Source organism: Pseudophryne corroboree, chromosome 2 (genome assembly GCF_028390025.1).
Source record: "Pseudophryne corroboree isolate aPseCor3 chromosome 2, aPseCor3.hap2, whole genome shotgun sequence".
Classification (NCBI taxonomy): domain Eukaryota; kingdom Metazoa; phylum Chordata; class Amphibia; order Anura; family Myobatrachidae; genus Pseudophryne; species Pseudophryne corroboree.
Genome location: NC_086445.1, coordinates 27,685,613 through 27,757,701, shown reverse-complemented (window position 1 = coordinate 27,757,701; position 72,089 = coordinate 27,685,613). Strand labels below are relative to the sequence as shown.

General features: G+C 49.4%; 1 long non-coding RNA gene across 2 annotated transcripts; it reads right to left on the bottom strand.

The window, feature by feature from the left end:
• Window positions 1–15,441: 15,441 nt before the first annotated feature.
• LOC134994144 (uncharacterized) lies at window positions 15,442–59,506 on the bottom strand. 2 transcript variants are annotated; one of them, XR_010197355.1, is made up of 3 exons: window positions 59,058–59,506; window positions 23,229–23,343; window positions 15,442–15,962 (listed from the first exon to the last, which is right to left on the bottom strand). It is a non-coding gene; the product is annotated as an uncharacterized LOC134994144 (long non-coding RNA). The 2 variants fall into 2 exon arrangements; XR_010197354.1 differs by lacking the exon at window positions 59,058–59,506 and adding an exon at window positions 34,374–34,609.
• Between the last annotated feature and the right edge of the window lie 12,583 nt (window positions 59,507–72,089).

Here is a 72,089-nt window from a genome sequence, read left to right as displayed (position 1 = left end):
GCCCTCATTCCGAGTTGATCGCTCGCTAACTACTTTTAGCAGCCGTGCAAACGCATAATCGCCGCCCACAGGGGAGTATATTTTCGTTTTTCAAGTGTGCGAACGCCTTTGCCGCCGAGCGGTACAAAAACATTTTGTGCAAAATAAGACCAGGCCTGTAATTACTTATTCTGTGCGATGGTTGCTGCGACGAAGGTCCTGGAATTGACGTCAGACACCCGGCCTGCAAACGCCTGGCTACGCCTGCGTTTTCCCAACCACTCCCAGAAAACGGTCAGTTGCCACCCATAAACACCCTCTTCCTGTCAATCTCCTTGCGATCGGCTGTGCGAATGGATTCTTTGCTAGAACCATTGCACAGCAACGATGCTCTTTGTACCCGTACGACGCGCGTGCGCATTGTGGTGCATATGCATGTGTAGGTTTGCCGTTTTTTTACCTGATCACTGCGCTGCGAATATCACAGCGAGCGATCGAGTCGGAATGACCCCCTTAAATACACTATCGGACAAGCTCGGAAGTACTTTCCATAGACATCATTGAAACAACGGGAGTTTACCAAAAATCGTGTTTGCAAACACACCCGTGAATTGTGCAAACTCGGACCAAAATACACCCAACGCTGCTTCGTCACAGCTGTCAATCATTTTGCAATCTCATCCTTCCGGGATGCGATCGCATAATAAAAGTTTGCGCATGCGCGCTGTGACCGCGGTGAGTGCGCAGACTGCCGAGAAGCGGCCTTTTGCGATTTTATGAAGACTGCATCCATCTCTGCATAGCCCCCAAAATCTGCAGAGGAAATTCCATCTGTTTTTTACTGATCTGTTACTGCACTTGTTTTGCAGGAGAAAATTCCTCCCAAGAAGTGACCGAGATCCGAGATTCTACCTGTTCTCTACACTCAGTGGCGGCTGCTATTCTGTAGGCTGGACCAGTATGCATTAACCAGTGCTGTAACTAGGCATTTTAGCGCTGTGTGCAAGAAACGACAGTGGCGCCCCCCCCATGTAAGACAGGTGTAAGACAGGGGCAGTGCGCGCCGTAGGCGCGCGAAAAATTTATAGGTGCGTGGCTTCACGGGGAAGGGGCGTGGCCACAAAATAATAGCAATTCATACTACGGTGCACAGTAGTCTCCATTATTCAAATTACGCTGCACAGTAGCGCCACTACACCAGGTAGAGCCCCTTTTATACATTACAGCAGACAGCGTCCCCCTTTTTACACATTACAGCAGACAGTCCCCCTTTTTACACATTGCGGCAGCCAGTCCCCCTCTTTACACATTGCGGCAGCCAGTCCCCCTTTTTACACATTGCGGCAGCCAGTCCCCCTTTTTACACATTGCGGCAGCCAGGCCCCCTTTTTACACATTGCGGCAGCCAGGACCCCTTTTTACACATTGCGGCAGCCAGGCCCCCTTTTTATACATCGCGGCAGCCAGGACCCCTTTTTACACATTGCGGCAGCCAGGCCCCCTTTTTACACATTGCGGCAGCCAGGCCCCCTTTTTACACATTGCGGCAGCCAGGCCCCCTTTTTACACATTGCGGCAGCCAGGCCCTTTTTACACATTGCGGCAGCCAGGCCCCCTTTTTATACATCGCGGCAGCCAGGACCCCTTTTTACACATTGCGGCAGCCAGGCCCCCTTTTTACACATTGCGGCAGCCAGGCCCCCTTTTTACACATTGCGGCAGCCAGGACCCCTTTTTACACATTGCGGCAACCAGGCCCCCTTTTTATACATCGCGGCAGCCAGGACCCCTTTTTACACATTGCGGCAGCCAGGCCCCCTTTTTACACATTGCGGCAGACGGTGTCCCCCTGAGAGAGAGAGAGAGAGAGAGAGAGGGAGGGATATACTTACCTTCTCCCCGCTGACAGGCTCCTCGTGCTAGCATCTCCCTCTCGGTGCAGGCAGTGAGGTGAGAAGGAGGAGGAGGGAGGGGGATTGGAGCCGCAGCAGCGCTATTTGATTGGTAGTAAGCGCCGCTGCAGCTTCCCCCTCTCCTTCCATATTGGTTGCCTGGCGCTGCTGTGGATGCTGGGATGAAGGAACCGCATCCCAGCATCCATAGCAGCGCCGGGCAGCCAATACAGAAGGAGAGGGGGATGCTGCAGCGGCGCTTACTACCAATCAAATAGCGCTGCTGCGGCTCCCTGCTCCCCCTCCCTCCTCCTCCTTGAACGCTGCCCGGCGCTGGTCTCTTCTCCCTCCAGCGCAGCGCACACAGCAGCCAGAGGCGGCATGTAATGAGTCAATTTGACTCATTACATGCCGCTGGCCGTTGCGCCCTCAGGGCAACTGCGCTGTGTGCCAAGCCCACTTGGCACACACGTAGTTACGGCCCTGGCATTAACCCTATCACTGCTAATCCCTGTGCTGAGTCTATTGTTCCATTCCAACATCAATTCCAGTAATTCCTTATGCAGTAACCAGACACATTATACCTTATCTTTTGTAGGAAGGCTTTGAATTTTCACTAAACACCATCAGTTGACATTAGCGTATTTACTCCATCTAACATGGCAAATAAAAACTACCCAAATTAACCAAAACAGTTTTATACAGAGTTTCCGACTTGACTCTCAATGGCTGGCCCAACTTTGGAAATCCTATTGATCGTGGATATTCTGGCAGGACAGACTAAGGGGGAATGTAGCACAGCTACGATCATTCACACTGACATGCGGGGAGACGCCCAGCACAGGGCTAGTCCGTCCCTCATGTCAGTGCCGGACCCCCCCCCCCCCCCCCCCGCAGAAGTGCAATGGCATCACACAGCGGCGATGCCTTTGCACTTCAAGAGTAGCTCCCGACCAGCGCAGCTTTAGCGTGCTGGGCGGGAGCTACTCATCGCTCCCCGGCCTGCAGCGGCTGCGTGTGACATCACGCAGCCGCTGCGGGCCGCCCCCCCCCCCCCCCCCCCGCTTGGTACAGCTACGCCTGCATTGGCCGGACCGCACCCACGAAACGGCGTCACCGTTCCGCCCCCTCCCGCCCAGCGACTGCCTCTGCCTGTCAATCAGGCAGAGGCGATCGCATCCCTGCTGCGGCCTTCGTCTGTCTGACATGCGCCCGTGCACTACGGCGCCAGCGCATGCGTAGTAAGGACCCGTTCGCTCGGCTGCGTTAAAATTAGAGATGAGCGCCTGAAATTTTTCGGGTTTTGTGTTTTGGTTTTGGGTTCGGTTCCGCGGCCGTGTTTTGGGTTCGAACGCGTTTTGGCAAAACCTCACCGAATTATTTTTGTCGGATTCGGGTGTGTTTTGGATTCGGGTGTTTTTTTCCAAAAACACTAAAAAACAGCTTAAATCATAGAATTTGGGGGTCATTTTGATCCCAAAGTATTATTAACCTCAAAAACCATAATTTACACTCATTTTCAGTCTATTCTGAATACCTCACACCTCACAATATTATTTTTAGTCCTAAAATTTGCACCGAGGTCGCTGTGTGAGTAAGATAAGCGACCCTAGTGGCCGACACAAACACCGGGCCCATCTAGGAGTGGCACTGCAGTGTCACGCAGGATGTCCCTTCCAAAAAACCCTCCCCAAACAGCACATGACGCAAAGAAAAAAAGGCGCAATGAGGTAGCTGTGTGAGTAAGATTAGCGACCCTAGTGGCCGACACAAACACCGGGCCCATCTAGGAGTGGCACTGCAGTGTCACGCAGGATGGCCCTTCCAAAAAACCCTCCCCAAACAGCACATGACGCAAAGAAAAAAAGAGGCGCAATGAGGTAGCTGACTGTGTGAGTAAGATTAGCGACCCTAGTGGCCGACACAAACACCGGGCACATCTAGGAGTGGCACTGCAGTGTCACGCAGGATGTCCCTTCCAAAAAACCCTCCCCAAACAGCACATGACGCAAAGAAAAAAAGAGGCGCAATGAGGTAGCTGTGTGAGTAAGATTAGCGACCCTAGTGGCCGACACAAACACCGGGCCCATCTAGGAGTGGCACTGCAGTGTCACGCAGGATGTCCCTTCCAAAAAACCCTCCCCAATCAGCACATGATGCAAAGAAAAAGAAAAGAAAAAAGAGGTGCAAGATGGAATTATCCTTGGGCCCTCCCACCCACCCTTATGTTGTATAAACAAAACAGGACATGCACACTTTAACCAACCCATCATTTCAGTGACAGGGTCTGCCACACGACTGTGACTGATATGACGGGTTGGTTTGGACCCCCCCCAAAAAAGAAGCAATTAATCTCTCCTTGCACAAACTGGCTCTACAGAGGCAAGATGTCCACCTCATCTTCACCCTCCGATATATCACCGTGTACATCCCCCTCCTCACAGATTATCAATTCGTCCCCACTGGAATCCACCATCTCAGCTCCCTGTGTACTTTGTGGAGGCAATTGCTGCTGGTCAATGTCTCCGCGGAGGAATTGATTATAATTCATTTTAATGAACATCATCTTCTCCACATTTTCTGGATGTAACCTCGTACGCCGATTGCTGACAAGGTGAGCGGCGGCACTAAACACTCTTTCGGAGTACACACTTGTGGGAGGGCAACTTAGGTAGAATAAAGCCAGTTTGTGCAAGGGCCTCCAAATTGCCTCTTTTTCCTGCCAGTATAAGTACGGACTGTGTGACGTGCCTACTTGGATGCGGTCACTCATATAATCCTCCACCATTCTATCAATGTTGAGAGAATCATATGCAGTGACAGTAGACGACATGTCCGTAATCGTTGTCAGGTCCTTCAGTCCGGACCAGATGTCAGCATCAGCAGTCGCTCCAGACTGCCCTGCATCACCGCCAGCGGGTGGGCTCGGAATTCTGAGCCTTTTCCTCGCACCCCCAGTTGCGGGAGAATGTGAAGGAGGAGATGTTGACAGGTCGCGTTCCGCTTGACTTGACAATTTTGTCACCAGCAGGTCTTTCAACCCCAGCAGACCTGTGTCTGCCGGAAAGAGAGATCCAAGGTAGGCTTTAAATCTAGGATCGAGCACGGTGGCCAAAATGTAGTGCTCTGATTTCAACAGATTGACCACCCGTGAATCCTTGTTAAGCGAATTAAGGGCTGCATCCACAAGTCCCACATGCCTAGCGGAATCGCTCCGTGTTAGCTCCTTCTTCAATGCCTCCAGCTTCTTCTGCAAAAGCCTGATGAGGGGAATGACCTGACTCAGGCTGGCAGTGTCTGAACTGACTTCACGTGTGGCAAGTTCAAAGGGCATCAGAACCTTGCACAACGTTGAAATCATTCTCCACTGCACTTGAGACAGGTGCATTCCATCTCCTATATCGTGCTCAATTGTATAGGCTTGAATGGCCTTTTGCTGCTCCTCCAACCTCTGAAGCATATAGAGGGTTGAATTCCACCTCGTTACCACTTCTTGCTTCAGATGATGGCAGGGCAGGTTCAGTAGTTTTTGGTGGTGCTCCAGTCTTCTGTACGTGGTGCCTGTACGCCGAAAGTGTCCCGCAATTTTTCTGGCCACCGACAGCATCTCTTGCACGCCCCTGTCGTTTTTTAAAAAATTCTGCACCACCAAATTCAAGGTATGTGCAAAACATGGGACGTGCTGGAATTTGCCCATATTTAATGCACACACAATATTGCTGGCGTTGTCCGATGCCACAAATCCACAGGAGAGTCCAATTGGGGTAAGCCATTCCGCGATGATCTTCCTCAGTTGCCGTAAGAGGTTTTCAGCTGTGTGCGTATTCTGGAAAGCGGTGATACAAAGCGTAGCCTGCCTAGGAAAGAGTTGGCGTTTGCGAGATGCTGCTACTGGTGCCGCCGCTGCTGTTCTTGCGGCGGGAGTCCATACATCTACCCAGTGGGCTGTCACAGTCATATAGTCCTGACCCTGCCCTGCTCCACTTGTCCACATGTCCGTGGTTAAGTGGACATTGGGTACAACTGCATTTTTTAGGACACTGGTGAGTCTTTTTCTGACGTCCGTGTACATTCTCGGTATCGCCTGCCTAGAGAAGTGGAACCTAGATGGTATTTGGTAACGGGGGCACACTGCCTCAATAAATTGTCTAGTTCCCTGTGAACTAACGGCGGATACCGGACGCACGTCTAACACCAACATAGTTGTCAAGGACTCAGTTATCCGCTTTGCAGTAGGATGACTGCTGTGATATTTCATCTTCCTCGCAAAGGACTGTTGAACAGTCAATTGCTTACTGGAAGTAGTACAAGTGGGCTTACGACTTCCCCTCTGGGATGACCATCGACTCCCAGCGGCAACAACAGCAGCGCCAGCAGCAGTAGGCGTTACACGCAAGGATGCATCGGAGGAATCCCAGGCAGGAGAGGACTCGTCAGACTTGCCAGTGACATGGCCTGCAGGACTATTGGCATTCCTGGGGAAGGAGGAAATTGACACTGAGGGAGTTGGTGGGGTGGTTTGCGTGAGCTTGGTTACAAGAGGAAGGGATTTACTGGTCAGTGGACTGCTTCCGCTGTCACCCAAAGTTTTTGAACTTGTCACTGACTTATTATGAATGCGCTGCAGGTGACGTATAAGGGAGGATGTTCCGAGGTGGTTAACGTCCTTACCCCTACTTATTACAGCTTGACAAAGGGAACACATGGCTTGACACCTGTTGTCCGCATTTCTGGTGAAATACCTCCACACCGAAGAGCTGATTTTTTTGGTATTTTCACCTGGCATGTCAACGGCCATATTCCTCCCACGGACAACAGGTGTCTCCCCGGGTGCCTGACTTAAACAAACCACCTCACCATCAGAATCCTCCTGGTCAATTTCCTCCCCAGCGCCAGCAACACCCATATCCTCCTCATCCTGGTGTACTTCAACACTGACATCTTCAATCTGACTATCAGGAACTGGACTGCGGGTGCTCCTTCCAGCACTTGCAGGGGGCATGCAAATAGTGGAAGGCGCATGCTCTTCACGTCCAGTGTTGGGAAGGTCAGGCATCGCAAACGACACAATTGGACTCTCCTTGTGGATTTGGGATTTCAAAGAACGCACAGTTCTTTGCGGTGCTTTTGCCAGCTTGAGTCTTTTCAGTTTTCTAGCGAGAGACTGAGTGCTTCCATCCTCATGTGAAGCTGAACCACTAGCCATGAACATAGGCCAGGGCCTCAGCCGTTCCTTGCCACTCCGTGTGGTAAATGGCATATTGGCAAGTTTACGCTTCTCCTCCGACAATTTTATTTTAGGTTTTGGAGTCCTTTTTTTTCTGATATTTGGTGTTTTGGATTTGACATGCTCTGTACTATGACATTGGGCATCGGCCTTGGCAGACGACGTTGCTGGCATTTCATCGTCTCGGCCATGACTAGTGGCAGCAGCTTCAGCACGAGGTGGAAGTGGATCTTGATCTTTCCCTAATTTTGGAACCTCAACTTTTTTGTTCTCCATATTTTATAGGCAGAACTAAAAGGCACCTCAGGTAAACAATGGAGATGGATGGATTGGATACTAGTATACAATTATGGACGGACTGCCACGGTTAGGTGGTATAAAAAAACCACGGTTAGGTGGTATATAATACAATTATGGATGGACGGACTGCCTGCCGAGTGCCGACACAGAGGTAGCCACAGCCGTGAACTACCGCACTGTACACTGGTTGATAAAGAGATAGTAGTATACTCGTAACAACTAGTATGACGACGGTATAAAGAATGAAAAAAAAAACACGGTTAGGTGGTATATATTATAATACAATTATGGTTGGACGGACTGCCTGCCGAGTGCCGACACAGAGGTAGCCACAGCCGTGAACTACCGCACTGTACACTGGTTGATAAAGAGATAGTAGTATACTCGTAACAACTAGTATGACACTATGACGGTATAAAGAATGAAAAAAAAACCACGGTTAGGTGGTATATATTATAATAATACAATTATGGATGGACGGACTGCCTGCCGACTGCCGACACAGAGGTAGCCACAGCCGTGAACTACCGCACTGTACACTGGTTGATAAAGAGATAGTAGTATACTCGTAACAACTAGTATGACACTATGACGGTATAAAGAATGAAAAAAAAACCACGGTTAGGTGGTATATATTATAATACAATTATGGATGGACGGACTGCCTGCCGACTGCCGACACAGAGGTAGCCACAGCCGTGAACTACCGCACTGTACACTGGTTGATAAAGAGATAGTAGTATACTCGTAACAACTAGTATGACACTATGACGGTATAAAGAATGAAAAAAAAACCACGGTTAGGTGGTATATATTATAATACAATTATGGATGGACGGACTGCCTGCCGAGTGCCGACACAGAGGTAGCCACAGCCGTGAACTACCGCACTGTACACTGGTTGATAAAGAGATAGTAGTATACTCGTAACAACTAGTATGACTGACTATGACGGTATAAAGAATGAAAAAAAAACCACGGTTAGGTGGTATATATTATAATACAATTATGGATGGACGGACTGCCTGCCGACTGCCGACACAGAGGTAGCCACAGCCGTGAACTACCGCACTGTACACTGGTTGATAAAGAGATAGTAGTATACTCGTAACAACTAGTATGACTATGACGACGGTATAAAGAAAGAAAAAAAAATACCACGGTTAGGTGGTATATAATTATACAATTATGGATGGACGGACTGCCTGCCGAGTGCCGACTGCCGACACAGAGGTAGCCACAGCCGTGAACTACCGCACTGTACTGTGTCTGCTGCTAATATAGACTGGTTGATAAAGAGATAGTATACAACAATATACTACTATACTGGTGGTCAGGCACTGGTCACCACTAGTCACACTGGCAGTGGCACTCCTGCAGCAAAAGTGTGCACTGTTTAATTTTAAATTAATATAATATTATGTACTCCTGGCTCCTGCTATAACAACCTGCAGTGCTCCCCAGTCTCCCCCACAATTATTATAAGCTTTTATACATTGATGTGCAGCACACTGGGCTGAGCTGAGTGCACACAGACTGAGTCACACTGTGTGACTGCTGTGTATCGTTTTTTTCAGGCAGAGAACGGATATAGCAGAGAACGGATATATTAAATAAAAGTTAACTTAACAACAACTGCACTGGTCACTGTGGTAAACTCTGTCTGCACAATCTCTCTCTCTCTCTCTCTCTTCTAATCTATTCTAATGGAGAGGACGCCAGCCACGTCCTCTCCCTATCAATCTCAATGCACGTGTGAAAATGGCGGCGACGCGCGGCTCCTTATATAGAATCCGAGTCTCGCGAGAATCCGACAGCGTCATGATGACGTTCGGGCGCGCTCGGGTTAACCGAGCAAGGCGGGAAGATCCGAGTCGCTCGGACCCGTGAAAAAAAACATGAAGTTCTGGCGGGTTCGGATTCAGAGAAACCGAACCCGCTCATCTCTAGTTAAAATGCAGCGAGCGAATGGGTCAGAATGACCCCCTAAGGCCCTCCGAGTTGATCTTTTGCTAGCAACTTTTTGCAGCGCTGGTATCAGATAGTCGCCGCCTATAGGGAAGTGTATTTTCGCTTTGCAAGTGTGCGATCGCATGTGCAGCCGAGCGGTACAAAAAACTTTGTGCAGTTTCTGAGTTGCCCAGGACTTACTCAGCCGCTGCGATCACTTCAGCCTGTCCGGGGCCGGAATTGACGTCAGACACCTGCCCTGCAAACGCCTGGACACGCCTGCGTTTTCCCAAACACTCCCAGAAAGCGGTTAGTTGACACCCACAAACACCCTTTTCCTGCCAATCTCCTTGAGATCGGCTGTACGAATGAATTCTTTGCTAAATCCATAGCCCAGCACCGATCCTCTTTGTACCCGTACAAGGCGCCTGTGCATTGCGGTGCATAGGCATGCGCAGTTTTGCCGAGTTTTAACCTGATCGCAGCGCTGCAAAAAGTTGCTAGCGAGCGATCAGTGGCGTAACTAGAAATTTTTCTCCCCCAAGCCAAAAAAATCTTTGGCGCCCCCCCCCCCCCCCGCCATAATTGGCAGTAGTAATGGGACAAATATGCCAAAGGGGTGTGGCTTCGTTGAAATGGGCGTGGCTTCACATAAAGGGGCGTGGCATTGCAGGAAAAGACTACCTTATACCCCAGTTTTGCAACCTGCACGCCCAGACGTTGGCCACCACAGGAAAAAATAATCCTGATTCATGCCCCTTAAATTATTTGTAATTTTTCCTCCTTATAGTAATGCCCAGTATACATTATTCCACATACTGCAATGGCCCTTAGACATTATGCCACACACAATAATGCACATGACACAATATGCACACACTGTAATGCCCCCGACACATTATGCCACACACCGTAATGCCTGTGACACATTATGACAGGAATCGCAATGCCCGTTATACATTATACTACACACTGCAATGCCCCTGATACATTATAGCACATACAATGTCTGTGACACAGTATGACACACACCACAATGATCCTGAGACATTATACCACATACCACGATGCCCGTGATATAGTATACAACACACCGTAATGCCTGACACATTATGACACACACCGCAATGTCCATGATACATTATGCCACACACCGTAATGCCCATTACACATTAAGTTCTACAGTAAGGCTTCTAATTACTTTTAAATTACCTGCTCGTTGCCAGGGGTTTCATGCTCTTGGTTCCATGCACGGTGCCAGGGATTTTCATGCTCAGGGTGTCATGCTCGTTGCCAGGGGTTTCATGCACTGGGTGTCATGCTCGTTGCCAGGGGTTTCATGCACTGGGTGTCATGCTCATTGCTAGGGGGTAGTGCTTGTTGGTAGGGCCGTGCTCCCAGTGCCACATATGCCCCCAGTGCCAGATATTCCCCCACAGTGCCAGGTACATGCCCCCAGTGCCAAATATACCCCCCAGTGCCACATATGCCCCCAGTGCCAGATATTCCCCCCCAGTGCCAGGTATATGCCCCCAGTGCCAGATATTCCCCCACAGTGCCACATATGCCCCCTCAGTGCCTGCTCCCCCCAGTGCCAGATATTCCCCCACAGTGCCACATATGCCCCCTCAGTGCCTGCTCCCCCCAGTGCCAGATATTCCCCCACAGTGCCACATATGCCCCCTCAGTGCCTGCTCCCCCCAGTGCCAGATATTCCCCCACAGTGCCAGGTATTTGCCCCCAGTGCCAGATATTCCCCCACAGTGCCTGCTCCCCTATTCCCCCCCCCCCCCCCCGCCGCTCCTTTGTGTTGGAGGGACACGGAGGGCACAGCGCGCGCCTCTCCCGTGTCCTTCCTGGCTCTCCTGCGGGTCTAGTAAAGGAAGTGCCGGTTCGTGAGCCAATCAGAGCTCACGAATGGCACTTCCTTTATTAGACCGGCCGGAGAGCAAGGAGGGAAACTGGAGAGGCGCGCGCGGTGCCCTCCGTGTCCCTCCAACACAGCAGCGGAGGGAAGGAGACCGCAGATTGACATGCGGACGCTCGTCCGCATGTCAATCTGTTCTAAGTCAGTGGCGCCCCCGCAGCCCCTCGCCCCCAAGCCACCGCGAGGACTGCGGGGGCAGTAGTTACGCCACTGCGAGCGATCAACTCGGAATGAGGCCCTGATTTCTGGTATGCCAAGGATCCTTAATGTGTGCACAGACCTCAAAGACGACTATTAATCGTGTGAGAACAGAACCGGGCCACACACAACCGGGGTCACACACAACCGGGGCCACTCCAGCACAATAATGAGAAATACTTGTGTTACCGGATTCTGCATTATCCACATTGCCAAAATAGCAAAAAAGAATTCTGTGCAGAGTTTTTCTTTAAATTTGTTTTTTATGATAGTGCCCTGTCCCCAATGTTTCCATGGTATCTGGTCTCACTCTCTAGCTCTACCACACTTAGGTCGACCACTATTGATTGACAGTAACTAGGTCGACATGTTCTAGGTCGACAGGTCAAAAGGTCGACATGAGTTTTTCACAATTTTTTTCTTTTCTTGAACTTTTTCATACTTAACGATCCACGTGGACCACGATTGGAAATAGTAACCTTGCCCGATGCGAGGGGACACGGTGCACTAATTGAGGTTCCCGGTCACTGGGGGTAATTCAGACCTGATCGCTAGGCTGCGTTATCGCGCAGCGGGCGATCAGGTCAGAACTGCGCATGCACCGCAATGCGTAGGCGCGTTGCACGGGTACAAAGCGGATTGTTGCTCAGCGATGGGTTTGTGCGAAGAATCCATTCGTACAGCCGATCGCAAGGAGATTGACATGAAGAAGGCGTTTGTGGGTGTCAACTGACCGTTTTCTGGGAGTGTTTGGAAAAACGCAGGCGTGTCCAGGCGTTTGCAGGGCGGGTGTCTGACGTCAATTCCGGTCCCGGACAGGCCGATGTGATCGCAGCGGATGAGTAAGTCCTGGGCTGCGCAGAGACTGCACAAGATCTGTTAGTACAGCTCGGCTGCACATGCGATCGCACACTCCCCTGTAGGCAGCGACTATCTGATCGCAGCAGTACAAAAATCGCCTGCTAGCGATCAGGTCTGAATTACCCCTTCTGTACGGAGAAAACAACACACAAAAATAAATAAAAAACCTCATGTTGACCTGTCGACCTAGAAACCCTGTAGAACTAGAATCCTTGTCGACCTAGTTACTGTCGACCAATAGTGGGGAGTACCACGTTATACCAGCAGCAGGGTGAGTGCAAAAGAGCCCCTTGCGGGCTCGCTGCACTCCCCACGCTGCGGGCACGGTGTTATTTATTCTCCTTCCAGGGGTGTCGTAGACCCCCCCAAGAGGCAGAATAGCTGTCGGTATGCCAATGGGGGTTATTCAGAGATAGACGCATATCTTGCTTCGCGCAGCAAGATCTGCGTCCATCTACTCACATGTTGGGGACCGCCCAGCACAGGGTAAGGCCGACCAGCATGTGTGTTGCGCTGTCCCGCGATGCGTTCGCAATTTAATTGCAGACGCATTGCTTTGAGGCTGACCCCTGCCTACGCAGCTTGGTTACGCTGGCAGGCGTTCTGGCGCCATTCTTTTTCTCAGAGCGGCTGCGTGTGATGTCACGCAGCCGCCCCGAAAACGCTCCAGACATGCCCCCATTTTGCGGCCGCAAGGTGAAGGGCCGGTGTATGCGCACTGCGGAGCGGTGCAGGTGCGCAGACCTTCTGAATGCAGCCGTTGCGTACAGATGCACTGCTGCGTTCGGGTCTGAATAGACCCCAATATCTCCTACTGCTTCTTCTCTATACTTAACATGGTGCCTCTGGGCTTCATATAGGTCCTACTCCAGTTGCTTGAGGTCATACTGGGAGAAAACCCCTTGGGTTTTGTTGCTCATAGCAACCAATCAGATTCTACTTAACATCTATCTAGCTGCTTCTAGAAGATAATATAATCTGATTGGTTGCTATAGGCAACATCACCAGTTCTAAAAAAAACTCCCACCTTAGTAAATTTACCCCTATGTTGGTATAGAAGTAGTTCCGGCCGGACTATTTTATTTCTCTTGCCTTTTTTTCCCCCTAATCCACTTGGACTGCTGCAAGACCCTAGGAATATACAGCACATGTTATTAATAAAAGGAGTGTAACTTGTGTTTGTGCAGACAGGCATTTTTCCTGGACCCCTAAAGGAAGCAATTGTTAGATCTCTTCTTAAAAAACCTAATTTAGATCCCGACTTCATGACCAACTACAGACCGGTATCAAACCTTCCATTTCTAGGAAAGGTTATTGAGGAAAGTGGTTGCAAATCAACTGGAAACCCGCCTGACAACCCATGATATTTATGATCCTTCCAATCAGGATTCAGGAGAAGACATAGCACTGAAACAGCCCTGGTGTGTGTGTTAAATGATCTTCTGATGGCAAAAGACAGAGGTGACTGTTCAATATTAATCCTTCTGGATCTCTCTGCAGCATTTGATACCGTGGACCATGGGCTTCTGATTGAGCGACTGATACATTTCTGTGGACTGGATGGCACAGTCCTAAGCTGGTTCAAATCATTTCTCACAGGCAGGTCACAGAGAGTATCGTCTGTATTATACTCATCACCACCAGTGCCATTGCCATGTGGTGTCCCACATGGTTCTATACTATCCCCCATACTTTTTGCAGTATACATGCTCCCATTGGGCGAAATAATCATGCGCCATGGGCTGGTCTACCACTGCTATGCAGATGATACACAACTGTACTTGTCCTTTGCTCCGGGCACTGATAACCCTATAGCAACCCTAAATGGCTGTCTAGCTGAGCTCCAGGAGTGGATGAGCGCCAGTTGGCTGCGATTGAACCTGGATATCACAGACGTCCTTATGATAGGACCGCACCATCAAAGGACAAGACTGCAGCATAGCCAACCAACTGGACTTACACTCGGGGATTCAGAATTACAAACCACAGATCGTGTGCGGAATCTTGGCGTTGTCCTGGATGGTGGCTTGACACTTAAACATCAGATATCAGCCACAATCAAATCCTCATTCTTACACCTGAGGAACATAGCCAGAATCAAGCACTTAATTCCCTCAGATGATCTGCCAAAAGTCATCCACGCATTTGTATCATCTCGATTAGACTACTGTAATGCCCTCTACCTTGGTCTACCAGCAAAAGAATTGCACCGCTTCCAGCTGGTGCAAAACGCAGCTGCCAGGCTATTAACCAACCAGCCCCGTTCTAGCCACATAACACCCATCCTCTACTCCCTTCACTGGCTGCCTGTAGGATGGCGAATCATCTTCAAGATTGGCTTACTGAGTTTCAAAGCACTACATGACCAGGGCCCAAGGTACCTGACGCAGCTTCTGACCCCATACTGCCCTACTCGATTACTGCGATCTGTAGATGAAGGACTATTAGCAGAACCTAGAATCTCCCGTAATTCATCTGGGGGTGAAGATTTTAGTCATGCGGCTCCGACTCTATGGAACTCACTTCCCCGCACAGTGCGAGAGGCCCCAACTATAGAATCCTTCAAAAGTAGACTCAAGACTTTCCTGTTTACTCAGCATTTCCATAGTGTCCCTTTTAGTATCTTCATGCTTCTGTATTTTATGAAAATCTGTTCTGTACTTCATTATTTTCTATACTATATTATGCTATGTATCTGATAAGCGCCTTGAGTCCTATTGGAGAAAGAGCGCTATATAAATAAAATTATTATTATTATTATTAGTTACTATAGCATGTTTTTTGCCAAAACTGGTTAAATGTTTCCGTGGGGAACTCCTGATGCCAGGGCAAGCTGGCACTTGTGGTTCTCCAAGTTCCACTATGCCCAAGCAGCCATGTTTAGCAACCAGGTCATGCTGGGAAATGTCGTTTGCTAATGAAGTGACTTAATTCTGTTTTTATTATATTGATACCTCTACGCCCATAGCCTGGAGTGATGAGTCTAGCAGTAGCGCCATTATATACCGGGAAGCTGGGGCGCAACCACTTCCAAAAGTGCCCCCCCCCCCCCCCCCCCCACACCACCACAAAATAAACAAACTCAGATTTTTTTTTTTAAATGTCATTATTTATGAAGGGAGGCGTTTTATACCAGACAAAGATATATAATGGGAGTGCTGCTAATGAATTACATGATTGGGGCATGAAGTAGACAGGAGTCAGTGTAGGGCAGGGTGGGTGCCACCAGTGGTAATCCTGCATTGCCCCCCAGTATCTATAGAGTGAGAGAACCCTGAACACTGTATGATAAACCACGTCTCCTAGAGGGAACCCTGCATACTGTATGATAAACAACGTCTCCTAGAGGGAACCCTGCACACTGTATGATAAACACCGTCTCCTATCAGCCAGCGGTGTGTAAGCGATCCAGTCACGTATATCATTTTATGAATGGTGTAATACTGCGCATGTGGCGGATTCCCCTGTGGCCGAGCCACGGATATTCTGTGGGTGGTAGGACTGGGCACTAGTCTGTGTAATGGCATCCGCTTACAATAGAAAGATTATTTATGTTCTGCCAGCCGAAATCTCATCTTCCTCGCTCGTCCTTCACCAGAAACTGCCAATGGCGTTTGGGACGCAGCATCTGCGGGAAAACACATTCAACACAATAGTTACAATCTGGAGTGTTAGATCCCATTTATCTTGTACACTGGATAGTCCTGAAAATAGAATTCCTAATGAGAGGAATGCGCTGTTCAGTGTAACCCCATACAACATAGGGGGTAATTCCAAGTTGATCGCAGCAGGATTTTTGTTAGCAATTGGGAAAAACCATGTGCACTGCAGGGGAGGCAGATATAACATGTGCAGAGAGAGTTAGATTTGGGTGTGGTGAGTTCAATCTGCAATCTAATTTGCAGTGTAAAAATAAAGCAGCCAGTATTTACTAGAGATGAGCGGGTTCGGTTTCTCTGAATCCGAACCCGCACGAACTTCATGTTTTTTTTCACGGGTCCGAGCGACTCGGATCTTCCCGCCTTGCTCGGTTAACCCGAGCGCGCCCGAACGTCATCATGACGCTGTCGGATTCTCGCGAGGCTCGGATTCTATCGCGAGACTCGGATTCTATATAAGGAGCCGCGCGTCGCCGCCATTTTCACACGTGCATTGAGATTGATAGGGAGAGGACGTGGCTGGCGTCCTCTCCATTTAGATTAGGGTTGAGAGAGAGAGAGAGAGATTGACCTGAGGCTGTGATACTGTAGAAGAGAGTGCAGAGTTTAGTGACTGACGACCACAGTGACCACCAGACAGTGCAGTTGTTTGTTTTATTTAATATATCCGTTCTCTGCCTGAAAAAAACGATACACACAGTGACTCAGTCACATACCATATCTGTGTGCACTGCTCAGCCCAGTGTGCTGCATCAATGTATATATATATCTGACTGTGCTCAGCTCACACAGCTTATAATTGTGGGGGAGACTGGGGAGCACTGCAGTGCCAGTTATAGGTTATAGCAGGAGCCAGGAGTACATAATATTATATTAAAATTAAACAGTGCACACTTTTGCTGCAGGAGTGCCACTGCCAGTGTGACTAGTGACCAGTGACCTGACCACCAGTATATATAATATTAGTAGTATACTATCTCTTTATCAACCAGTCTATATTAGCAGCAGACACAGTACAGTGCGGTAGTTCACGGCTGTGGCTACCTCTGTGTCGGCACTCGGCAGCCCGTCCATAATTGTATATACCACCTAACCGTGTTTTTTTTTTCTTTCTTTATAGTCATACTAGTTACGAGTATACTATCTCTTTATCAACCAGTCTATATTAGCAGCAGACACAGTACAGTGCGGTAGTTCACGGCTGTGGCTACCTCTGTGTCGGCACTCGGCAGCCCGTCCATAATTGTATATACCACCTAACCGTGGTTTTTTTTTCTTTCTTTATACGTACATACTAGTTACGAGTATACTATCTCTTTATCAACCAGTCTATATTAGCAGCAGACACAGTACAGTGCGGTAGTTCACGGCTGTGGCTACCTCTGTGTCGGCACTCGGCAGCCCGTCCATAATTGTATATACCACCTAACCGTGGTTTTTTTTTCTTTCTTTATACATACATACTAGTTACGAGTATACTATCTCTTTATCAACCAGTCTATATATTAGCAGCAGACACAGTACAGTGCGGTAGTTCACGGCTGTGGCTACCTCTGTGTCGGCACTCGGCAGCCCGTCCATAATTGTATATACCACCTAACCGTGGTTTTTTTTTCTTTCTTTATACATACATACTAGTTACGAGTATACTATCTCTTTATCAACCAGTCTATATATTAGCAGCAGACACAGTACAGTGCGGTAGTTCACGGCTGTGGCTACCTCTGTGTCGGCACTCGGCAGCCCGTCCATAATTGTATATACCACCTAACCGTGGTTTTTTTTTCTTTCTTTATAGTCATACTAGTTACGAGTATACTATCTCTTTATCAACCAGTCTATATTAGCAGCAGACACAGTACAGTGCGGTAGTTCACGGCTGTGGCTACCTCTGTGTCGGCACTCGGCAGCCCGTCCATAATTGTATATACCACCTAACCGTGGTTTTTTTTTCTTTCTTTATACATACATACTAGTTACGAGTATACTATCTCTTTATCAACCAGTCTATATTAGCAGCAGACACAGTACAGTGCGGTAGTTCACGGCTGTGGCTACCTCTGTGTCGGCACTCGGCAGCCCGTCCATAATTGTATATACCACCTAACCGTGGTTTTTTTTTCTTTCTTTATACATACATACTAGTTACGAGTATACTATCTCTTTATCAACCAGTCTATATTAGCAGCAGACACAGTACAGTGCGGTAGTTCACGGCTGTGGCTACCTCTGTGTCGGCACTCGGCAGCCCGTCCATAATTGTATATACCACCTAACCGTGGTTTTTTTTTCTTTCTTTATACATACATACTAGTTACGAGTATACTATCTCTTTATCAACCAGTCTATATATTAGCAGCAGACACAGTACAGTGCGGTAGTTCACGGCTGTGGCTACCTCTGTGTCGGCACTCGGCAGCCCGTCCATAATTGTATATACCACCTAACCGTGGGTTTTTTTTCTTTCTTTATACATACATACTAGTTACGAGTATACTATCTCTTTATCAACCAGTCTATATATTAGCAGCAGACACAGTACAGTGCGGTAGTTCACGGCTGTGGCTACCTCTGTGTCGGCACTCGGCAGCCCGTCCATAATTGTATATACCACCTAACCGTGGTTTTTTTTTCTTTCTTTATACATACATACTAGTTACGAGTATACTATCTCTTTATCAACCAGTCTATATATTAGCAGCAGACACAGTACAGTGCGGTAGTTCACGGCTGTGGCTACCTCTGTGTCGGCACTCGGCAGCCCGTCCATAATTGTATATACCACCTAACCGTGTTTTTTTTTTCTTTCTTTATACATACATACTAGTTACGAGTATACTATCTCTTTATCAACCAGTCTATATATTAGCAGCAGACACAGTACAGTGCGGTAGTTCACGGCTGTGGCTATCTCTGTGTCGGCACTCGGCAGCCCGTCCATAATTGTATACTAGTATCCAATCCATCCATCTCCATTGTTTACCTGAGGTGCCTTTTAGTTGTGCCTATTAAAATATGGAGAACAAAAATGTTGAGGTTCCAAAATTAGGGAAAGATCAAGATCCACTTCCACCTCGTGCTGAAGCTGCTGCCACTAGTCATGGCCGAGACGATGAAATGCCAGCAACGTCGTCTGCCAAGGCCGATGCCCAATGTCATAGTACAGAGCATGTCAAATCCAAAACACCAAATATCAGTAAAAAATGCGCCTTCCACCATTTGCACGCCCCCTGCAAGTGATGGAAGGAGCACCCGCAGTCCAGTTCCTGATAGTCAGATTGAAGATGTCAGTGTTGAAGTACACCAGGATGAGGAGGATATGGGTGTTGCTGGCGCTGGGGAGGAAATTGACCAGGAGGATTCTGATGGTGAGGTGGTTTGTTTAAGTCAGGCACCCGGGGAGACACCTGTTGTCCGTGGTAGGAATATGGCCGTTGACATGCCTGGTGAAAATACCAAAAAAATCAGCTCTTCGGTGTGGAAGTATTTCACCAGAAATGCGGACAACAGGTGTCAAGCCGTGTGTTCCCTTTGTCAAGCTGTAATAAGTAGGGGTAAGGACGTTAACCACCTCGGAACATCCTCCCTTATACGTCACCTGCAGCGCATTCATAATAAGTCAGTGACAAGTTCAAAAACTTTGGGCGACAGCGGAAGCAGTCCACTGACCAGTAAATCCCTTCCTCTTGTAACCAAGCTCACGCAAACCACCCCACCAACTCCCTCAGTGTCAATTTCCTCCTTCCCCAGGAATGCCAATAGTCCTGCAGGCCATGTCACTGGCAATTCTGACGAGTCCTCTCCTGCCTGGGATTCCTCCGATGCATCCTTGCGTGTAACGCCTACTGCTGCTGGCGCTGCTGTTGTTGCCGCTGGGAGTCGATGGTCATCCCAGAGGGGAAGTCGTAAGCCCACTTGTACTACTTCCAGTAAGCAATTGACTGTTCAACAGTCCTTTGCGAGGAAGATGAAATATCACAGCAGTCATCCTGCTGCAAAGCGGATAACTGAGGCCTTGACAACTATGTTGGTGTTAGACGTGCGTCCGGTATCCGCCGTTAGTTCACAGGGAACTAGACAATTTATTGAGGCAGTGTGCCCCCGTTACCAAATACCATCTAGGTTCCACTTCTCTAGGCAGGCGATACCGAGAATGTACACGGACGTCAGAAAAAGACTCACCAGTGTCCTAAAAAATGCAGTTGTACCCAATGTCCACTTAACCACGGACATGTGGACAAGTGGAGCAGGGCAGACTGAGGACTATATGACTGTGACAGCCCACTGGGTAGATGTATGGACTCCCGCCGCAAGAACAGCAGCGGCGGCACCAGTAGCAGCATCTCGCAAACGCCAACTCTTTCCTAGGCAGGCTACGCTTTGTATCACCGCTTTCCAGAATACGCACACAGCTGAAAACCTCTTACGGCAACTGAGGAAGATCATCGCGGAATGGCTTACCCCAATTGGACTCTCCTGTGGATTTGTGCCATCGGACAACGCCAGCAATATTGTGTGTGCATTAAATATGGGCAAATTCCAGCACGTCCCATGTTTTGCACATACCTTGAATTTGGTGGTGCAGAATTTTTAAAAAAACGACAGGGGCGTGCAAGAGATGCTGTCGGTGGCCAGAAGAATTGCGGGACACTTTCGGCGTACAGGCACCACGTACAGAAGACTGGAGCACCACCAAAAACTACTGAACCTGCCCTGCCATCATCTGAAGCAAGAAGTGGTAACGAGGTGGAATTCAACCCTCTATATGCTTCAGAGGTTGGAGGAGCAGCAAAAGGCCATTCAAGCCTATACAATTGAGCACGATATAGTAGGTGGAATGCACCTGTCTCAAGCGCAGTGGAGAATGATTTCAACGTTGTGCAAGGTTCTGATGCCCTTTGAACTTGCCACACGTGAAGTCAGTTCAGACACTGCCAGCCTGAGTCAGGTCATTCCCCTCATCAGGCTTTTGCAGAAGAAGCTGGAGACATTGAAGGAGGAGCTAACACGGAGCGATTCCGCTAGGCATGTGGGACTTGTGGATGGAGCCCTTAATTCGCTTAACAAGGATTCACGGGTGGTCAATCTGTTGAAATCAGAGCACTACATTTTGGCCACCGTGCTCGATCCTAGATTTAAAGCCTACCTTGGATCTCTCTTTCCGGCAGACACAAGTCTGCTGGGGTTGAAAGACCTGCTGGTGACAAAATTGTCAAGTCAAGCGGAACGCGACCTGTCAACATCTCCTCCTTCACATTCTCCCGCAACTGGGGGTGCGAGGAAAAGGCTCAGAATTCCGAGCCCACCCGCTGGCGGTGATGCAGGGCAGTCTGGAGCGACTGCTGATGCTGACATCTGGTCCGGACTGAAGGACCTGACAACGATTACGGACATGTCGTCTACTGTCACTGCATATGATTCTCTCAACATTGATAGAATGGTGGAGGATTATATGAGTGACCGCATCCAAGTAGGCACGTCACACAGTCCGTACTTATACTGGCAGGAAAAAGAGGCAATTTGGAGGCCCTTGCACAAACTGGCTTTATTCTACCTAAGTTGCCCTCCCACAAGTGTGTACTCCGAAAGAGTGTTTAGTGCCGCCGCTCACCTTGTCAGCAATCGGCGTACGAGGTTACATCCAGAAAATGTGGAGAAGATGATGTTCATTAAAATGAATTATAATCAATTCCTCCGCGGAGACATTGACCAGCAGCAATTGCTTCCACAAAGTACACAGGGAGCTGAGATGGTGGATTCCAGTGGGGACGAATTGATAATCTGTGAGGAGGGGGATGTACACGGTGATATATCGGAGGGTGATGATGAGGTGGACATCTTGCCTCTGTAGAGCCAGTTTGTGCAAGGAGAGATTAATTGCTTCTTTTTTGGGGGGGGTCCAAACCAACCCGTCATATCAGTCACAGTCGTGTGGCAGACCCTGTCACTGAAATGATGGGTTGGTTAAAGTGTGCATGTCCTGTTTTGTTTATACAACATAAGGGTGGGTGGGAGGGCCCAAGGACAATTCCATCTTGCACCTCTTTTTTCTTTTCTTTTTCTTTGCGTCATGTGCTGTTTGGGGAGGGTTTTTTGGAAGGGACATCCTGCGTGACACTGCAGTGCCACTCCTAGATGGGCCCGGTGTTTGTGTCGGCCACTAGGGTCGCTTATCTTACTCACACAGCTACCTCATTGCGCCTCTTTTTTTCTTTGCGTCATGTGCTGTTTGGGGAGGGTTTTTTGGAAGGGACATCCTGCGTGACACTGCAGTGACACTCCTAGATGGGCCCGGTGTTTGTGTCGGCCACTAGGGTCGCTTATCTTACTCACACAGCTACCTCATTGCGCCTCTTTTTTTCTTTGCGTCATGTGCTGTTTGGGGAGGGTTTTTTGGAAGGGACATCCTGCGTGACACTGCAGTGCCACTCCTAGATGGGCCCGGTGTTTGTGTCGGCCACTAGGGTCGCTAATCTTACTCACACAGCTACCTCATTGCGCCTCTTTTTTTCTTTGCGTCATGTGCTGTTTGGGGAGGGTTTTTTGGAAGGGCCATCCTGCGTGACACTGCAGTGCCACTCCTAGATGGGCCCGGTGTTTGTGTCGGCCACTAGGGTCGCTTATCTTACTCACACAGCGACCTCGGTGCAAATTTTAGGACTAAAAATAATATTGTGAGGTGTGAGGTATTCAGAATAGACTGAAAATGAGTGGAAATTATGGTTTTTGAGGTTAATAATAATACTTTGGGATCAAAATGACCGCCAAATTCTATGATTTAAGCTGTTTTTTAGGTTTTTTGGAAAAAAACACCCGAATCCAAAACACACCCGAATCCGACAAAAAAAATTCGGTGAGGTTTTGCCAAAACGCGGTCGAACCCAAAACACGGCCGCGGAACCGAACCCAAAACCAAAACACAAAACCCGAAAAATTTCCGGCGCTCATCTCTAGTATTTACCCTGCACAGAAATAAAACGGAGATAAAGTACCAGCCAATCAGCTCCTAACTGTCATTTTTCAAACGCAGTCTGTAACATGACAGGAGCTGATTGGCTGGTACTTTATCTCTCTGCAAGGCTTAGTACATCTCACCAAATCTCTCCCTGGGCTTTGATAAATCTGCACTTTAATGACATATTTATTGTATGTGACTTCCTAGTGTAACATCAGACATGATGATGGGACAATTGCGCTTGTCACGTAGGAAGATGACGGTCAGTGCGGATACTTACGTCAGTCCCTCTGCGCAGTCCTTTGGGCCTACGGAAGACTCCCGAGCGAAGCAGGCAATGCGGCAGTATCCCAGGAAGTTATCACACCCCCAGATGGCCGGAACGGCTCCGCTACCTGCAAAGCAAAGCACGCTCACCTCAGTATAACTCAGTATAGCAGCAATACGTACTTCTTACAGCTGGTTCAAAGGAAGAGAAGCAATAGGACACGAGGACATGCACCGAGACTGGAGGGGGGGGAGGTTCAGGGGAAGTATGAGGAAAAATTACCTCACAGAAAGGGTAGTGGACAAGTGGAATAGCCTCCCATCAGAGGTGGTAGAGGCTAAGACTGTAGAGCTATTTAAACATGCTTGAGATAAGGGGGTGTAGTATGTGATGCCGGCGGTCGGGCTCCCGGCAGCCAGCATACCGGCGCCAGAATCCCGACCACCGCCATACCGGCACCTGGGCGAGCGCAAATGAGCCCCTTGCGGGCACCGCGCCACGCTATCTATTCTCCCTCCACGGGGGTCGTGGACCCCCAAGAGGGAAAAAATCTGTCGGTATTCTGGTGGTCAGGATTCCGGCGCCGGTATGGTAGTCGTCGGGAGCCCGGCCGCCAGCAACCTGAAGACCACCCGACATAAGGATATCCTTACAAAGAAATAAGGATCAAATAGGGTTTGAGGTAAGAATATGGTAAAAAAAAGGGTCAGACTAGACGGGCCAAGTGGTTCTTATCTGCCGTCACATTCTATGTTTCAGACAGACATTTTGCATTCACTTCATGCCAACTCCCAGTCACCAGATTCAGTATGATATCCTGGCTGACGGGTGTCAGTGGTCAGAATACAGACACCGGCATCCCCATCGTGTAAATCCCGACTGTTCCCCCCTCTCCCTACCCCCAGACCCTAACGCTCCCTTTCTGCAGCCTAACTAGGGTTACCACCTGGACACATATTAATTACACAGGTTCTGTGGCTGGCTGACTTCAAGACTCCATTTCACCTGGTTTTAATCAGCCACAGAACCTGTGTAATTAATATGTGTCCAGAATGAAAGGGATGAGGTGGTAACCCTAGCCTCCCCCTTTAGTGTCTGACCCTAACCTCACCCTGATTGGCTGGTACTTTATCTCTCTCCACTTTATCTTTATTTAAGGCTTGATAAATTCCCCCTAAAGTATGAATGACAGGTGTATCAGGCCAGGTGTGTAGAGTAATTCCCGTAGCTGATTACAGCAGATACTGTAACCGGGAAATGTGCAGTGAATTAGTCTTTCTCTCAGGAGGGAATGTAATGGAGCGTGACGTGCTGAAATTGCCGTTGTTGGGTTATTTTTTGGCAAGTAATAAGGGCAAAATGATCAGAAAACTGTGAATAAAAAAATAAGATTTTACTTACCGATAAATCTATTTCTCGTAGTCCGTAGTGGATGCTGGGACTCCGTAAGGACCATGGGGAATAGCGGCTCCGCAGGAGACAGGGCACAAGAATAAAAGCTTTAGGATCAGGTGGTGTGCACTGGCTCCTCCCCCTATGACCCTCCTCCAAGCCTCAGTTAGGATACTGTGCCCGGACGAGCGTACATAATAAGGAAGGATATTGAATCCCGGGTAAGACTCATACCAGCCACACCAATCACACCGTACAACTTGTGATCTGAACCCAGTTAACAGTATGATAACAACGAAGGAGCCTCTGAAAAGATGGCTCACAACAACAACAATAACCCGATTTAGTTAACAATAACTATGTACAAGTATTGCAGACAATCCGCACTTGGGATGGGCGCCCAGCATCCACTACGGACTACGAGAAATAGATTTATCGGTAAGTAAAATCTTATTTTCTCTGACGTCCTAGTGGATGCTGGGACTCCGTAAGGACCATGGGGATTATACCAAAGCTCCCAAACGGGCGGGAGAGTGCGGATGACTCTGCAGCACCGAATGAGAGAACTCCAGGTCCTCCTCAGCCAGGGTATCAAATTTGTAGAATTTAGCAAACGTGTTTGCCCCTGACCAAGTAGCTGCTCGGCAAAGTTGTAAAGCCGAGACCCCTCGGGCAGCCGCCCAAGATGAACCCACTTTCCTTGTGGAATGGGCTTTTACAGATTTTGGCTGTGGCAGGCCTGCCACAGAATGTGCAAGCTGAATTGTACTACAAATCCAACGAGCAATCGTCTGCTTAGAAGCAGGAGCACCCAGCTTGTTGGGTGCATACAGGATAAACAGCGAGTCAGATTTTCTGACTCCAGCCGTCCTGGAAACATATATTTTCAGGGCCCTGACAACGTCAAGTAACTTGGAGTCCTCCAAGTCCCTAGTAGCCGCAGGTACCACAATAGGTTGGTTCATGTGAAAAGCAGAAACCACCTTAGGGAGAAATTGAGGACGAGTCCTCAATTCTGCCCTGTCAGAATGAAAAATTAAGTAAGTGCTTTTATATGATAAAGCCGCCAATTCTGACACACGCCTGGCTGAAGCCAGGGCTAACAGCATCGTCACCTTCCATGTGAGATATTTTAAGTCCACAGTGGTGAGTGGTTCAAACCAATGTGACTTTCGGAACCTCAAAACAACATTGAGATCCCAAGGTGCCACTGGAGGCACAAAAGGAGGTTGTATATGCAGTACCCCTTTTACAAATGTCTGAACTTCAGGTACTGAAGCCAGTTCTTTCTGGAAGAAAATCGACAGGGCCGAAATTTGAACCTTAATGGACCCTAATTTTAGGCCCATAGACAGTCCTGTTTGCAGGAAATGGAGGAAACGACCCAGTTGAAATTCCTCTGGAGGGGCCTTCTTGGCCTCACACCACGCAACATATTTTCGCCAAATGCGGTGATAATGTTTTGCGGTTACATCCTTCCTGGCTTTGACCAGGGTAGGGATGACTTCATCTGGAATGCCTTTTTCCTTCAGGATCCGGCGTTCAACCGCCATGCCGTCAAACGCAGCCGCGGTAAGTCTTGGAACAGACAAGGCCCCTGCTGGAGCAGGTCCTTTCTTAGAGGTAGAGGCCACGGGTCTTCCGTGAGCATCTCTTGAAGTTCCGGGTACCAAGTCCTTCTTGGCCAATCCGGAACCACGAGTATCGTTCTTACTCCTCTCCTTCTTATGATTCTCAGTACTTTTGGTATGAGAGGCAGAGGAGGGAACACATACACTGACTGGTACACCCACGGTGTTACCAGAGCGTCCACCGCTATTGCCTGAGGGTCCCTTGACCTGGCGCAATATCTGTCTAGTTTTTTGTTTAGACGGGACGCCATCATGTCCACCTTTGGTTTTTCCCAACGGTTTACAATCAGGTGGAAGACTTCTGGGTGAAGTCCCCACTCTCCCGGGTGAAGGTCGTGTCTGCTGAGGAAGTCTGCTTCCCAGTTGTCCACTCCCGGAATGAACACTGCTGACAGTGCTATCACATGATTTTCCGCCCAGCGAAGAATCCTTGCAGCTTCTGCCATTGCCCTCCTGCTTCTCGTGCCGCCCTATCTGTTTACGTGGGCGACTGACGTGATGTTGTCCGATTGGATCAATACCGCCTGACCCTGAAGCAGGGGTTTCGCTTGACTTAGGGCATTGTAAATGGCCCTTAGTTCCAGAATGTTTATATGAAGAGATGTTTCCATGCTTGACCACAAGCCCTGGAAATTTTTTCCCTGTGTGACTGCTCCCCAGCCTCTCAGGCTGGCGTCCGTGGTCACCAGGACCCAATCCTGAATGCCAAATCTGCGGCCCTCTAGTAGATGAGCACTCTGCAGCCACCACAGAAGAGACACCCTTGTCCTTGGCGACAGGGTTATCCGCTGATGCATCTGAAGATGCGATCCGGACCATTTGTCCAGTAGATCCCACTGAAACGTTCTTGCATGGAATCTTCCGAATGGAATTGCTTCGTAAGAAGCCACCATTTTTCCCAGGACCCTCGTGCACTGATGCACTGACACCTGGCCTGGTTTTAGGAGGTTCCTGACTAGCTCGGATAACTCCCTGGCCTTCTCCTCCGGGAGAAACACCTTTTTCTGGACTGTGTCCAGAATCATTCCTAGGAACAGTAGACGTGTCGTTGGAATCAGCTGCGATTTTGGAATATTTAGGATCCACCCGTGCTGACGTAACACTACCTGAGATAGTGCTACTCCGACTTCTAACTGTTCCCTGGACCTTGCCCTTATCAGGAGATCGTCCAAGTAAGGGATAATTAAGATGCCTTTTCTTCGAAGAAGAATCATCATCTCGGCCATTACCTTGGTAAAGACCCGAGGTGCCGTGGACAACCCAAACGGCAGCGTCTGAAACTGATAATGACAGTTTTGTACTACAAACCTGAGGTATCCTTGGTGAGACGGGTAGATTGGGACGTGGAGATAAGCATCCTTGATGTCCAGAGACACCATATAGTCCCCTTCTTCCAGGTTTGCTATCACCGCTCTGAGTGATTCCATCTTGAATTTGAACCTCTTTATGTAAGTGTTCAAGGATTTCAGATTTAAAATTGGTCTCACCGAGCCGTCCGGCTTCGGTACCACAAACAGCGTGGAATAATACCCCTTTCCCTGTTGTAGGAGGGGTACCTTGATTATCACCTGCTGGGAATACAGCTTGTGAATGGCTTCCAAAACTGCCTCCCTGTCGGAGGGAGACTTTGGTAGAGCAGACTTCAGGAACCGGCGAGGGGGAAACGCCTCGAATTCCAGTTTGTACCCCTGCGATACTACCTGTAGAATCCAGGGGTCCACTTGCGAGTGAGCCCACTGCGCGTTGAAATTCTTGAGACGGGCCCCCACCATGTCTGAGTCTGCTTGTAAAGCCCCAGCAACATGCTGAAGACTTGGCAGAAGCAGGGGAGGGCTTCTGCTCCTGGGAAGCGGCTGCATGGTGCAGTCTTTTTCCCCTTCCTCTGCCCCGGGGCAGGAAGGAATGGCCTTTAGCTCGCTTGTACTTATGGGAACGAAAGGACTGAGTTTGAAAAGACGGTGTCTTTTTCTGCTGATGTGAAGTGACCTGGGGTAAAAAGGTGGATTTTCCAGCCGTTGCCGTGGCCACCAGGTCCGATAGACCAGCCCCAAATAACTCCTCCCCTTTATACGGCAATACTTCCATATGTCGTTTGGAATCCGCATCGCCTGACCACTGTCGCGTCCATAATGCTCTTCTGGCAGAAATGGACATAGCACTTACTCTTGATGCCAGGGTGCAAATATCCCTCTGTGCATCACGCATATATAGTAATGCATCCTTCAAATGCTCTATAGTTAACAGTATATTGTCCCTATCCAGGGTATCAATATTTTCAGTCAGGGAATCCGACCACGCGACTCCAGCACTGCACATCCAGGCTGAAGCGATTGCTGGTCGCAGTATAACACCAGTATGTGTGTATATACTTTTAAGAATATTTTCCAGCCTTCTATCTGCTGGTTCTTTGAGGGTGGCCGTATCAGGAGACGGTAACGCTACTTGTTTAGATAAACGTGTGAGCGCCTTATCTACCCTAGGGGGTGTTTCCCAACGCGTCCTAACCTCTGACGGGAAAGGATATAGTGCCAATAATTTTTTAGAAATTAGCAGTTTTTTGTCGGGGGAAACCCACGCTTTATCACACACCTCGTTTAACTCATCTGACTCAGGGAAAACTATTGGTAGTTTTTTCACACCCCACATAATACCCTTCTTTGTGGTACTTGTTGTGTCAGAAATGTTCAATGCCTCCTTCATTGCCGTGATCATGTAACGTGTGGCCCTACTGGACATTACGTTTGTCTCCTCACTGTCGACACTAGACTCAGTATCTGTGTCTGGGTCTGTGTCGACCCACTGAGGTAACGGGCGTTTTAGGGCCCCTGACGGTGTCTGAGACGCCTGGACAGGCACTAATTGATTTGCCGGCTGTCTCATGTCATCAACCGTTCTTTGCAAAGTGCTGACATTATCACTTAATTCTTTAAATACGATCATCCAGTCAGGTGTCGACTCCCTAGGAGGTGACATCACTAACCCAGGCAATTGCTCCGCCTCCACATCATTTTCCTCCTCATACATGTCGACACACACGTACCGACACACAGCACACACACCGGGAATGCTCTGATAGAGGACAGGAACCCACAAGCCCTTTGGAGAGACAGAGGGAGAGTCTGCCAGCACACACCAAGCGCTATATATATATATACAGGGATAACCTTATATAAGTGTTATTCCCTTATAGCTGCTGTTTATATAATTTTTAGCTGCCAATAGTGCCCCCCCTTCTCTTTTTTACCCTGATTCAGTAGCAAGTCTGCAGGGGAGAGTCAGGGAGCCGTCCTTCCAGCGGAGCTGTGAGGGAAAATGGCGCTTGTGTGCTGAGGAGATAGGCTCCGCCCCTTCACGACGTCCTTATCTCCCGCTCTTTTCTGTAAAAATGGCAGGGGTTAAAATACATCCATATAGCCCAAGAGCTATATGTGATGTATTCTTTTGCCAACCTAAGGTATTATCTGTTATATTGCGTCTCAGGGCGCTCCCCCCCAGCGCCCTGCACCCTCAGTGACCGGAGTGTGAAGTGTGCTGAGAGCAAAGGCGCACAGCTGCGGTGCTGTGCACTACCTTAGTCTGAAGACAGGATCGTCTTCTGCCGCCGATTTCACCGGACCTCTTCGCTCTTCTGGCTCTGTAAGGGGGCCGGCGGCGCGGCTCCGGGACCCATCCAGGCTGAACCTGTGATCGTCCCTCTGGAGCTAATGTCCAGTAGCCTAAGAAACCCAATCCACTCTGCACGCAGGTGAGTTCGTTTCTTCTCCCCTTAGTCCCACGATGCAGTGAGCCTGTTGCCAGCAGGACTCACTGAAAATAAAAAACCTAAAACTAAACTTTTCACTAAGCAGCTCAGGAGAGCCACCTAGCCTGCACCCTTCTCGTTCGGGCACAAAAATCTAACTGAGGCTTGGAGGAGGGTCATAGGGGGACGAGCCAGTGCACACCACCTGATCCTAAAGCTTTTATTCTTGTGCCCTGTCTCCTGCGGAGCCGCTATTCCCCATGGTCCTTACGGAGTCCCAGCATCCACTAGGACATCAGAGAAAAGGAAAGACTTACCGCAAATGTCAGTGTTATTGGTACGAACCGTTAGTTTTATGAGGTCAGAAATCATGGCCAAAAATATTAACAAGCGGGATCCCCTGGTCGGGAAACTTTGTGACTGTATGAGAGGCTTTATGTTTGCAGACTAGCTGCCCCAGGTTAGTCAGGGGAGAAGATGTGAGTCAGTGCTAGGGATGGACATTGACCATCGATGATTCAAAACCAGATGGTTTCCCGACATCGATGAGTTATAGATTTATTTTTTCTCTCCAGGGTGTCAGGACACGGAGAATAGCTCCACCCCCCGACATCCACAAAGCCATGCCCCCCGGCTCTATACTAAGGTAGGGGTAGCTATCGATGGGTGAAACCATCAATGGTTCCCTTACAGATGGTTCCCACCATCTATGATTCCATCAATGCTACCATCGATGGATAACCCACCGATGGTGATCCCTAAGTCAATGCCCTGAATGTGGGCTAGGCGTTTGTTATTTTCTGTTTCCTTGTGTTGTACCATTTATGCTGAAAGTAAAGGGCCCCATACACTTATACGACATGACGGTCCGTCATGTCGATAAGATTTCGTCCAACCTCCCGGCAGCCTCCCCGTTGGTAAGAGAGTATCAGATATATCATATGCAGTTTTTTTTGCATATGATGTGTCTTTTACTATCCTATCTATTTGCTGCAGGATCCGACATATCATGAGTGCAGCACTCGTGATATGTCGGATCTAGGGGATCCGATCCGAGGCCCACGGGAACGCGCATCGGATCGGATTGGGGGAAAAGCACCCCAAAAATGCCAGATTTCACCCAATATATCGGGCCGAATGCCTGAATTGAGCTGAAATCGGGCATAATCGGCCTAGTGTATGGGGCCCTTAAAGAACCATCCTGTTTACTTACCTGAAGAGCTGCGATGGATCCTGTTTCAGCACATAGACAGTGCACTAATTCCCCAAGTCATCCCATTCTATCTATCTATCTATCTATCTATCTATCTATCTATCTATCTATCTATCTATCTATCTATCTATCTTATATCTCTCTATCATCTATCTATCTATCTATCTATCTATCTATCTATCTATCTATCTATCTATCTATCTATCATCTATCTATCTATCTATCATCTATCTATCTATCTATCTATCTATCTATCTATCTATCTATCTATCTATCTATCATCTATCTATCTATTATCTATCATCTATCTATCTATCTATCTATCTATCTATCTATCTATCTTATATCTCTCTATCATCTATCTCTCTATCTATCTATCTATCTATCTATCTATCTATCTATCTATCTATCTATCTATCTATCTATCTCTATCTATCTATCATCTATCTATCTATCTCTCTATTATCTATCTCTCTATCTCTCTATTATCTATCTATATATCATCTATCTCTCTATCTATCTATCTATCTATCTATCTATCTATCTATCTATCTATCTATCTATCTATCTATCTATCTATTATCTGTATCTCTATCTATCTATTATCTATCATCTATCTATCTATCTATTGGGGTAATTCTGAGCTGATCGCTCGCTAGCAGTTTTTAGCAGCCGTGCAAACGCTAAGCCGCCGCCCACTGGGAGTGTATATTAGCTTAGTAGAAATGCGAACGAAAAGATCGCAGAGCGGCAACAAAAAAAAGATTGCGCAGTTTCTGAGTAGCTCCAGACCTACTCCTAGCTTGCGATCACTTCATACCATTCAGTTCCGGATTTGACGTCACAAACACGCCCTGCGTTCGGCCAGCCACGCCTGCGTTTTTCCTGGCACGCCTGCGTTTTTTGGAACACTCCCTCAAAACGGTCAGTTGACACCCAGAAACGCCCCTTTCCTGTCAGTCACTCTGCGGCTAGCATTGCGACTGAAAAGCGTCGCTATACCTTGTGTAAAAATACATCAGCCGTTGTGAAAGTACGTCGCGTGTGCGCACTGCGCCGCATGTGCAGAAATGCCGCTTTTTCACTTAATAGCTGCGCTGCGAACATTTTTCACTAGCGATCAACTCGGAATGACCCCCTATATATCTATCTATCTATTATCTATCTATCATCTAGCTATATACACACATACTGTATAGTGAGGAGATGCTGGACGGCACTCAGAGGGTCAACACGAAAGTAAAGAAGCACTGCTGACCCTCTGAGGGCCGCCCGACCTCTTCTCACTATACATCCATCGGGGAATCGCACCAGAGTAAGCTGGTTATATACTAACTGAGTGCCGGACTACTGATAGATAGATAGATAGATGACAGATAGATAGATGATAGATAGATACTGTAGATAGATAGATAGATAGATAGATGATAGATAGATAGATAGATAGATAGATAGATAGATAGATAGATAATGGATAGATAGATAATGGATAGATAGATAGATAGATAGATAGATAGATAGATAGATAGATACTGTAGATAGATAGATAGAGAGATGATAGATAGATAAATAGATGATAGATAGATAAATAGATTATGGATAGATAGATAGATAGATAGATAGATAGATAGATAGATAGATAGATAGATAATGGATAGATAGATAGATAGATACTGTAGATAGATAGATAGAGAGATGATAGATAGATATATAGATAAATAGATGATAGATAGATAGATAGATAAATAGATGATAGATAGATAGATAGATAGATAGATAGATAGATAGATAGATAGATAGATAGATAGATAGATAGATAATAGATAGATAGATACTGTAGATAGATAGATAGAGAGATGATAGATAAATAGATGATAGATAGATAAATAGATTATGGATAGATAGATAGATAGATAGATAGATAATAGATAGATAGATAATGGATAGATAGATAGATAGATAGATAGATAGATAGATAGATAGATAGATAGATAGATAGATACTGTAGATAGATAGATAGAGAGATGATAGATAGCTAAATAGATTATGGATAGATAGATAGATAGATAGATAATAGATAGATAGATAATGGATAGATAGATAGATAGATAGATAGATAGATAGATAGATAGATAGATAGATAGATAGATAGATAGATAAATAGCTGATAGATAGATAAATAGATTATGGATAGATAGATAGATAGATAGATAGATAGATAGATAGATAGATAGATAGATACTGTAGAGAGAGAGAGAGAGAGAGAGAGAGATGATAGATAGATAAATAGATAGATAGATAGATAGATAGATAGATATGAGATAGACAGATAGATAGATAGATAGATAGATATGAGATAGATAGAGAGATATTAGATAGATAGATAGATAGATAGATAGATAATGATTAGGAAGGACGGGGTACAGTACATGCAGCTATGGCGTTAGTGTCACGCCTGAAGTAATGTGCTGTGTAGTGTATCTCTAGGTGCTGAATGTACTGTACCCCACGGAGCAGGATGATGTTCCCAGGTTTCTAGGGATCTGTAAAGTAATTATAATCTGCAAAATCAGGCAGAGGTACTAAGGGGTCTATGTACTAAGCCTTGGAGAGACATAAAGTGGAGAGAGACAAAGGGGGTATCCAATTAGCCCCGTAAAGCCGCGTCTCGTGCTGGCTTATCGGTGATTTTGTTTCACCTGAAAACGGGGCTGTTTCTATCAAAAACACAGGTTTTCCTGAACCTGCGTGTCTTCGGGAGGAAAGCTGTTGTTTTTTACGGGTGACCTAAATGGATAGCTGTTCGGTTGGTACTTTATCTCTCTCCACTCTTCAAAGCTTAGTACATCTGCCCCTAAGCTTGTTTCCTACACTTAGTTAGTATGAGTTACAGTGTGATCCCTCCAGATGATCTGTGAACACTTCTATCTTCTCTCCCCGGGTCATTACAAGCCATTTACGCTAACGATGCCCGTTATCGCCTGTGTGTACATTGTGCCTTATTACTGTTGTCTTTTATGTATTTCTTTTGTTTGCTTCAATAAGTATATTTTACAATTATACTTTTATATAGTAGTTGATCTGCAAAAAACAGCCGCTATCAGGTTACTATCGATGGTAAACGTTTATAGAGCGCCCCCCATAGCTGATCGCCCCCAGACCCATCACCCCGTACTTACCGAGGCTCGAGGTGGCAGCTAGCAGGACCAGGAGAATGAGAGTGAGATGCCTCATGGTGCCTCCAGCTCCTCTCTGAGACTGTAATGAGAAACCTGGCTACGTCCGGCTGTCTTATAGACTTCCTCATGTCATGCTGACTCCATATCACATTCTCTGCAGATTATTACATTACTGACTGGTTACAGAACCGGGGAACTGGTGGGGCCAGGACAAGAGGACCCTGTGTTATACAGCAATGACTACATGTGGCTGATGGCACGACCAGTCATGGGACAGGACGTATGAGTCTGTAATAAGAGGAACGTGATCAGCGTCAGCCATCTTCCAGGCCAGCTACTGCGGGGGTCTGAGGTATTCCTGGGACTATGTGGTCTATTTACTAAGCCTCAGGTGGAGATAAAGTGGCCGGAGATTCTGGGGTCTATTTACTAAGCCTTGGATGGAGACAAAGTCGCTAGAGATACAGTACCAGCCAATCAGCTCCTAACTGTCATTTTTCAAACACAACCTGTGGCATAGCAGTTAGGAGCTGATTGGCTGCTGCCTTATCTCCGCCCACTTTATCTCCACCTGAGGAGGCTTAGTAAATAGACCCCTATATTGGGAATGCATTAGATAGAAAGATAGATGCAACAGACTCTCAGTGACTGACTGCTGCCGTATAGGGGCGGCAAAGGCCTCCGTTCCCTATTTTGGGGGAGGGACGAGGCCGGGATCTCCGTCGGAAGATGGTGATTTCCTGGCCTCTTTTTTGGATCAGGTTTGCGCTACCCCCCTGTGACACACAGCCGGCCTCAGGTGATCCAACGCTGTTTCCTAGGTGTACTTGCCTGCCCTCCCGGAACGTCCGGGAGTCTCCCGTTAATCGGGTGGTGCTCCCGGTCCCCCGGAAAGGCAGACAAGGCTTCCGCTCCAGCTTCCATGTAAGCAGCAGATAGCTGAATCAGGCCTATTATACCTTTGGGCCATGCAATGTACTTAGGGCCAGTTCTACACCTTGCGGCACCCAGTGCGAACGTTTCCACTGGCGCCCCCCCGCATCAAAACAGAGGCGTGGCTTCATAGGGGAGGGTCGAGAGTAGTTGTGCCCCCCCTGTAGATTTGCCCCCAGTAGCTGTTCCCCTGTAGCAGTGCCCCCTGTAGATTTGCCCCCTGTAGTTGTTCCCCTTGTAGCAGTGCCCCTGTAGTAGTGCCCCATGTAGTAGTGCCCCCAGTAGCTGTGCCCCCAGTTTATTTGCCCCCTGTAGCTGTGCCCCCCTGTATATTTGCCCCCAGTAGTTGTGCCCCAACTGCTGTGCCCCCAGTTAACTTGCCCCCAGGAGCTGTTTCCCCTGTAGTAGTGCCCCAGTAGCTGTGCCCCCAGTTGATTTGCCCCCTGTAGATTTGACCCCTGTAGCTGTGCCCCTTGTAGCAGTGCCCCTGTAGTAGTGCCCCCAGTAGCTGTACCCCCAGTTGATTTGCCCCCAATTGATTTGCCCCCAGTATGTGTCACTTGTAGCAGTGCCCCCAGTATGTGCTCCCAGTAGTTGTGCCCCCTGTAGCAGTGCCCCCAGTATGTGCCCCCTGTAGTTGTTTCCCCTGTAGATGTGCCCACAGTATGTGCCCCCTGTAGCAGTGCCCCCAGTATGTGCCCCCTGTAGATGTGCCCCCAGTATGTGCCCCCTGTAGATGTGCCCCCAGTATGTGCTCACAGTAGTTGTGCCCCCTGTAGATGTGCCCACAGTATGTGCCCCCAGTAGTTGTGCCTCCTGTAGATGTGCCCCCAGTATGTGCCCCCTGTAGATGTGCTCCCAGTAGTTGTGCCCCCAGTAGTTGTGCCCCCTGTAGATGTGCCCACAGTATGTGCCCCCAGTATGTGCTCCCAGTAGTTGTGCCCCCTGTAGATGTGCCCACAGTATGTGCCCCCAGTATGTGCTCCCAGTAGTTGTGCCCCCTGTAGATGTGCCCCCAGTATGTGCCCCCTGTAGTTGTGCCCCCTGTAGATGTGCCCCCAGTATGTGCCCCCTGTAGCCGCTTTAAAACCTAAAAGAAAAACCACAATACTTACCAACCCCGTTCCTGCTTCCAGACCACTGTTGCCACTGATGCTGCTGCTGTCTCCGGGCGCCGGCTCCTCTCTATGGGAGAGACGTCATGGCGTCTCTCCCATAGCAGCGCCGCACTGACACTAGAGGTCAATATTGACCTCTAGCCAGAGTCAGCAACGCCGGCTAAAGCGGGCGCACACGGCGCTCGCTGCAGCCGGGAGCGGGGAGGGAGGATAATAGTAGCGGCTCTTGCCACGGCGGCGCCCTCAGGGTAGCGGCGCCCCGGGCAAAAAGCCTGCTTGCCCGTGGCAAGAGCCGCTACTGAATGTACTGTACGTACTTCCAGAATGAAATATACCCCACAACAGTTATGTCTTCTCTCTCCATACTCTGTTATTGCTGTGTATGGTACATTTCCTTGTCTGCTGTAACCTTCCAGATATTTCTACTCAACTATTCTACTACTTTCATCTGCCAACATGTGATGTTCATACTAACGGGCCACGGGGAAAGCTGGAACTCATACGCGGGTGGTACAGTAAGTGAGGTAACAGGACCGCTGTGTCAGTCTACTTCCCCGCCAGGCCAGAGCAGGTAGATCGCCGCTTCCCCTCACGGCCATTACTTTGCGCCTCATATCAGTCTTACTGCCCCAGCATCAGGTGTAAGATGGCGGGGCTAGCGGAGACATGGTCACACACTGAGGTGCGTAGTGTCATCAGATTTCTGCCTCTGATGGGCACGTCAGCCGCTGAGATATATCACCAGCCCCTGCACGGCCTGTGGTAGACGTGCTTGGCCGGCCGGATCACTGTGCATCTGTCCTGCTGTTACCACAGGCGTGCACCAAACCCAAACCTGTTCCCATGACATGACGTTATCATCGCACACCGCAAAATCTGATGACACTACGCACCTCAATGCGTGACCATGCGTCCGCCAGCCCCGCCATCTTATACCTGATGTGGGGCAGTATGACTGATAGGAGGCGCAGTGTAGTGGCCGTGAGGGGAAGCAGCGGTCTACCTGCTCTGGCCTGGCGGGAGATTAGACACACGTCGGAGGTCCTGTTACCTCACTTATTGAACCACCCGCGTACATTTGTAATGGACAACAGAATGTAACACTGCTGGGAGCGGGTGTGCTATATTTTGTCGACATTCACAACTTTGACATTCTTTATGTCGGCATGCTTGTAACATCGACATTGTTGAATTATCAACAGTGCTTTTAGTCTAATTCCATGTCCAACCCTAACACTAATGCTGACCCTTATGGGAATGGCATCACTGTGCAAGCGTCGACATTAGCCATGTCTACATCATCAGTGTTGACTTGCCATTCTGCAGTCTACACCAGTGGTCTCCAACCTTAATTGGGGTGTGAGCTACTTTCGGAAAATAAATAATGACCCCAGCAGTGCCAGATACACAAATAATGCCCCAGCAGTGCCAGATACACAAATAATGCCTCCCAGCAGTGCCAGACACAAATAATGCCTCCCAGCAGTGCCAGATACACAAATAATGCCCCCAGCAGTGCCAGATACACAAATAATTCCCCCAGCAGTGCCAGATATACAAATAATGCCCCTCAGCAGTGCCAGATATACAAATAATGCCCCTCAGCAGTGCCAGATACACAAATAATGCCCCTCAGCAGTGCCAGAGACACAAATAATTCCTCTCAGCAGTGCCAGATACACAAATAATGCCCCCAGCAGTGCCAGATATACAAATAATGCCTCTCAGCAGTGCCAGATACACAAATAATGCCCCTCAGCAGTGCCAGATGCACAAATAATGTCCCTCAGCAGTGCCAGATACACAAATAATGCCCCACAGCAGTGCCAGATACACAAATAATGCCCCTCAGCAGTGCCAGATACACAAATAATGCCCCTCAGCAGTGCCAGAGACACAAATAATGCCCCTCAGCAGTGCCAGATACACAAATAATGCCCCTCAGCAGTGCCAGAGACACAAATAATGCCCCTCAGCAGTGCCAGATACACAAATAATGTCCCTCAGCAGTGCCAGATACACAAATAATGCCCCCAGCAGTGCCAGATATACAAATAATGCCTCTCAGCAGTGCCAGATACACAAATAATGCCCCTCAGCAGTGCCAGATATACAAATAATGTCCCTCAGCAGTGCCAGATACACAAATAATGCCCCACAGCAGTGCCAGATACACAAATAATGCCCCTCAGCAGTGCCAGATACACAAATAATGCCCCCAGCAGTGCCAGATACACAAATAATGCCCCCCTCAGCAGTGCCAGATACACAAATAATGCCCCTCAGCAGTGCCAGATACACAAATAATGCCTCTCAGCAGTGCCAGATACACAAATAATGCCCCCGCAGTGCCAGATACACAAATAATGCCCCCGCAGTGCCAGATACACAAATAATGCCCCCGCAGTGCCAGATACACAAATAATGACCCCAGCAGTGCCAGATACACAAATAATGCCCCTCAGCAGTGCCAGATACACAAATAATGCCCCTCAGCAGTGCCAGATACACAAATAATGCCCCTCAGCAGTGCCAGAGACACAAATAATTCCTCTCAGCAGTGCCAGATACACAAATAATGCCCCCAGCAGTGCCAGATATACAAATAATGCCTCTCAGCAGTGCCAGATACACAAATAATGCCCCTCAGCAGTGCCAGATACACAAATAATGCCCCTCAGCAGTGCCAGATACACAAATAATGCCCCACAGCAGTGCCAGAGACACAAATAATGCCCCTCAGCAGTGCCAGATACACAAATAATGCCCCTCAGCAGTGCCAGAGACACAAATAATGCCCCTCAGCAGTGCCAGATACACAAATAATGCCCCTCAGCAGTGCCGGAGACACAAATAATGCCCCTCAGCAGTGCCAGAAACACAAATAATGTCCCTCAGCAGTGCCAGATACACAAATAATGCCCCCAGCAGTGCCAGATATACAAATAATGCCTCTCAGCAGTGCCAGATACACAAATAATGCCTCTCAGCAGTGCCAGATACACAAATAATGCCCCTCAGCAGTGCCAGATACACAAATAATGTCCCTCAGCAGTGCCAGATACACAAATAATGCCCCACAGCAGTGCCAGATACACAAATAATGCCCCTCAGCAGTGCCAGATACACAAATAATGCCCCACAGCAGTGCCAGATATACAAATAATGCCCCTCAGCAGTGCCAGATAAACAAATAATGCCCCCAGCAGTGCCAGATACACAAATAATGCCCCCCTCAGCAGTGCCAGATACACAAATAATGCCCCCAGCAGTGCCAGATACACAAATAATGCCCCAGCAGTGCCAGATACACAAATAATGCCCCCAGCAGTGCCAGATACACAAATAATGCCCCCCTCAGCAGTGCCAGATACACAAATAATGCCCCTCAGCAGTGCCAGATACACAAATAATGCCCCCGCAGTGCCAGATACACAAATAATGCCCCCAGCAGTGCCAGATACACAAATAATGCCCCTCAGCAGTGCCAGATACACAAATAATGCCCCTCAGCAGTGCCAGAGACACAAATAATTCCTCTCAGCAGTGCCAGATACACAAATAATGCCCCCAGCAGTGCCAGATATACAAATAATGCCTCTCAGCAGTGCCAGATACACAAATAATGCCCCCAGCAGTGCCAGATACACAAATAATGCCCCTCAGCAGTGCCAGATATACAAATAATGCCCCCAGCAGTGCCAGATACACAAATAATGCCCCCAGCAGTGCCAGATTTGCAAATAATGCCCCCAGCAGTGCCAGATACACAAATAATGCCCCCAGCAGTGCCAGATACACATTGTTTGTATTGTGTATATAACTGTAAGTAACACCACCCTTGTATATAGAGCCTAATTCAGACCTGATCGCAGCAGCAAAATCTTTCTCTAATGGGCAAAACCATGTGCACTGGGGAGGGGGAGATGTAACATGTCAGAGAGAGTTAGATTTGGGTGGGTTATATTGTTTCTGTGCAGGGTAAATACTGGCTGCTTTATTTTTATACTACAATTTAGATTTCAGTAGAGATGAGCGGGTTCTGTTCTCCGAGAACTGAACCCCCCCGAACTCCACGAGGTTTACACGGGTCCGAGGCAGCCTCGGTTCTTCTCGCCTGACTCGGAAAACCCGAACGAGGCAAAACATCATCATTCCGCTGTCGGATTCTCGCCAGATTCGGATTCCATATAAAGAGCCGCACGTCGCCGCCATTTTCACTCGTGCATTGTAGAGAGAGCGAGAGGACGTGGCTACGTTCTCTCAGTGGAAAGCTCAATATCAGTGCTCAGTATCACTGCTCATTGTCTTGTGCTGCATTGTGGTGACCAGTATACTACAGTACAATAGTCCAGTGCTGTTCTCGCTGCCCAGTGTCAGTTCTAGTATCCTCATCAGTGCTCAGTATCACTACTCATTGTCTTGTGCTGCATTGTGGTGACCAGTATACTACAGTACAATAGTCCAGTGCTGTTCTCGCTGCCCAGTGTCAGTTCTAGTATCCTCATCAGTGCTCAGTATCACTGCTCATTGTCTTGCTGCTGCATTGTGGTGACCAGTATACTACAGTACAATAGTCCAGTGCTGTTCTCGCTGCCCAGTATCACTTCTAATATCCTCATCAGTGCTCAGTATCACTGTTCATTGTCTTGTGCTGCATTGTGGTGACCAGTATACTACAGTACAATAGTCCAGTGCTGCATCTCGCTGCCCAGTGTCAGTTCTAGTATCCTCATTAGTGCTCAGGATCACTACTCATTGTCTTGTGCTGCATTGTGGTGACCAGTATACTACAGTACAATAGTCCAGTGCTGTTCTCGCTGCCCAGTGTCAGTTCTAGTATCCTCATCAGTGCTCAGTATCACTGCTCATTGTCTTGTGCTGCATTGTGGTGACCAGTATACTACAGTACAATAGTCCAGTGCTGTTCTCGCTGCCCAGCGTCAGTTCTAGTATCCTCATCAGTGCTCAGTATCACTGCTCATTGTCTTGTGCTGCATTGTGGTGACCAGTATACTACAGTACAATATTCCAGTGCTGCATCTTCCTGCCCAGTGTCAGTTCTAGTATCCTCATCAGTGCTCTGTATCACTGCTCATTGTCTTGTGCTGCATTATGGTGACCAGTATACTACAGTACAATAGTCCAGTGCTGTTCTCGCTGCTCAGTGTCAGTTCTAGTATCCTCATCAGTGCTCAGTATCACTACTCATTGTCTTGTGCTGCATTGTGGTGACCAGTATACTACAGTACAATAGTCCAGTGCTGTTCTCGCTGCCCAGTGTCAGTTCTAGTATCCTCATCAGTGCTCAATATCACTGCTCATTGTCTTGTGCTGCATTGTGGTGACCAGTATACTACAGTACAATAGTCCAGTGTTGTTCTCGCTGCCCAGTGTCAGTTCTAGTATCCTCATCAGTGCTCAGTATCACTACTCATTGTCTTGTGCTGCATTGTGGTGACCAGTATACTACAGTACAATAGTCCTGTGCTGCATCTCGCTGCTCAGTGTCAGTTCTAGTATCCTCATCAGTGCTCAGTATCACTGCTCATTGTCTTGTGCTGCATTGTGGTGACCAGTATACTACAGTACAATAGTCCAGTGCTGCATCTCGCTACTCAGTGTCAGTTCTAGTATCCTCATCAGTGCTCAATATCACTACTCATTGTCTTGTGCTGCATTGTGGTGACCAGTATACTACAGTACAATAGTCCAGTGCTGTTCTCGCTGCCCAGTGTCAGTTCTAGTATCCTCATCAGTGCTCAGTATCACTACTCATTGTCTTGTGCTGCATTGTGGTGACCAGTATACTACAGTACAATAGTCCAGAGCTGCATCTCACTGCCCAGTGTCAGTTCTAGTATCCTCATCAGTGCTCAGTATCACTGCTCATTGTCTTGTGCTGCATTGTGGTGACCAGTATACTACAGTACAATAGTCCAGTGCTGTTCTCGCTGCCCAGTGTCAGTTCTAGTATCCTCATCAGTGCTCAGTATCACTGCTCATTGTCTTGTGCTGCATTGTGGTGACCAGTATACTACAGTACAATAGTCCAGTGCTGTTCTCACTGCCCAGTGTCAGTTCTAGTATCCTCATCAGTGCTCAGTATCACTACTCATTGTCTTGTGCTGCATTGTGGTGACCAGTATACTACAGTACAATAGTCCAGTGCTGTTCTCCCTGCCCAGTGTCAGTTCTAGTATCCTCATCAGTGCTCAGTATCACTACTCATTGTCTTGTGCTGCATTGTGGTGACCAGTATACTACAGTACAATAGTCCAGTGCTGCATCTTGCTGCCCAGTGTCAGTTCTAGTATCCTCATCAGTGCTCAGGATCACTACTCATTGTCTTGTGCTGCATTGTGGTGACCAGTATACTACAGTACAATAGTCCAGTGCTGCATCTTGCTGCCCAGTGTCAGTTCTAGTATCCTCATCAGTGCTCAGGATCACTACTCATTGTCTTGTGCTGCATTGCGGTGACCAGTATACTACAGTACAATAGTCCAGTGCTGCATCTTGCTGCCCAGTGTCAGTTCTAGTATCCTCATCAGTGCTCAGTATCACTGCTCATTGTCTTGTGCTGCATTGTGGTGACCAGTATACTACAGTACAATAGTCCAGTGCTGCATCTCGCTGCCAGTGTCAGTTCTAGTATCCTCATCAGTGCTCAGTATCACTACTCATTGTCTTGTGCTGCATTGTGGTGACCAGTATACTACAGTACAATAGTCCAGTGCTGCATCTTGCTGCCCAGTGTCAGTTCTAGTATCCTCATCAGTGCTCAGTATCACTGCTCATTGTCTTGTGCTGCATTGTGGTGACCAGTATACTACAGTACAATAGTCCAGTGCTGCCTCTTGCTGCCCAGTGTCAGTTCTAGTATCCTCATCAGTGCTCAGTATCACTGCTCATTGTCTTGTGCTGCATTGTGGTGACCAGTATACTACAGTACAATAGTCCAGTGCTGCATCTCGCTGCCAGTGTCAGTTCTAGTATCCTCATCAGTGCTCAGTATCACTACTCATTGTCTTGTGCTGCATTGTGGTGACCAGTATACTACAGTACAATAGTCCAGTGCTGCATCTTGCTGCCCAGTGTCAGTTCTAGTTTCCTCATCAGTGCTCAGTATCACTGATCATTGTCTTGTGCTGCATTGTGGTGACCAGTATACTACAGTACAATAGTCCAGTGCTGCATCTTGCTGCCCAGTGTCAGTTCTAGTATCCTCATCAGTGCTCAGTATCACTACTCATTGTCTTGTGCTGCATTGTGGTGACCAGTATACTACAGTACAATAGTCCAGTGCTGCATCTTGCTGCCCAGTGTCAGTTCTAGTATCCTCATCAGTGCTCAGTATCACTGCTCATTGTCTTGTGCTGCATTGTGGTGACCAGTATACTACAGTACAATAGTCCAGTGCTGCATCTTGCTGCCCAGTGTCAGTTCTAGTATCCTCATCAGTGCTCAGTATCACTGCTCATTGTCTTGTGCTGCATTGTGGTGACCAGTATACTACAGTACAATAGTCCAGTGCTGCATCTCGCTGCCAGTGTCAGTTCTAGTATCCTCATCAGTGCTCAGTATCACTACTCATTGTCTTGTGCTGCATTGTGGTGACCATTATACTACAGTACAATAGTCCAGTGCTGTTCTCGCTGCCCAGTGTCAGTTCTAGTATCCTCATCAGTGCTCAGTATCACTACTCATTGTCTTGTGCTGCATTGTGGTGACCAGTATACTACAGTACAATAGTCCAGTGCTGTTCTCGCTGCCCAGTGTCAGTTCTAGTATCCTCATTAGTGCTCAGTATCACTACTCATTGTCTTGTGCTGCATTGTGGTGACCAGTATACTACAGTACAATAGTCCAGTGCTGTATCTCGCTGCCCAGTGTCAGTTCTAGTATCCTCATCAGTGCTCAGTATCACTGCTCATTGTCTTGTGCTGCATTGTGGTGACCAGTATACTACAGTACAATAGTCCAGTGCTGTTCTTGCTGCCCAGTGTCAGTTCTAGTATCCTCATCAGTGCTCAGTATCACTACTCATTGTCTTGTGCTGCATTGTGGTGACCAGTATACTACAGTACAATAGTCCAGTGCTGCATCTCGCTACTCAGTGTCAGTTCTAGTATCCTCATCAGTGCTCAGTATCACTACTCATTGTCTTGTGCTGCATTGTGGTGACCAGTATACTACAGTACAATAGTCCAGTGCTGTTCTCGCTGCCCAGTGTCAGTTCTAGTATCCTCATCAGTGCTCAATATCACTACTCATTGTCTTGTGCTGCATTGTGGTGACCAGTATACTACAGTACAATAGTCCAGTGCTGCATCTCGCTGCCCAGTGTCAGTTCTAGTATCCTCATCAAAGCTCAGTATCACTAATCATTGTCTTGCTGCATTGTGGTAACCAGTATACTACAGTACAATAGTCCAGTGCTGCATCTCGCTGCCCAGTGTCAGTTCTAGTATCCTCATCAGTGCTCAGTATCACTACTCATTGTCTTGCTGCATTGTGGTGACCAGTATACTACAGTACAATAGTCTAGTGCTGCATCTTACTGCTCAGTGTCAGTTCTAGTATCCTCATCAGTGCTCAGTATCACTGCTCATTGTCTTGTGCTGCCTTGTGGTGACCATTATACTACAGTACAATAGTCCAGGGCTGCATCTCCCTGCCCAGTGTCAGTTCTAGTATCCTCATCAGTGCTCAGTATCACTACTCATTGTTTTGTGCTGCATTGTGGTGACCATTATACTACAGTACAATAGTCCAGTGCTGCATCTCGCTGCCCAGTGTCAGTTCTAGTATCCTCATCAGTGCTCAGTATCACTGCTCATTGTCTTGTGCTGCATTGTGGTGACCAGTATACTACAGTACAATAGTCCAGTGCTGCATCTCGCTGCCCAGTGTCAGTTCTAGTATCCTCATCAGTGCTCAGGATCACTACTCATTGTCTTGTGCTGCATTGTGGTGCTCAGTATACTACAGTACAATAGTCCAAGGCTGCATCTCGCTGCCCAGTGTCAGTTCTAGTATCATCATCAGTGCTCAGTATCACTACTCATTGTCTTGTGCTGCATTGTGGTGACCAGTATACTACAGTACAATAGTCCAGTGCTGTTCTCACTGCCCTGTGTCAGTTCTAGTATCCTCATCAGTGCTCAGTATCACTGCTCATTGTCTTGTGCTGCATTGTGGTGCTCAGTATACTACAGTACAATAGTCCAGTGCTGCATCTCGCTGCCCAGTGTTAGTTCTAGTATCCTCATCAGTGCTCAGTATCACTGCTCATTGTCTTGTGCTGCATTATGGTGACCAGTATACTACAGTACAATAGTCCAGTGCTGTTCTCGCTGCCCAGTGTCAGTTCTAGTATCCTCATCAGTGCTCAGTATCACTGCTCATTGTCTTGTGCTGCATTGTGGTGACCAGTATACTACAGTACAATAGTCCAGTGCTGTTCTCGCTGCCCAGTGTCAGTTCTAGTATCCTCATCAGTGCTCAGTATCACTGCTCATTGTCTTGTGCTGCATTGTGGTGACCAGTATACTACAGTACAATAGTCCAGTGCTGCATCTCGCTGCTCAGTGTCAGTTCTAGTATCCTTATCAGTGCTCAGTATCACTGCTCATTGTCTTGTGCTGCATTGTGGTGACCAGTATACTACAGTACAATAGTCCAGTGCTGTTCTCACTGCCCTGTGTCAGTTCTAGTATCCTCATCAGTGCTCAGTATCACTGCTCGTTGTCTTGTGCTGCATTGTGGTGACCAGTATACTACAGTACAATAGTCCAGTGCTGCATCTCGCTGCCCAGTGTCAGTTCTAGTATCCTCATCAGTGCTCAGTATCACTACTCATTGTCCTGTGCTGCATTGTGGTGACCAGTATACTACACTACAATAGTCCAGTGCTGTTCTCACTGCCCAGTGTCAGTTCTAGTATCCTCATCAGTGCTCAGTATCACTACTCATTGTCTTGTGCTGCATTGTGGTGACCAGTATACTACAGTACAATAGTCCAGTGCTGTTCTCACTGCCCAGTGTCAGTTCTAGTATCCTCATCAGTGCTCAGGATCACTGCTCATTGTCTTGTGCTGCATTGTTGTGACCAGTATACTACAGTACAATAGTCCAGTGCTGTTCTTGCTGCCCAGTGTCAGTTCTAGTATCCTCATCAGTGCCCAGTATCACTGCTCATTGTCCTGTGCTGCATTGTGGTGACCAGTATAATACAGTACAGTAGTCCAGTGCTGTTCTCACTGCCCAGTGTCAGTTCTAGTATCCTCATCAGTGCTCAGTATCACTACTCATTGTCTTGTGCTGCATTGTGGTGACCAGTATACTACAGTACAATAGTCCAGTGCTGTTCTCACTGCCCAGTGTCAGTTCTAGTATCCTCATCAGTGCTCAGTATCACTACTCATTGTCTTGTGCTGCATTGTGGTGACCAGTATACTACAGTACAATAGTCCAGTGCTGTTCTCACTGCCCAGTGTCAGTTCTAGTATCCTCATCAGTGCTCAGTATCACTGCTCATTGTCTTGTGCTGCATTGTGGTGACCAGTATACTACAGTACAATAGTCCAGTGCTGTTCTCACTGCCCAGTGTCAGTTCTAGTATCCTCATCAGTGCCCAGTATCACTGCTCATTGTCCTGTGCTGCATTGTGGTGACCAGTATAACACAGTACAGTAGTCCAGTGCTGTTCTCACTGCCCAGTGTCAGTTCTAGTATCCTCATCAGTGCTCAGTATCACTACTCATTGTCTTGTGCTGCATTGTGGTGACCAGTATACTACAGTACAATAGTCCAGAGCTGCATCTCACTGCCCAGTGTCAGTTCTAGTATCCTCATCAGTGCTCAGTATCACTGCTCATTTTCTTGTGCTGCATTGTGGTGACCAGTATACTACAGTACAATAGTCCAGTGCTGCATCTTGCTGCCCAGTGTCAGTTCTAGTTTCCTCATCAGTGCTCAGTATCACTGATCATTGTCTTGTGCTGCATTGTGGTGACCAGTATACTACAGTACAATAGTCCAGTGCTGCATCTTGCTGCCCTTTTGTATTTCTTGTCTAGAGTAACCCCCTCCCGCAGCACCTGGGGATTGTTACCAGCTTGATTAGAGCAGTTTTCCACTATTTATTGCAGTTCAGAGAGGCATAGATGGAGCCAGCATTAGGAGGGCATGCTGGGTCCTGTGGTGCCATTTGGAGGATACAGGGGTGCCTCCAGGTAAACTAGCTCTCAATCTGGATATGTTCTGTATGTGCCATTATCATGTGGCCATACATTAAGCAATTGTATGACCCATAGTGGATGTTATTATTATTATTATGCTGTGTATGGGTTTGGGGAGTGGTACCCCCCGGGTCTGGTGGGGCTGGGCCACCTTGGGGTAGCATGCCATATTATTTATTTAGCACTTATGTAACACTCCTATTTTTTCACTAATATTACTCTTTTGAGTATTTTATTAACACCCTTATTTTTGTAGCACTTTCTAACCCATAGCTTCTGCTTCTTTCTTAACACATATTAACACTTTAGTATTTCAATGGTGTGCTGCCCTGGGGTGGTCGGGCCTGAGCCGACTTTGTGGGGTCCAAGCCCTGGACCTATGCTTAGTTAGGGACCTCCAGTAATAGAGCAGCCGTGAAGTGGCCTGGAGGCTTATCATATCTTTTGCAAAACATATGTAACGAAGAGCTCTAAATTTCCTATTATTACATAGTATATAGTTCTTCTTACTAACAGCCAGCAGAGTGCGTGGGAAAAATCCCTTTTGTATTTCTTGTCTAGAGTAACCCCCTCCCGCAGCACCTGGGGATTGTTACCAGCTTGATTAGAGCAGTTTTCCACTATTTATTGCAGTTCAGAGAGGCATAGATGGAGCCAGCATTAGGAGGGCATGCTGGGTCCTGTGGTGCCATTTGGAGGATACAGGGGTGCCTCCAGGTAAACTAGCTCTCAATCTGGATATGTTCTGTATGTGCCATTATCATGTGGCCATACATTAAGCAATTGTATGACCCATAGTGGATGTTATTATTATTATGCTGTGTATGGGTTTGGGGAGTGGTACCCCCCGGGTCTGGTGGGGCTGGGCCACCTTGGGGTAGCATGCCATATTATTTATTTAGCACTTATGTAACACTCCTATTTTTTCACTAATATTACTCTTTTGAGTATTTTATTAACACCCTTATTTTTGTAGCACTTTCTAACCCATAGCCTCTGCTTCTTTCTTAACACATATTAACACTTTAGTATTTCAATGGTGTGCTGCCCTGGGGTGGTCGGGCCTGAGCCGACTTTGTGGGGTCCAAGCCCTGGACCTATGCTTAGTTAGGGACCTCCAGAAATAGAGCAGCCGTGAAGTGGCCTGGAGGCTTATCATATCTTTTGCAAAACATATGTAACGAAGAGCTCTAAATTTCCTATTATTACATAGTATATAGTTCTTCTTACTAACAGCCAGCAGAGTGCGTGGGAAAAATCCCTTTTGTATTTCTTGTCTAGAGTAACCCCCTCCCGCAGCACCTGGGGATTGTTACCAGCTTGATTAGAGCAGTTTTCCACTATTTATTGCAGTTCAGAGAGGCATAGATGGAGCCAGCATTAGGAGGGCATGCTGGGTCCTGTGGTGCCATTTGGAGGATACAGGGGTGCCTCCAGGTAAACTAGCTCTCAATCTGGATATGTTCTGTATGTGCCATTATCATGTGGCCATACATTAAGCAATTGTATGACCCATAGTGGATGTTATTATTATTATTATGCTGTGTATGGGTTTGGGGAGTGGTACCCCCCGGGTCTGGTGGGGCTGGGCCACCTTGGGGTAGCATGCCATATTATTTATTTAGCACTTATGTAACACTCCTATTTTTTCACTAATATTACTCTTTTGAGTATTTTATTAACACCCTTATTTTTGTAGCACTTTCTAACCCATAGCTTCTGCTTCTTTCTTAACACATATTAACACTTTAGTATTTCAATGGTGTGCTGCCCTGGGGTGGTCGGGCCTGAGCCGACTTTGTGGGGTCCAAGCCCTGGACCTATGCTTAGTTAGGGACCTCCAGTAATAGAGCAGCCGTGAAGTGGCCTGGAGGCTTATCATATCTTTTGCAAAACATATGTAACGAAGAGCTCTAAATTTCCTATTATTACATAGTATATAGTTCTTCTTACTAACAGCCAGCAGAGTGCGTGGGAAAAATCCCTTTTGTATTTCTTGTCTAGAGTAACCCCCTCCTGCAGCACCTGGGGATTGTTACCAGCTTGATTAGAGCAGTTTTCCACTATTTATTTCTTGCTGCCCAGTGTCAGTTCTAGTATCCTCATCAGTGCTCAGTATCACTGCTCATTGTCTTGTGCTGCATTGTGGTGACCAGTATACTACAGTACAATAGACCAGTGCTGCATCTCGCTGCCCAGTGTCAGTTCTAGTATCCTCATCAGTGCTCAGGATCACTGCTCATTGTCTTGTACTGCATTGTGGTGACCAGTATACTACAGTACAATAGTCCAGTGCTGCATCTCACTGCTCAGTGTCAGTTCTAGCATTCTCATCAGTGCTCAGTATCACTACTCATTGTCTTGTGCTGCATTGTGGTGACCAGTATACTACAGTACATTACTAAATGTCCAGTGTCTTGTGCTGCATCTTGCTGTTGTTGGGTGCTGTGGTAGTGCCCTGTCACTGTGCATAGGTCATCATCATTCCAGTCACAGTGGTATCTGGTATCTATCTAGTGGTGTCTAATTCCAGACATTACTGCCGTCTAATTCCAGATATATTACTGGCATATAATTCCACATATTAAAAAATGGAGAACAAAAATTTGGAGGGTAAAATAGGGAAAGATCAAGATCCACTTCCACCTAGTGCTGAAGCAGCTGCCACTAGTCATGGCAGAGACGATTCAATGCCATCAACGTCGTCTGCCAAGGCCGATGCCCAATGTCATAGTAGAGAGCATGTAAAATCCAAAAACCAAAAGTTCAGTAAAATGACCCAAAAATTTAAATTAAAAGCATCTGAAGAGAAGCGTAAACTTGCCAATATGCCATTTACGACACGGAGTGGCAAGGAACGGCTGAGGCCCTGTCCTATGTTCATGGCTAGTGGTTCATCTTCACGTGAGGATGGAAGCACTCATCCTCTCGCTAGAAAAATGAAAAGAGTTAAGATGGCAAAAGCACAGCAAAGAACTGTGCGTTCTTCTAAATCACAAATCCCCAAGGAGAGTCCAATTGTGTCAGTTGCGATGCCTGACCTTCCCAACACTGGACGGGAAGAGGTGGCGCCTTCCACCATTTGCACGTCCCCTGCAAGTGCTGGAAGGAGCACCCACAGTCCAGTTCCTGATATTCGAATTGAAGATGTCACTGTTGAAGTACACCAGGATGAGGATATGGGTGTTGCTGGCGCTGAGGAGGAAATTGACAAGGAGGATTCTGATGGTGAGGTGGTTTGTTTAAGTCAGGCACCCGGGGAGACACCTGTTGTCCATGGGATGAATAAGGCCATTGACATGCCTGGTCAAAATACAAAAAAAATCCCCTCTTCGGTGTGGACTTATTTTAACAGAAATGTGGACAACAGGTGTCAAGCCGTGTGTTGCTTTTGTCAAGCTGTAATAAGTAGGGGTAAGGACGTTAACCACCTAGGAACATCCTCCCTTATACGTCACCTGGAGCGCATTCATCAGAAGTCAATGACAAGTTAAAAATCTTTGGGTGACAGCGGAAGTAGTCCACTGACAACTAAATCCCTTCTTCCTCTTGGTACCCAAGCTCCTGCAAACCACACCACCAACTCCCTCAGTGTCAATTTCCTCCTTAGACAGGAAAGTCAATAGTCCTGCAGGCCTTGTCACTGGCAAGTCTGACGAGTCCTCTCCTGACTGAGATTCCTCCGATGGATCCTTGAGTGTAACGCCTACTGCTGCTGTTGTTGCTGCTGGGAGTCGATCATCATCCCAGAGGGGAAGTCGGAAGACCACTTGTACTACTTCCAGTAAGCAATTGACTGTCCAACAGTCCTTTGCGAGGAAGATGAAATATCACAGCAGTCATCCTGTTGCAAAGCAGATAACTCAGGCCTTGACAACTATGTTGGTGTTAGACGTGCGTCCGGTATCTGCCGTTAGTTCACAGGGACTTAGAGAATTGCTTGAGGTAGTGTGTCCCCGGTACCAAATACCATCTAGGTTCCACTTCTTTAGGCAGGCAATACTGAGAATGTACACAGACATCAGAAAAAGAGTCACCAGTGTCCTAAAAAATGCAGTTGTACCCAATGTCCACTTAACCACGGACATGTGGACAAGTGGAGCAGGGCAGACTAAGGACTATATGACTGTGACAGCCCACTGGGTAGATGTATTGCCTCCCTCAGCAAGAACAGCAGCGGCGGCACCAGTAGCAGCATCTCGCAAACGCCAACTCGTTCCTAGGCAGGCTACGCTTTGTATCACCGCTTTCCAGAAGAGGCACACAGCTGACAACCTCTTACGGAAACTAAGGAACATCATCGTAGATTGTCTTACCCCAATTGGACTCTCCTGGGGATTTGTGACATCGGACAACGCCACCAATATTAGTGGTCATTCCGAGTTGATCGCTCATTATTTTTTTTCGCAACGGAGCGATTAGTCGCTAATGCGCATGCGCAATGTCCGCAGTGCGACTGCGCCAAGTAAATTTGCTATGCAGTTAGGTATTTTACTCACGACATTACGAGGTTTTTTCTTCGTTCTGGTGATCGTAATGTGATTGACAGGAACTGGGTGTTTATGGGCGGAAACAGGCCGTTTTATGGGAGTGTGTGAAAAAACGCCACCGTTTCTGGGAAAAACGCGGGAGTGGCTGGAGAAACAGAGGAGTGTCTGGGCGAACGCTGGGTGTGTTTGTGACGTCAAACCAGGAACGACAAGCACTGAACTGATCGCACTGGCAGAGTAAGTCTCGAGCTACTCAGAAACTGCACAGAGAAGTCTTTTCGCAATATTGCAAATATTTCGTTCGCAATTTTGATAAGCTAAGATCCACTCCCAGTAGGCGGCGGCTTAGCGTGTGCAAAGCTGCTAAAAGCAGCTTGCGAGCGAACAACTCGGAATGAGGGCCATTGTGCGTGCATTACATGTGGGCAAATTTCAGCACGTCCCATGTTTTGCACATACAATGAATTTGGTGGTGCAGAATTTTTTAAAAAATGACAGGGGCGTGCAGGAAATGCTGTCGGTGGCCCGAAGAATTGCGGGCCACTTTCGGCATTCAGCCACGTGTGCCGAACACTGGAGCACCAGCAAACCTATATAAGCCTATACATCTACCTACGATATAGGCAAAGGAGGGGGAATGCACCTGACTCAAGCGCAGTGGAGAATGATTTCAACGTTGTGCAAGGTTTTCCAACCCTTTGAACTTGCCACACGTGAAGTCAGTTCAGACACTGCTAGCCTAAGTCAGGTCATTCCCCTCATCAGGCTTTTGCAGAAGAAGCTGGAGACATTGAAGGAGGAGCTAACACTGAGCGATTCCGCTAGGCATGTGGGACTTGTGGATGGAGCCCTTCATTCGCTTAACGCGGATTCACGGGTGGTCAATCTGTTGAAATCAGAGCACTACATTTTGGCCACCGTGCTCGATCCTAGATTTAAAACCTACGTTGTATCTCTCTTTCCGGCAGACACAAGTGTGCAGATGTTCAAAGACCTGCTGGTGAGTCACTTGTCAAGTCAAGCGGAACGTGACCCGGCAACAGCTCCTCCTTCACATTCTCCCGCAAGTGGGGCTGGAAGGAAAAGGCTAAGAATTCCGAGCCCACCCGCTGGCGGTGATGCAGGGCAGTCTGGAGCGAGTGCTGACATCTGGTCCGGACTGAAGGACCTGCCAACGATTACTGACATGTCGTCCACTGTCACTGCATATGATTCTGTCACCATTGAAAGAATGGTGGAGGATTATATGAGTGACCGCATTCAAGTAGGCACGTCAGACAGTCCGTACGTATACTGGCAGGAAAAAGAGGCAATTTGGAGGCCCTTGCACAAACTGGCTTTATTTTACCTAAGTTGCCCCCCCCTCCCTAGTGTGTACTCCGAAAGAGTGTTTAGTGCAGCCGGTCACCTTGTCAGCAATCGGCGTACGAGGTTACTTCCAGAAAATGTGGAGAAGATGATGTTCATCAGAATGAATTATAATCAATTCCTCCATGGAGACATTCACCAGCAGCAATTGCCTCCAGAAAGTACACAGGGACCTGAGATGGTGGATTCCAGTGGGGACGAATTAATAATCTGTGAGGAGGGGGATGTACACAGTGAAAGGGGTGAGGAATCGGAGGATGATGATGAGGTGGACATCTTGCCTCTGTAGAGCCAGTTTGTGCAAGGAGAGATTGATTGTTTCTTTTTTGGTGGGGGCCCAAACCAACCAGTCATTTCAGTCACAGTCGTGTGGCAGCCTCTGTCGCTAAAATGATGGGTTGGTTAAAGTGTGCATGTCCTGTTTATACAACATAAGGGTGGGTGGGAGGGCCCAAGGACAATTCCATCTTGCACCTCTTTTTTTTTAAATTTATCTTTGCATCATGTGCTGTTTGGGGACTATTTTTTTGAAGTGTTATCCTGTCTGACACTGCAGTGCCACTCCTAGATGGGCCAGGTGTTTGTGTCGGCCACTTGGGTCGCTTAGCTTAGTCATCCAGCGACATCTGCGCAAATTTTAGGACTAAAAATAATATTGTGAGGTTTGAGGTGTTCAGAATAGACTGGAAATGAGTGGAAAATATGGTTATTGAGGTTAATAATACTATAGGATCAAAATTACCCCCAAATTCTATGATTGAAGCTGTTTTTGAGGGGTTTTTGAAAAAACAACACCCGAATCCAAAACGCACCCAAATCCGACAAATATTCTTAAGGTAGGTTTTGCCAAAACAGGTCCGAATCCAAAACACGGCCGCGGAACCAAATCCTAAACCAAAACACAAAACCCGAAAAATGCCCGCTGCACATCTCTAGATTTCAGTTTGAACACAACCCACCCAAATCTTACTCTCTCTGCACATGTTATATCTGCCCCCCCCCCCCTGCACATGGTTTTGCCAATTAGAGAAACATTTTGCTGCTGCGATCAGGTCTGAATTAGGCCCATATCTAGCAATCGTGCATTATTATTTTCAATAAACTAGGGGTTTTCCACTCAGATGATTTGAGTGACCCTGGTGCAGTTGGCAACAGACACACCCACACACATACAGTATACAGTATGTATATAACTCCTATATAATAGCCCAGATCTGTGACTCTGTGCCTGTGTCTCTAACGCTGGGCGTGGCTAGGAGCTCTCATTAGGTTAGCGGATGGTCTATCACACCCAGTCCACAGCTGATTGGGCGAGAAACGCCCTCCCACACAGGTTACATCCAATGGGAGGCTCTGGCCTTGGCTGCTGTGTGTTCCCAGAGCAGGATTAACAATGGAGCTGCAGCTCCAGCCCCACACCCCAAAATAGGCCCACTGCATCTGCAGCAACACACCCTCCAACAACTTACACATAAAAATCGCTGCAAATTCGAAAAGGGGGCGTAGTCATGGGTACAGCTGCATGGCCACGCCCCTTTTCCTATACTTTCAATGGAAGTTTGGAGAGCCAAAAATCGGTACAGACCATAAAAAAAAGGGACTGTACCTGCCAAAAAGGTGCAGCTGGAGGGTATGCCACTGTGCAGCAAGTCTCTGCGCTGAAGATAGGGGGAAAAAATCCTTTTACTGCAGCGTCCTATGTCCTGCTGCCAGTCCGCCTGCCCCCTACGCCATCAACAATCCCCACTCCCTAGCCGCAGCGCAGGTGGAACAAAAGCTGCTGCAGCCACCGGAATAGATGTGTATGAAAGCGGCGCAGCGGAAGGCTATCATAGCCCTCCCTGCGCCGCAAACTCTCTGAGCCCTGGAGCCTCCTCTGTGTGTGATGTCTCAGAAGTGCCTCCCAGCCACAGCCGCACCCAGATCCCCAGAGGCCCTGACTCCGCAACACAGCACCTGGGCTGCCGGCCTGAGAGCCCTGAGATGGCTAATGTAACGGATAGAGTGGGTGATATCACGGAGGGTAATGTCTGTGTAAGAGGCACGGGGGTGGGGCCCTGGGGAACAAAGTTCGGCGCGCTCACTTACCAGGCCTATGTACCTCACACCTCCCGTCCTCCACCTTCAGTCCGTCGAGGTAGCTCAGACGATACTGGCACACGTCCAGACACCGAAGAACTTCCTGGGGTGACCTGAAACAAATGGGGGGGGGGGGGGGGGACACGCACTACGCAGGGGTGGCCTACACTGGGCTCAATGAAGGGTCATCATTGGCACTTGTGGCCTCAAACTGGGTGCCCCCGTAGTGGTGCGAAGCACCAGGGGCGACCCTGAACGAAAACGCCCAAAGGGGAGGTGGGGGAGGGGCAACATACACCACGAACACACACGAAACACCTTTATGCTCACCAGCTGTATCCTCGGATCCCTGCCAGAAGACGGGCCCTTCTTCTTTGCTCCTGTAAGAGAACACACACACAGCCCACGGGACGTGGCGCTGCTTACGCTTTATGACGGAGAGACACTTATACAGAGGTTATAGCACGATACCGTAATACTGTTTCAACCTTGTGGTACTCACCAACGCGTACTTCCGACAGCCTACCTTTCATGGGGGCCTGGCTGTGGGGAAAACTGAGAACTCATCACACATGCGGCGTAGCGCCAACTTCAGCAACCTGCGGCGTAGCGCCGACTTCAGCAACCTGCGGCCTATCGCCGACTTCAGCAACCTGCGGCCTATCGCCGACTTCAGCAACCTGCGGCCTATCGCCGACTTCAGCAACCTGCGGCCTAACGCCGACTTCAGCAACCTGCGGCCTAACGCCGACTTCAGCAACCTGCGGCCTAACGCCGACTTCAGCAACTTGCGGCGTAACGCCAACTTCAGCAACCTGCGGCCTATCGCCGACTTCAGCAACCTGCGGCCTATCGCCGACTTCAGCAACCTGCGGCCTATCGCCGACTTCAGCAACCTGCGGCCTAACGCCGACTTCAGCAACCTGCGGCCTAACGCCGACTTCAGCAACCTGCGGCCTAACGCCGACTTCAGCAACCTGCGGCGTAACGCCGACTTCAGCAACCTGCGGCCTAACGCCGACTTCAGCAACCTGCGGCCTATCGCCGACTTCAGCAACCTGCGGCCTATCGCCGACTTCAGCAACCTGCGGCCTATCGCCGACTTCAGCAACCTGCGGCGTAACGCCGACTTCAGCAACCTGCGGCCTAACGCCGACTTCAGCAACCTGCGGCCTAACGCCGACTTCAGCAACCTGCGGCCTATCGCCGACTTACTATACCCACCATAGCGTTGGGCTCCTTTCCCTGGATGCCCCTTGCCTATGTCTGCCTAACTGTGGGGGGATAATGGGGGCCTAACGCCCTTTGCTGCTCAGGCCTGGTGCCTGTTTTTGCCCCACGGGCCTAGTGCCCGCCTAAGGTGCTTCCGGCTAGTGGGCCTAATGCCCCCTTCGGTCCCCCGGGCCTAGCGCCCGCCTAATGCGCCTCAGGCCTAGTGCCTGCATGCCCCCCGGGCCTGGTGCCCGAATCCCTGGTGGTCTAGGGGAGGGGGGGGGGGGCGACACCGCCTGTACTTACCCGTCCAAAGGGCCATGGCTGGACCAAGCCTGGTCCGGCCACGCCCACCGCGTTGTCTTCGCCGGAGGTGGGATGGCTCCCACCACCTCCGGCCTTCCTGGAGACTTCACCTGGGCAGCGGTGGCCTGTGCAAGCCCTTTCGCGTTGCACACCGCTGTCCCAGGGCTTCCGAGGTCTTCACCGACGGGGGTCGGCTCCTTGTACTTCACCCGGCGGGCGGCGGCGTGTCTCAGCTCTTTTGCAACTACCGCCGCCCTCCAGGACTTCCGGCGTCGTCTTCTTTCTTCACTCTTCAGGAGCTCTTCTCCGCTCCTTCTCCGTCGCCGACTCGACTCCACGCGCCCGGCGCTGGCTAATACAAGCCAGTGCCGGGGGGCGGGGCTATGACGCGGCAAGCCGGGATTGGCTCGCCGCCGCCATTCCCGATTGGTCACCAGCTCGCGAGCCGTGATTGGCTCACGACTGGCGCCAAATTTGAAAATCCGCGATATGATTGGCGGGGTCTGCGTCCCAGAGGAGGCAGGCCCGCCGCCATCACCCACGTGGAGCGGCGGTGGCCATTCACCGCCGCCCCCACGCCCGCTGCCGAACTCTGCAACTAGCCGGGCAGGGGGAGACCGGACCAGGTCCGGTCCCCAGCACCGCCCAAAGCCCGCGCTACCTCTGGCCCCATGGGACGGCGCCGGGCCGTCCCAGACGAGGAGGGACGCGCATGTTAGTAGCAGGGCCAGTGACCGCACGAGTACACTGGCCCTTGCTACATCTGGACGCTGAATCAATGTAAAAGGTGACAGTGCTGTGCAGTGCAGTGGGTGTGCAGTGTCACTGACACTGCACAGCACTCTCACCTTTTACATTGATTCAGCCAGTCACTCAGTTCTGCCAGCCAGTCACTATTGTTATCACCAGTGTCCCAACGCGCCGCATTACAGGGAAGTATACGCACCAAATAAACTACAGCTCCCAGCAGCCCTTAGTGCAGGAGCATTCCGGAGCATTAAGGCACTAAGGGCTGCTGGGAGCTGTAGTTTATTGAGTGTATCTTCTTCCCTGTAATGCGGCGCGTTGGGACTCGGCGCTAACAATAGTGACTGACTGCTGTGCGAGTCTCCGGGAGAGCCACTGCCAAAGGGAGGACAGCAGCTTAGCTGCTTCCAGGAGGAGAAGCAGGAGAAACATTACCTGCCTTTCCCCCACTCACAGTATCTCTGGGCCCCATCTGCGGCACCCCCCCTCCCTCACCCGCTGCACCCGCCCCTCTCCAACCCGCAGCACCCCCACACCCGCAATTGCTCCAAACCCCCACCAGTGGCACTCATGCACCCGCCCCTCCCCCACCCGCGGCACCATTGCACCAGCCCCTCCCTCACCCGCAGCACCACTGCACCAGCCCCTCCCCCACACGTGGCACCCCCGCAACCACCCCTTCCCCACCTGCAGCACCCCCGGACCCTCTCCCCCATCCATGTCTCTCCTGCATCTGCCACTCCCCCAACCACAGTACCTACTAGGTTATTCATCAGGCCCTGCGTGCGCTGTTCACGCTGTTGCAAGAGGCTACGACCCCTTAACCATCGCACGCCCTTTGTCCGTTCAATATTTAACCACTCACACAATCATTAATGGAGGTAATACTCCATATAATACAAATATTGCACGCCACGAAGGCATGCAAGGGTGACGACGGTGTGAAGAGCGCCCGTAGGGCACAATGAATCACCTAGTGTATATGTATATATATATATATATATATATATATATATATATACACACATACACATACAGTATATAGAGTTGCAATGTAGCACCACTTGCTGGGCAGGACCCCGTGCCGTTGGCATTTGCATACAGGATAAATGTCTGACCTCACCGCATTCCATGTAAACAAGGCCAGTGGGATATCAGAAGGAGACGGTGACGCAGTTTACTTACGGTATGATGTGTATTTCTTTTCCTTGATGATCATAACAAGCAGATTACCAGAGCTGAGGTTGCCTGGATGCCCGCACAGCTCTGCACATCCTCTTCCTACCGCTGTTTAGATTGTCCTGGACTGTTTCCTGCCCTTAGACCCTGTTGTCCTTGGCACGAGACTTGGATGCAGTATACACAGTTCCCTCTCTCCGTCTTACCGTCCTCGTCACCAGCTCTCCGTGGTTTCTTTCTCTGCACTTGACAGGAGCATGTTTTCTGTCGTCTTGTGTTTTTCCCACGTTCCTTTCCTGTTATGAGTGGAAGGTTTCCTGACATCAGTAAACAGTTGCTGTTTGCTATCTGTGTGATGTCAAAGGACGCTGTTTATAGATTCTTTAGGATCCGTTCGGCTGTGTTGCTCTGCTCAACGGCGGATCCCTCACCGCCGCAACGGGCAAAGTTACGTAGCGGAGGCAGGGGGTGAGGCTAAACTGTATGTGTGTGTATTTCCTGGACAAGATTCCAGGCCTGCATAGACCATCACCCTGATAAGATAAATGCCATCCACCAATCGGCATGCTGACAGCCGTTCACTGTCTGGCTGCAGCCTGGTCAGCAGGTAGAGAATGCTGCACTCTGATTGGTGGATAGCTCCAGCCATTCACCAATCACCATTCTGACATCCATTCACTGTCTGGCTGCAGCCTGGTCAGCAGGTAGAGAATACTGCACTCTGATTGGTGGATAGCTCCAGCCATTCACCAACCAGCATGCTGACATCCATTCATTGTCTGGCTGAGAGGCAGGTACGAAATGCTGCCTGGCTGCTCCGATTGTGTGACCCTCACCCATCCCAGCTCTGAGGCACCTAGAATGGTGGTGCCCTGGGCAGCTGCCTATACGTTAAGATGGCCCTTCCAGGCTTTGCTGAATCTCTGCTGGGTTAAAGCACAATGCGTGTGCACAGATGGCCGCCACACATGCGCATTTGTCTGTAACCCGTGGCCAGGGGGTTACAAGGCGGGGGATGTCGTGAAGGAGGAAGACACCGTGGACCGCGCAAAATGCGTAAGCGATAGTAAATATCATCAGTATCAATGAGAGATGCGGTCGCACTTAAATAATTATACAGCCAGCAACTAGTTAATTTGGTAAATGGAGCCCTTAGTGATCGCATGCGGAGCACAGGCTGAGAGGTTGTGAGGAGAGGAGGTAGGTCTCGGTGGGGTGGATCCCAGGAGACAGCAGTGCATGGTCTGAGGGGCGAGTACTGTGCACCCCTCCTTGTCCAAGTAGGAAGGCTTCACCAGAAGGGCAATGAGACGTGAATCCACCAGACAGCGTGACATGTAGGCAGACATTACTGTATGTTTTGGGAAATATTTATTCATGGTGGAAGGTCCAGCACTATGGGGGTCATTCAGACCTGATCGCACGCTAGCTGTTTTTGCTGCGCTGCGATCAGGTCAGAACTGCGCATGCGTATGCACCACAATGCGCAGGCGTGTCGCACAGGTACAAAGTGGATCGTTGCTGTGCGATGGGTTTTATAAAGAATCCATTCACACAGCCGATCGCAAGGAGAGTGACAGGACGAGGGCGTTTGTGGGTGGCAACTGACCATTTTCTGGGAGTGGTTGGAAAAACGCAGGCGTGTCCAAGCGTTTGCAGAGCGGGTGTCTGACGTCAATTCCGGGCCCGGACAGGCTGATGTGATCGCAGCGGCTGAGTAAGTTCTGGGCAACTCAGAAACTGCACAAAGTTTTTTTGTACCGCACGGCTGCACATGCGATCGCACACTTGCAAAGCGAAAATACACTCCCCTATAGGCGGCGACTATCTGCTGGCAGCGCTGCAAAAAAAACCTAGCGAGCGATCAGGTCTGAATTAGGCCCTATGACCCATAACAGGCATATGTGATATGTGACACCGGCCATGTAGCTGCTACTTGGAAAGGACTTCTCTTGCCTTGGAGCTAAATGAAAGCTCAGTGCAATTCTCTGTTTGTCCTCCAACAATTTACAGTCCAGGAAATGAGCTCTTCAGCCCGGGACAGGTGGGTGACATAGCAGTGAGGACAGGTGGGTGACATAGCAGTGAGGACACGTGGGTGACATAGCAGTGAGGACAGGTGGGTGACATAGCAGTGAGGACAGGTGGGTGACATAGCAGTGAGGACACGTGGGTGACATAGCAGTGAGGACACGTGGGTGACATAGCAGTGAGGACAGGTGGGTGACATAGCAGTATGGACACGTGGGTGACATAGCAGTGAGGACAGGTGGGTGACATAGCAGTGAGGACAGGTGGGTGACATAGCAGTGAGGACACGTGGGTGACATAGCAGTGAGGACAGGTGGGTGACATAGCAGTGAGGACAGGTGGGTGACATAGCAGTGAGGACACGTGGGTGACATAGCAGTGAGGACAGGTGGGTGACATAGCAGTGAGGACAGGTGGGTGACATAGCAGTGAGGACAGGTGGGTGACATAGCAGTGAGGACACGTGGGTGACATAGCAGTGAGGACACGTGGGTGACATAGCAGTGAGGACAGGTGGGTGACATAGCAGTGAGGACAGGTGGGTGACATAGCAGTGAGGACACGTGGGTGACATAGCAGTGAGGACAGGTGGGTGACATAGCAGTGAGGACAGGTGGGTGACATAGCAGTGAGGACAGGTGGGTGACATAGCAGTGAGGACAGGTGGGTGACATAGCAGTGAGGACAGGTGGGTGACATAGCAGTGAGGACACGTGGGTGACATAGCAGTGAGGACAGGTGGGAGGACACGTGGGTGACATAGCAGTGAGGACAGGTGGGTGACATAGCAGTGAGGACAGGTGGGTGACATAGCAGTGAGGACAGGTGGGTGACATAGCAGTGAGGACACGTGGGTGACATAGCAGTGAGGACAGGTGGGTGACATAGCAGTATGGACACGTGGGTGACATAGCAGTGAGGACAGGTGGGTGACATAGCAGTGAGGACAGGTGGGTGACATAGCAGTGAGGACAGGTGGGTGACATAGCAGTGAGGACAGGTGGGTGACAAAGCAGTGAGGACAGGTGGGTGACATAGCAGTGAGGACAGGTGGGTGACATAGCAGTATGGACACGTGGGTGACATAGCAGTGAGGACAGGTGGGTGACATAGCAGTGAGGACAGGTGGGTGACATAGCAGTGAGGACAGGTGGGTGACATAGCAGTAAGGACAGGTGGGTGACATAGCAGTGAGGACACGTGGGTGACATAGCAGTGAGGACAGGTGGGTGACATAGCAGTGAGGACAGGTGGGTGACATAGCAGTGAGGACACGTGGGTGACATAGCAGTGAGGACAGGTGGGTGACATAGCAGTGAGGACAGGTGGGAGGACACGTGGGTGACATAGCAGTGAGGACAGGTGGGTGACATAGCAGTGAGGACAGGTAGGTGACATAGCAGTGAGGACACGTGGGTGACAGCAGTGAGGACAGGTGGGTGACATAGCAGTGAGGACAGGTGGGTGACATAGCAGTGAGGACAGGTGGGTGACATAGCAGTGAGGACAGGTGGGTGACAAAGCAGTGAGGACACGTGGGTGACATAGCAGTGAGGACAGGTGGGTGACATAGCAGTGAGGACAGGTGGGTGACATAGCAGTGAGGACAGGTGGGTGACATAGCAGTGAGGACAGGTGGGAGGACACGTGGGTGACATAGCAGTGAGGACAGGTGGGTGACATAGCAGTGAGGACAGGTGGGTGACATAGCAGTGAGGACAGGTAGGTGACATAGCAGTGAGGACACGTGGGTGACAGCAGTGAGGACAGGTGGGTGACATAGCAGTGAGGACAGGTGGGTGACATAGCAGTGAGGACAGGTGGGTGACATAGCAGTGAGGACAGGTGGGTGACATAGCAGTGAGGACAGGTAGGTGACAAAGCAGTGAGGACACGTGGGTGACATAGCAGTGAGGACAGGTGGGTGACATAGCAGTGAGGACAGGTGGGTGACATAGCAGTGAGGACAGGTGGGTGACATAGCAGTGAGGACACGTGGGTGACATAGCAGTGAGGACAGGTGGGTGACATAGCAGTATGGACACGTGGGTGACATAGCAGTGAGGACAGGTGGGTGACATAGCAGTGAGGACAGGTGGGTGACATAGCAGTGAGGACAGGTGGGTGACATAGCAGTGAGGACACGTGGGTGACATAGCAGTGAGGACAGGTGGGTGACATAGCAGTGAGGACAGGGTGACACAGCAGTGAGGACAGGTGGGTGACATAGCAGCGAGGACAGGTGGGTGACATAGCAGCGAGGACAGGTAGGTGACAAAGCAGTGAGGACACGTGGGTGACAAAGCAGTGAGGACACAAGGGTGACATAGCAGTGAGGACAGGTGGGTGACATAGCAGTGAGGACAGGTGGGTGACAAAGCAGTGAGGACAGGTGGGTGACATAGCAGTGAGGACAGGTGGGTGACATAGCAGTGAGGACACGTGGGTGACATAGCAGTGAGGAAAGGTGGGTGACATAGCAGTGAGGACAGGTGGGTGACATAGCAGTGAGGACAGGTGGGTGACATAGCAGTGAGGACAGGTGGGTGACATAGCAGTGAGGACAGGTGGGTGACATAGCAGTGAGGACAGGTGGGTGACATAGCAGTGAGGACACGTGGGTGACATAGCAGTGAGGACAGGTGGGTGACATAGCAGTGAGGACAGGTGGGTGACATAGCAGTGAGGACAGGTGGGTGACATAGCAGTGAGGACACGTGGGTGACATAGCAGTGAGGACAGGTGGGTGACATAGCAGTGAGGACAGGTGGGTGACATAGCAGTGAGGACAGGTGGGTGACATAGCAGTGAGGACAGGTGGGTGACATAGCAGTGAGGACAGGTGGGTGACTTAGCAGTGAGGACAGGTGGGTGACATAGCAGTGAGGACAGGTGGGTGACATAGCAGTGAGGACAGGTGGGTTACATAGCAGTGAGGACAGGTGGGTGACATAGCAGTGAGGACAGGTGGGTGACATAGCAGTGAGGACAGGTGGGTGACATAGCAGTGAGGACAGGTGGGTGACATAGCAGTGAGGACAGGTGGGTGACATAGCAGTGAGGACAGGTGGGAGGACACGTGGGTGACATAGCAGTGAGGACAGGTGGGTGACATAGCAGTGAGGACAGGTGGGTGACATAGCAGTGAGGACAGGTAGGTGACATAGCAGTGAGGACACGTGGGTGACAGCAGTGAGGACAGGTGGGTGACATAGCAGTGAGGACAGGTGGGTGACATAGCAGTGAGGACAGGTGGGTGACATAGCAGTGAGGACAGGTGGGTGACATAGCAGTGAGGACAGGTGGGTGACATAGCAGTGAGGACAGGTAGGTGACAAAGCAGTGAGGACACGTGGGTGACATAGCAGTGAGGACAGGTGGGTGACATAGCAGTGAGGACAGGTGGGTGACATAGCAGTGAGGACAGGTGGGTGACATAGCAGTGAGGACACGTGGGTGACATAGCAGTGAGGACAGGTGGGTGACATAGCAGTATGGACACGTGGGTGACATAGCAGTGAGGACAGGTGGGTGACATAGCAGTGAGGACAGGTGGGTGACATAGCAGTGAGGACACGTGGGTGACATAGCAGTGAGGACAGGTGGGTGACATAGCAGTGAGGACAGGGTGACACAGCAGTGAGGACAGGTGGGTGACATAGCAGCGAGGACAGGTGGGTGACATAGCAGCGAGGACAGGTAGGTGACAAAGCAGTGAGGACACGTGGGTGACAAAGCAGTGAGGACACAAGGGTGACATAGCAGTGAGGACAGGTGGGTGACATAGCAGTGAGGACAGGTGGGTGACATAGCAGTGAGGACAGGTGGGTGACATAGCAGTGAGGACAGGTGGGTGACATAGCAGTGAGGACAGGTGGGTGACATAGCAGTGAGGACAGGTGGGTGACATAGCAGTGAGGACAGGTGGGTGACACAGCAGTGAGGACAGGTGGGTGACACAGCAGTGAGGACAGGTGGGTGACACAGCAGTGAGGACAGGTGGGTGACATAGCAGTGAGGACAGGTGGGTGACATAGCAGTGAGGACAGGTGGGTGACACAGCAGTGAGGACAGGTGGGTGACACAGCAGTGAGGACAGGTGGGTGACACAGCAGTGAGGATAGGTGGGTGACACAGCAGTGAGGACAGGTGGGTGACACAGCAGTGAGGACAGGTAGGTGACAAAGCAGTGAGGACACGTGGGTGACATAGCAGTGAGGACAGGTGGGTGACATAGCAGTGATGACAGGTGGGTGACATAGCAGTGAGGACAGGTGGGTGACATAGCAGTGAGGACAGGTGGGTGACATAGCAGTGAGGACAGGTGGGTGACATAGCAGTATGGACACGTGGGTGACATAGCAGTGAGGACAGGTGGGTGACATAGCAGTGAGGACAGGTGGGTGACATAGCAGTAAGGACAGGTGGGTGACATAGCAGTGAGGACAGGTGGGTGACACAGCAGTGAGGACAGGTGGGTGACACAGCAGTGAGGACAGGTGGGTGACATAGCAGTGAGGACAGGTGGGTGACATAGCAGTGAGGACACGTGGGTGACATAGCAGTGAGGACAGGTGGGTGACATAGCAGTGAGGACAGGGTGACACAGCAGTGAGGACAGGTGGGTGACATAGCAGCGAGGACAGGTGGGTGACATAGCAGCGAGGACAGGTAGGTGACAAAGCAGTGAGGACACGTGGGTGACAAAGCAGTGAGGACACAAGGGTGACATAGCAGTGAGGACAGGTGGGTGACATAGCAGTGAGGACAGGTGGGTGACATAGCAGTGAGGACAGGTGGGTGACATAGCAGTGAGGACAGGTGGGTGACATAGCAGTGAGGACAGGTGGGTGACATAGCAGTGAGGACAGGTGGGTGACATAGCAGTGAGGACAGGTGGGTGACACAGCAGTGAGGACAGGTGGGTGACACAGCAGTGAGGACAGGTGGGTGACACAGCAGTGAGGACAGGTGGGTGACATAGCAGTGAGGACAGGTGGGTGACATAGCAGTGAGGACAGGTGGGTGACACAGCAGTGAGGACAGGTGGGTGACACAGCAGTGAGGATAGGTGGGTGACACAGCAGTGAGGACAGGTGGGTGACACAGCAGTGAGGACAGGTAGGTGACAAAGCAGTGAGGACACGTGGGTGACATAGCAGTGAGGACAGGTGGGTGACATAGCAGTGTGGACACGTGGGTGACATAGCAGTGAGGACAGGTGGGTGACATAGCAGTGAGGACAGGTGGGTGACATAGCAGTGAGGACAGGTGGGTGACATAGCAGTGAGGACAGGTGGGTGACATAGCAGTGAGGACAGGTGGGTGACACAGCAGTGAGGACAGGTGGGTGACACAGCAGTGAGGACAGGTGGGTGACACAGCAGTGAGGACAGGTGGGTGACACAGCAGTGAGGACAGGTGGGTGACACAGCAGTGAGGACAGGTGGTTGACATAGCAGTGAGGACAGGTGGGTGACATAGCAGTATGGACACGTGGGTGACATAGCAGTGAGGACAGGTGGGTGACATAGCAGTGAGGACAGGTGGGTGACATAGCAGTGAGGACACGTGGGTGACATAGCAGTGAGGAAAGGTGGGTGACATAGCAGTGAGGACAGGTGGGTGACATAGCAGTGAGGACAGGTGGGTGACATAGCAGTGAGGACAGGTGGGTGACATAGCAGTGAGGACACGTGGGTGACATAGCAGTGAGGACAGGTGGGTGACATAGCAGTGAGGACACGTGGGTGACATAGCAGTGAGGACAGGTGGGTGACATAGCAGTGAGGACAGGTGGGTGACATAGCAGTGAGGACAGGTGGGTGACATAGCAGTGAGGACACGTGGGTGACATAGCAGTGAGGACAGGTGGGTGACATAGCAGTGAGGACACGTGGGTGACATAGCAGTGAGGACAGGTGGGTGACATAGCAGTGAGGACAGGTGGGTGACATAGCAGTGAGGACAGGTGGGTGACATAGCAGTGAGGACAGGTGGGTGACTTAGCAGTGAGGACAGGTGGGTGACATAGCAGTGAGGACAGGTGGGTGACATAGCAGTGAGGACAGGTGGGTGACATAGCAGTGAGGACAGGTGGGTGACATAGCAGTGAGGACAGGTGGGTGACATAGCAGTGAGGACAGGTGGGTGACATAGCAGTGAGGACACGTGGGTGACATAGCAGTGAGGACACGTGGGTGACATACCAGTGAGGACAGGTGGGTGACATAGCAGTGAGGACAGGTGGGTGACATAGCAGTGAGGACAGGTGGGTGACATAGCAGTGAGGACAGGTGGGTGACATAGCAGTGAGGACAGGTGGGTGACATAGCAGTGAGGACAGGTGGGTGACATAGCAGTGAGGACCGGTGGGTGACATAGCAGTGAGGACACGTGGGTGACATAGCAGTGAGGACAGGTGGGTGACATAGCAGTGAGGACACGTGGGTGACATAGCAGTGAGGACAGGTGGGTGACATAGCAGTGAGGACTGGTGGGTGACATAGCAGTGAGGACAGGTGGGTGACATAGCAGTGAGGACAGGTGGGTGACATAGCAGTGAGGACAGGTGGGTGACATAGCAGTGAGGACAGGTGGGTGACATAGCAGTGAGGACACGTGGGTGACTTAGCAGTGAGGACAGGTGGGTGACATAGCAGTGAGGACAGGTGGGTGACATAGCAGTGAGGACAGGTGGGTGACATAGCAGTGAGGACAGGTGGGTGACATAGCAGTGAGGACAGGTGGGTGACATAGCAGTGAGGACAGGTGGGTGACATAGCAGTGAGGACAGGTGGGTGACATAGCAGTGAGGACAGGTGGGTGACATAGCAGTGAGGACAGGTGGGTGACATAGCAGTGAGGACAGGTGGGTGACATAGCAGTGAGGACAGGTGGGTGACATAGCAGTGAGGACAGGTGGGTGACATAGCAGTGAGGACACGTGGGTGACATAGCAGTGAGGACAGGTGGGTGACATAGCAGTGAGGACAGGTGGGTGACATAGCAGTGAGGACACGTGGGTGACATAGCAGTGAGGACAGGTGGGTGACATAGCAGTGAGGACAGGTGGGTGACATAGCAGTGAGTACAGGTGGGTGACATAGCAGTGAGGACACGTGGGTGACATAGCAGTGAGGACAGGTGGGTGACATAGCAGTGAGGACAGGTGGGTGACATAGCAGTGAGGACACGTGGGTGACATAGCAGTGAGGACAGGTGGGTGACATAGCAGTGAGGACAGGTGGGTGACATAGCAGTGAGGACAGGTGGGTGACATAGCAGTGAGGACAGGTGGGTGACATAGCAGTGAGGACAGGTGGGTGACATAGCAGTGAGGACAGGTGGGTGACAGGGGTTCCTGGAAGGGTCCATGCTTGCTGAACACTGTACTTAACAATCACTTGTCACATGGGAAACTCCTACTGGCGTCTTGGGTAACCCGCACAGCTCGGCTGCATGCGACCTCAGCATTCATCAACACCTGCAGATGTAGCCTTTATAGGGTCTGTCAGTTGCGACTAATAGCCCCTCTCCATGCACCAGGAAGTAACACTGGCCATTGGGGCTTGCGACATTTGTACACGTGTTCAGTCTTAATCCGTATATACTGTGAAGGGCTCCGATAACAGCCAGGTTCCATTGTGTGCCATCTGCAATGTATACATGTGTAAAACGTATTCCTGTGCAGTAAAGTCGCCTGGATTTCTTCAGAAAGACGGGACCCCTAAAAATAAAATGGGGTCCCTCAACCCATGGAACCACCAGCCCTGAGAGTTCTGGGACTGGTCATTGCTTGTGGTGGGCCCGTAAATTTTTTAACTGTTTCTGTGCAATGCTTCCCCCAAACTCGCCTGCCGCAGGCAGCAGGGCAATTGTATGGGCAGGTTTCCTGTCATGTATTTTTCTTTACTTCTATTTGCCGCAAGGAAGCGGCTGCGCAATTTCCTGTCATTAACATTCAAATGGCGCCTGTAGGAGATAGATACGACTGTCGGTATTACTGCGTCTATGGACACGGACAGTGGTGGTCACTCTCAGCCACACGTGTATACATCAGGGAAAGGCTTTGTAGTGCCGGTGCAAGACGGGCAAAAGACCCGGCCACAGACACTACAGCCCCATTGTGTGGACCCACAGACGCTTACAGCTGCAGAGCTCTGCCTGACACAAACACATTGCAATTTGCAGACTGATAGTTGTTGGTTATCACCGAGTGAAACGGTACTAAGGGCCCGACTAAGACTTGATCGCTGTTGTGCGAAATCGCACAGCGGACGATTATCGAATGACTGCGCATGTGTATGCACCGTAATGCGCAGGCGCGTCGCCAAACGGCAACAGGATGGTGCAAAAATTTTGATCGGAAGGTGATTGACAGGAAGCGGATGTTTGTGGGTGGTAAGTGGCCGTTTTCTGGGAGTGTCAGGAAAAACGAAGGCGTTCCCAAGCGTTTTCAGTATGGGTGTGTGTGATGTCACCTCCGGCCCCGATCAGCCTGATTGTATCGCACTGTAGGAGTAAGTCCTGGGCTGCGCACAGACTGGAAAAATCATTCGATGGTGAAAGAGTTGCAAACAGATTTGCAGATGTTCACTGCCAGAAGGAGTTTTCGCACGGCGTACGCATGCATTCCCACACTTGGACGGGGCGGGTTTTCACTCTCTATGGACAGCGGCTATCTGATCGCAGAGCAGCGATCAGGTCTGAATCGGGCCCTATATGCTGCGACTCTACCGTATGTCCAGTTATGCACTTTGACCACCGTTTCTCCCCTCGGCAATCCAGTCTGCTACTTTCCAGGACCTCATAGCACCCGCCGTCAGCAAGTTAGTGGGCTCTCACTATCATAAACAGGGTCATGATAACGTTTTCCCCCTCTGATTAGGTATACAGTAGGAAACCACTTTTTGAGGAAATAACTCAACTCTGCGTCAACCAATTGGGACGAGACGGCCTTTGGAGATGAAACAAAACCCATCAGAGGAGACCCAGCTGCCCAGGACGTGCCAAACTGTGATGTTTTGGCCAAAAACGGACTCCAGACAGCTCGGACTACAGGTCTGGCTCACGGGACAGGATATGATGTGTGACGACAGAGGGCCGCGCTCTGGGACTTTAATCTCTCCTGGAGATGTGTGTGTACACCTTCATTAATGATAGATGGGTATACTTGACTGTAGCTACAGGAAATCTCCAAACAGACTGCTTAGACTTGTAGTCCTGCAACATACGGAGACCCACTGGTTGCCTAAGACTGGTACAAAGAAACGTAGGTTCCCATTTACATTCTATAGTCATGGGAGCTGAATGTGGCGCTTCAGTGACGGTTGCGGGTTACAGAGCCCTTTTTGTCACCTGTGAGCCAGATGGCAGAAATATCCCCAAACTTCCCTTTCCCGGAATGAGATTCGGACACTTTCTGTGTCAGTCTGAGATGGTTTATGGCGGACAAAAAACTAAACACATGCTTATCTACTCTCCTGGAATGGTGGGAGGCTCCCAAAAATCAGGCGGCGCTCCCAACCTCCAAGAAAAGTGGGGAAGCCTACCAGAGTCGCCCACCGCCGCTAGATAACCGTGAAGTGGGCAGTCCAAGTGGTCGATGACGCAATTCGCTCTGAATCGCATTTTCATAGCCACGCGCCCCACTGTACAATGGCAACTTCTGTATTGCGTAGCAGGGGTGTGACCATGATTACGTGATCGCGGCCACCATGCCTCTATACTGCCTTTTATTCCTTGCATAGGTTTAGATTTTCTGCAGCAGCCATTTTCGATCCTCGGTTGCAGGATTATTCACCCTACCCACAGAGGATCCAGGCGAGGCAGCCATTTTGCAGTAGGTGCAAAGGGCAGGATAGGCAATGCCTGTAATTGATGAAACAAAATGGAGGAGAGAAAAATTGTAGTCGAGATCCTTGCAAAATCATCGGAGCTACGCATTGTTCATTCTACACATTGGTTGCAATGGACCTGATTCAAGTCTGGTTGCTATCTGGGAAGAGACGCAATTTCATAAAAAATGCAAAATCCGTCATACTGACATTATCTCGCTGCTATGGGTGCTGCAAATTGCGCCATCGTGGCGCAGTGGTCGGAGCATGATGACACAAATCACCACACTGGATGCCATCTACAGCTCCGTCTCCTGGGAGATGTCTCTCGGGAGTCAGGGAGATCGTTCACTCTTTGGGGAGTCTCCCGGGCATTCTCAGAGAGGCAACAAATAATTCTCTCTCTCTTGGTAAATATAAGATTATTTGAGCTTTGCTTTGGCTAAAGATGGCTTTCCGTCGCCCACAGACCTGCCATTTACTCAAATGTAATAAAATAATTGTGTTTTTTTTAGCTAATTCTAGCACAGAGACAAGGCGCTGACGTTCTCCTTGTCAGGGAACGACAAAGTATTTTTATACTGTAAGACAGATATATTTAAGGGTCAGCGCACGCAGGCAGGGAGCCAGACCCTGGCCGCTGTTCAATGCCAAAGTCCTGAGGTCCAGGTAATGTATTTTAGGATTCTGCTGACTTCTGGCTGCAATCTTGGAATGTGCACGGATGGGCCTGTCCCGGCATTCTGCATCCCTGTCGGATCCCGTGATGAATCGTTCCCATTGACTGTGATGGAAGATGCTGCGCACAACACATGGACAGGAAACTACTTGCCTGCTGTCGCAGGCGGCCATTTTGGCCAACACACTGGACTGATTTGCTGCCTGTGAGAACAAACTGCCAGTGTAGCCTATATATCCAGACAACAGTCCAAATGGCCGTTTCGCCCTCTGACCCCTGGTATCCGTTCACATGGTCGACCATGTTATGGTCGACAGTCATTAGGTCGACCACTAATGGTCGACATTGACATGGTCGACATGGACACATGGTCGACACATGCAAATGGTCGACACATGAAAGGTCGACACATGACAAGGTCGACATGAGTTTTTTTAACTTTTTTTTTCTTTTGGGGAACTTTTTCATACTTTACGATCCACATGGACT